This window comes from Aegilops tauschii, chromosome 2 (genome assembly GCF_002575655.3).
Source record: "Aegilops tauschii subsp. strangulata cultivar AL8/78 chromosome 2, Aet v6.0, whole genome shotgun sequence".
In the NCBI taxonomy this organism is placed as follows: Eukaryota; Viridiplantae; Streptophyta; class Magnoliopsida; order Poales; family Poaceae; genus Aegilops; species Aegilops tauschii.
Genome location: NC_053036.3, coordinates 479,663,929 through 479,736,017, shown reverse-complemented (window position 1 = coordinate 479,736,017; position 72,089 = coordinate 479,663,929). Strand labels below are relative to the sequence as shown.

At 43.3% G+C, this 72,089-nt stretch overlaps 2 protein-coding genes and 1 pseudogene across 2 annotated transcripts; all 3 read left to right on the top strand.

Moving 5' to 3' along the window:
• The first annotated feature begins 36,224 nt into the window (after positions 1-36,224).
• LOC109764361 (uncharacterized) lies at positions 36,225-42,893 on the top strand. The gene is made up of 7 exons (XM_020323200.3): positions 36,225-36,348; positions 36,434-36,523; positions 36,620-36,724; positions 36,826-36,909; positions 37,036-37,209; positions 40,121-41,041; positions 41,128-42,893. The coding sequence occupies exons 1-7, from the start codon at positions 36,225-36,227 to the stop codon at positions 42,891-42,893; spliced, it is 3,264 nt and encodes a 1,087-aa protein (XP_020178789.3).
• Positions 42,894-43,448: 555 nt separating this feature from the next.
• LOC109764363 (uncharacterized) lies at positions 43,449-44,381 on the top strand. Its single transcript, XM_073507254.1, has one exon. The coding sequence runs from the start codon at positions 43,449-43,451 to the stop codon at positions 44,379-44,381; it is 933 nt and encodes a 310-aa protein (XP_073363355.1).
• Positions 44,382-50,241: 5,860 nt separating this feature from the next.
• LOC109764344 (probable serine/threonine-protein kinase WNK9) lies at positions 50,242-53,096 on the top strand (annotated as a pseudogene).
• The last annotated feature ends 18,993 nt before the right edge of the window (positions 53,097-72,089 follow it).

Genomic DNA, 72,089 nt, shown 5'->3' with positions numbered 1-72,089 from the left:
AGACACAATACTTATTCTTATTGCTCTGAACCCCTTTCACCTTCTGATTAGGCCATCGAACGATTGCCTGACCGCTCGAAACTTCCCATGATACCTCCTTACATTGCTCTCGATATTTTCTTAAATTTCAATTCGAGAGCTACTTTCCGCCACCTTCCCCGATGTTATCGACCAGATAGTCAACCTTGTAGAGGTCTGTTCTCCCAGAATACCCACCCTTTATTCTTTCGTAAGTACGATGGAATTCCCGAAGAAAGGATGCCGACTTCATCACGATGACCTGAAGCAGAGAAATGAAGACATCAACATAATGGATCGACCTCTTCGAGAAGAGCAGCCAGGACCGAGAAGATCCGTTAGAATTTCGCAACCACAACTTTCCCCCTTACACCACCTTTTAAATCTCGGGATGAGATTTCTTCTAGTGGAGGAGAATTGTGACACCCGGATAATCAAGCTACAGTGAACCTCTGCTAATGATGCCACGCCACCTCAATTACTGTTGCTAATCTCACGTTAGTTCGAAATCGATTCAAATCCAAATTCAAAATCAAGCAAACAATAAAGCTTTTCAAATATTAAAACTAAAATGTTCGGAGTGACCCAAATAATGCGTAGGTAATTATGGTGAAGAAACCACACTTTTATATAATGCTTTAATACTCTAAAGTGATTTAAACAATAACAAAAACAGTAAATACCTTTTTCAATTAATAAAAGTCTAAACTAATTTATTTCAGGGTAAAACTTTTATGACAGTGGGTGGTTCTGAAACATTATTTTAGGAGTTGTTATCATATTTTACTAAACTAAAATTAATGTGTATCTAAAACAAAACAGCAAATAAAAATAAGAAAAGAGAAAGACAAAACAAAATAAAAGTAGAAAGAAAAGGACACCCCCCACCCGGCCCAGCTGGCCCACCCCCGGCTGGATAACCCCACCCGCAGCCTAACCCTAACCCCCAGCGCACCCACTCCCCCCACTCACTCTCTCCCCCCGATATGGATCGAGATCGGGGGCACGGACTTGACCCGAAGCCGTCGCCCGGAGCCACGTCGCCAACCAGCAACCCTCGCCGGACCGCTTCGACTTCCTCTTCCTCCCCGACGAACCACCCGAGTAGGAACGCCTCTGCATCGTCCCCTACGTCATCTTCCTCAACCCACGGCCACCGCACGCCATCGCCGATTTCGTCGCCGCCGAGCCTCCCCCGAGCCCGCTTTGCACCTCTACAGGCTCAACGTGAGCCCTTGCTTCCTCCCTCTCTCTCTCTCGACGCCCGCTGCCCTTAGGACCTCGCGGTCGTCCAATTGGACGCCGGAGGCGTCGATCCGAAGCATCACCGCCGCGCGCTGTCGCCACCGGCGCGCTCCCGCACGGGCACGTTCGCCACGCCTGCTACTACCCAGGGTCGCACCCGGCTCGCTCCCTCGACCTAGCACGCGCCACGCCTCGTCTGCCAGCGCCAGCTCCCAACTGCGTCGCGCCTATCCGCCACGGCCCGCCTCCAGCCGCACGCCCGTGACCACCCCTGCCCGCTCTGCGCCACCGCGACCACCCCTGCCCGCTCGCGTCGTGGTCGTCGCCCCCGCGCCTGCATCCGGCGCCCGCGCCCCTAGATTCCCGCAGCCGCCGTGGCCCGACCTCGCCCCACGCCCCTCCCTGCCTCGCCTGCACACCCCCTGGCATCGCAGCTCCGGCCAGTCCCGCTCGAGCGCCCACGGCTCCAGTTCCCTCCACCCCGCCGTCCTGTTCCGGCCGGCGCTCGTGTGGCCCCTGGCCGCCGGCGCCGGCGCCCAGCACTCCCGCCCCGCCTGTGCGGGTTACACCCACACCCCGGGGCTTCGCCCCGTTTCGCCAGCGCCCGCTACCCGCTAACCCTGCCCGGTAGGCCCTTGTGTCTATGACACGTAGGGCCCGCCTTCACAAAAAAAGAATTATAAAAATAAAAAATAAAAACAAAAATAATAAATAATATATTAATTAATTAATTAAACCTGATTAATTAACCTAATTAGTTAATTAACACACTAATATGTCACTGACTAATGGGGCCCACACTTAACTAATCCTAATTAGTTTAAAACAAACCCTATTTCACCTCTGTCTCAATGACAGGTGGTCCCATTGGACCCACGGGCCAAGTTTGACTCTGGTCAGCTGGGTTTGACCTCCTGACGTCATGGTGATGTCATGCTGACATCACCTTTCACTGTTCTGGATAATGTTCGATTTAAATAATTAAATAAATTTAAAAAATGCCTAAAACTTTAATAAATCATAAAAAATAAACAGTAGCTCGGATGAAAATACTTTGTACGTGAAAGTTGCTCAGAACGACGAGACGAATCCGAATATGCAGTCCGCTTGTCAGCCACACATCCCTAGCATAGCGAACATGCAACTTTCCCCCTCTAGTCCGTCTGTCCGAAAACGCGAAACACCGGGAATACTTTCCCGGATGTTTTCCCCCTTCGTCGGTATCACCTCCTACCGCGTTAGGGCACATATAGCACCGCGTTTGTCATGTTGTGCGTTGTGATGCTTTGATTGCTCTGTTATTTATTGTGTTCCCCCTCCGTTACTTCTTTCCGGTAGACCCTGAGACCGCTGCCGGTACCCCTGTGGTCGACTACATCGACGGTGAACCCTTCTTGCCAGAGCAACCAGGCAAGCCCCCCCTTGATCACCAGATATCGCCAATTCCTTCTCTCTACTGCTTGCATTAGAGTAGTGTAGCATGTTACCGCTTTCGGTTAATCCTATACTGCTGCGTAGCCTGTCATTGTTGCTACAGTTGTTACCCTTACCTGCAATCCTAAATGCTTAGTATAGGATGCTAGTATTCCATCAGTGGCCCTACACTCTTGTCCGTCTGCCATGCTATACTACTGGGCCGTGATCACATCGGGAGGTGATCACGGGCATATACTATATACTTTATACTGTTACATTACTTATGATACTGTTCGGAGATGAGGGCTGAAGGGGCAGGTGGCTCCATCCCGGTAGAGGTGGGCCTGGGTTCCCGACGGCCCCCGACTGTTACTTTGTGGCGGAGCGACAGGGTAGGTTGAGACCACCTAGGAGAGAGGTGGGCCTGGCCCTGGCCGGCGTTCGCGGATACTTCAATTAACACGCTTAACGAGATCTTGGTATTTGATCTGAGTCTGGCCACTGGCCTATACGCACTAACCAACTACGCGGGAATACTTATGGGCACTCGACGTCGTGGTATCAGTCGAAGCCTTCTTGACGTCTGCGACTGAGCGGTGCGCGCCGGATTGGACCGTAAGCCTGCGCTTGTATTAAGGGGGCTAGGTGTGCTTCCAGCCGCGTTCGCAACGTGCAGGTGTGCAATGGGCGATGGGCCCAGACCCCTGCGCGCATAGGATTTAGACCGGCGTGCTGACCTCTCTGTTGTGCCTAGGTGGGGCTGCGACGTGTTGATCTTTCGAGGCCGGGCATGACCCAGGAAAGTGTGTCCGGCCAAATGGGATCGAGCGTGTTGGGTAATGTGGTGCACCCCTACAGGGAAGTTGATCTGTTCGAATAGCCGTGTCCATGGTAACAGGCGACCCGGAGCTGAACCTTGACCTTATGACAACTAGAACCGGATACTTAATAAAACACACCCTTCCAAGTGCCAGATATAACCCGGTGATCGCTCTCACACAGGGCGACAAGGGGAGGGTCGTCGGGTAGGATTATGCTATGCGATGCTACTTGGTGAACTTACCATCTACTCTCTTCTACATGCTGCAAGATGGAGGCTGCCAGAAGCGTAGTCTTCGACAGGACTAGCTATCCCCCTCTTATTCTGGCATTCTGCAGTTCAGTCCACCGATATTGCCCCTTTACACAGATACCCATGCATATGTAGTGTAGATCCTTGCTTGCCAGTACTTTGGATGAGTACTCACGGTTGCTTTGCTCCCCCTTTTCCCCTTTTCCTTTCTTCCTGGTTGTCGCAACCAGATGTTGGAGCCCAGGAGCCAGACGCTACCGTCGACGAGGACTCCTACTACACCGGAGGTGCCTACTACTACGTGCAGGCCGCTGACGACGACCAGGAGTAGTTTAGGAGGATCCCAGGTAGGAGGCCTGCGCCTCTTTCGATCTGTATCCCAGTTTGTGCTTGCCATCTTATGGCAACTTGTTTAACTTATGTTTGTACTCAGATATTGTTGCTTCCGTTGACTTGTCTATGATCGAGCACTTGTATTCGAGCCCTCGAGGCCCCTGGCTTGTATTATGATGCTGGTATGACTTATTCTATTTTTAGAGTTGTGTTGTGATATCTTCCCATGAGTCCCTGATCTTGATCGTACACGTTTGCGTGTATGATTAGTGTACGATTGAATCGGGGGCGTAACAACCACATACGGATGTGTATGTAGACATATTTTAGAGTGTAGATTCACTCATTTTGTTTCATATGTAGTCACTTGTTGAAATCTCTAAAAAGACAAATATTTAGGAACAGGGGGAGTAGAAAACAGAGTTGGTGATGATGGTGTGCGTGCCATCCTGGAATATAGGCCGTCGGATTTATATCTAACGGATAGGAAGAAAACTATGGCAATTTTGCAAAAATATACCCACACCCCTCTCCACGTTCGCAAATACGGCCTTCCCTCGTCATCCTTTTCTCTCACAAGATAAACTACTCATACAACTTGATGTTCCGTGCAACGCACAGGCATCTAGCTAGTTTCTTTTAAAATAGTTACTGCGATAATTGGGTTGAAGTGATATATTTTATGTCTGCCCCGAATGATTTCGGATTCACTGGTAGTAACAAAGAAAAGGTTGCCTTGTTAATTAACAGAAAACAGGGTGAAAACTATCACATGTGGCCGGTAAAAACAAGGCACACTGGGTTCAGCATCATCGTCACTACAGCTGTGCGTGCGCGAGAAGTCTACATATCGAGGGGGTACTGAGCGAGGCACAGAGACACAATGTTCGAGAGAGAAACCAATTGACAGATTACAATCAGATTGAGTTGTCACCCTTCTGCTGTCATTGCTGGGGTGGGGGAGGGGGAGGGAGAGAAAGACGTATCGAGAGTGTGCGCGGTAGGCACAGAGGCACAACTAGCGAGTGTGTTTGTATGTGTGTGTTTGAAAGAGGAGTAGATATATTACTATCAAGATCGAGGTGCCGCCATACTCCTTCGGTGTCGGGTAGTGTGTGTGCGTGTGTGTGTGCTTGAGAGAGAAGCCAGTCGATAGATTAGTATCAAGATCGAGGTGTCACCCTACTCCTTCGGTGTTGGGAAGTGTGTGTGTGTGTGGTTGTGTGGGTGTGTGTGTGTGTCGGGGGGGCAGTGACACTTACATATCCCTACGCTTATAAAAAACAGAGTTGGTGATGATGGTGTTCCTGCCATCCTGCAATATAGGCCATCCGATTTATACCTGACGGATAGGAAGGAAACTGTGGCAATTTTGCAAAAAGATACCGACACCCATCTCCGCATTTGCAAATAAGGCATTCCCTCGTTCATCCTTTTCTCCCACAAGATAAACTACTCATACAAATGCATATTGATGTTCGGTGCAACGCATGGGCATCTTGCTAGTAGGGAGAAGGAGTTTGTGTGACACATATCTAGCTATATTAAGGGATAGGTAGATAGCATTTGTGCGAGGCATACTTAAAGCATCACGAAGATAAACAAAATTGTGTGCATGCAAGTGCCGGAAAAAATGAAGCGAGAAACAATGTGTGTGTGTGTGTGAGAGAGAGAGAGCGAAATCAACAAAAGGTGCTATGTTGGAATCCCATTGTATGTATTCATATGGTTCCGGAACTCGAGTTAACCTTAGGCATATGTGTGAGAGACATTATTATACTTTGAGACATTAGTGGCTGTGGGTGGGCGGAATTAAAGGGGTGGGCGTGTTCGACAGAGAGAGCATGTGTGTTTCTGTGTGAGAGACTTGTAGGACGGGGTAGAAAGACGAATTCTAACCTTGACGGAGGGAGAGAAATACACGAAGTGCGCGTGTGTGATTCCGATGCCCATAGGGAAATGAGATATGTATGCGTGTGAGAGAGATTGCACAATTCATTCACGTATCACTATCTAGCGATCGTGGATGTGCATCGCTTGAACATTAATCAATATCTACTTCGTATCATGGCCAAAGGTACAATATAGATTCAACGCTATAAAGATTGGACACTCACATATCACATTTTTTTCTATTTAAATAAACTTTTTCAGTTGTGCATGCCAAAGTTACAGTGATGTTTCTTCAAACAACCAATGTAGCTATCATGTACATGCACCATTGTTACTCTTGCATTCAAAATCATTAGTCTTGGATGATTTAAGCTTCTATTATGAAGTAATATATGTAATATTCATATATGAATTCAATGGGTACGCAATTTATGAAATGGAGGCTATGTAATCATATGAGGTAACACTTTTAAGTAGCGGACTACAATATCCATTTCTTTTTGTGCGCCTCTACACTAACACGTCAATGCATTATGTTTAAAGTAAATAACCAATTGCACTAAATTATCTATTTACACGAGAAATACATAGGCTGAGCGTTTGATCCCTTTTTTGTGAACGCGCCACTACACCCGTACGATTGGCCGCGCCCGTGTGAACGTCCAAGTTATCGGCGCATCATCCTAAGTTATTGTCTTTTTTCTAGGGTGGACACACCAGTTATTAACTGCTGACGTGTGCCCCGTGTACACAGTCTCGCATGACCTTCCCGCTAGCACGGTCCAAAATTAGTTGAAACTGGATACGAACGATCCCGCGGGCGGCAAAATCTCCCGCCTCCTTCTAAAATTTCCGCCACCTTAGTCTTTAGCATGCGAAATTCCCCTTTTGTCCTTGGTGCACGGAGACCAACAGTTACAATACCGCCCTCATCTACATAATAGGTCGGGGCTGCTCTGGTAACTTCCAGTTCCCCCCACTACACGGCACCCCCATTTCCTCTCCCCCTCCCGCAAAAACGACTAACTCCACAGCACCAGAGCATCTCATATCACGCCGTCCGTACTTCATCGGCCTTTCTCCCCTCCCCTCTCGAAACCCTAGACTGCTCATCCACCGGCGTACCAGAGCCCATTCACTGCCAGCGGCGTCCACCTCACCGGATCTGCTTCTGCGGCCGCATCTACCCCTCCCACCTCCCCTAGAAACAAGTAGACTGCTCATCCACCACTGTACCACAGCCCATTCAGTGCCGGCCTTGTCCACGGCACCGGATCTGCTTCGCCGGTACTCTCGTCAACCGCAGCGCATCTGCAGCGGCTCATTCGTACTCCCCACCGGAGACGCTTCGTCCACCCCCCCGGAGCCGCCCCACCGACGCCCCCGTCGACGGCCTCTGATCCTCTTCACTGACACCTTCCTCAACCCTACGGGAGCCGCTTCGCCTATACCATTTTCAACCCTACCGGGGCCGCTTTGCCAACTCACAAGTCCACGGCCTGAGATCCACTTCCTCACACCCTCATCCAACCTACCGGAGCAACTTCTGACGCCCTGTCCACGGCCGCAGATCCGCATCGTCGACACCATCCTTAACCCAACCACCGGAGCAGCTTCACCTACGCCCTCGTCCACGGCCACAGATCCGCTTCACCCACACCGTAGTCCACCCTACCGGAGCTGCTCCACAAACACCCTACTCGACGGTTCTAGATCTCCTTACCGGACCCCGACAGCTAGCGCAGCGTCATCACCCTTAATGTTTCTAACCTGATTACTGTCTGGCAAGATGCCAAGCACCCGCCATGGCCTAGGTACTTGTCACCTTTAAACCCGTCCAGCATCACCTGCCCGATGTACTTCAAATATACTAACAGGTCGCTGTTACCTGTTATGCAGCTGGCAAAAACTACAAGGACGATGTTTCTTCTGGATCTAACAGATTGGCCAACCAAGATCCTGGACCGAGGCATTGCTATGATCTTGTAAGCGTCTCTCTCTCTCTTGTATTGTTCTGTGCCTGGCAGCGTGCTTTGCTAGGATTTTCGACCAGTAATCCCTTTGTGCAGACAATGATTTCTACTACTGGCTGCTAAATTAGATATGTAGATGTCATACATGATACTACCTCGTACCTCCGTTCCTAAATATAAGTCTTTCTAGAGATTCCACTATAGGCTACATACGAAGCAAAATGAGTGAATCTACACTCGAAAATGCATCTATATACATCTGTATGTGGTCCATACTGGAATCTCTACATAGACATATATTTAGGAACAGAGGCAGTACATTACACAAAGTCGTAGGTGGCATGTAGGAATTCCAATAAACTACATTAGGCTCCCTTAGAGTGCCTACTAGTCCAGCACACAGAGTCCTGGCTAGTTTATGCTACGCACACAATCATTAATTGGTGGTTTAAATATGCGCAAGGGATATGCAATGTATTATCATGTAGAGATGTCTGAAATTAGCCGTGTCAACTTGCAGACAGGGTTACACAATGAAAAAGTACAAGATGTATGTGGCAATTTCACGGAACATCGCAAAAAAAGGAGAGCCAACGGTGAGCCTATACAGTGTGCTATGGTACGTCACTCCTCCATTGCAATCATCGTGACATGTTATTTGTATGTCAGTTCTATTGGCCAAGTTTCTTAGGGACAGTTATTACGTGTTATCCTAAGAAAATAAGCACCTGTGAATATAAGCTCCGTGTAATAAGCCAACCAGTTCTTTTCATTGTGTTTTCAGCTTATCTTTGGTATGATAAGTGAAAAGTCTAGATTGCATTATATTTTTTCATGTTGCTGCCCGTATGAAAATTAATTTGACTTGCAAACATCACAAATTGAACCCAGTGCAGTAATTAATATGATAGGAAAACAGACCATCACTATTTGCTCAAAATGCAAATACAAAGATACCATCTACTTGGCACAATCTACTTTGGTCAATGTTTTCCATAGAGATCACATTGCCTAATTTAAACGAAAAACGTATGACCCACATTCAAATGAAGAACAATTATTTGAAATTCAATGGTCCAAGTGGTTGGTTATTATCATATAGCAGCACCACCGGAAAGCATCATATAGCAGCAGCAGCTCATAGCAACTCATCATACAGCAGCAGCAGCAGCAGCAGTGTGCAATTCATCATATACCAGCAGCAGCTCATAGCAATTCATCATATAGCAGCAGCAGGAGCAGCTCATAGAAATTCATCATATAGCAGCAGCAGAAGCAGCTCATAGCAATTCATCATATAGCATCAGCAGGAGCAGCTCATAGCAATTCATCATACAGCAGCACCAGGAGCAGCTTATAGCAACTCATCATATAGCAGCAGCAGCTCATAGCAATTCATCATATAGCAGCAGCAGCTCATAGCAATTCATCATATAGCATCAGCAGGAGCAGCTCATAGCAATGCATCATATAGCAGCAGCAGAAGCGGCTCATAGCAATTCATCGTATAGTGGATCAGAATGAAAATTTGGCAAAAAATCAGAGGAGATCCTCACCTTGTTGGATGAGCTCATCCTTCAACAGCACCTCAAGGCCACGTCTTGGGAGGTGGGGAGGGGGAATAAGGTGCCTTCTGCCGCAGTGTGGCATCAGCCGTAGTTGTGCAGCGCCTGCCGGAGTAGTGCGTTGGACGAACCACAGTGGAGCAGCTGCTGGAGACCATGAGAACGAGGGGCGGCACTAGAGGGAGGAGCAACCAGGGAGATTTGCCCCTACCCGCCGGCCATGTAGCCTAGCTGGACAGAGCATCGTCGAGGACCAGGCCAGATGGGACCAGTGACGACGGCTTGCTGGAGGAACCCTAGTGCTGCAGGCAGGGGATCGAGGTAGAGGGAAAGGGGAGAGGAGATGCAAGCGGGCAGGGCAATGAACGCTTGCGTGTTTGTTTTTACTTGAGGGTGAGGTGTGACGCGGGCGTCACCAGTTGCATTTTGAGTGTAATATAGGCAGACAACAGAGTCATTTCACTATTCCCCTTCCCTTCAATTTTTAGTGAGGTTCTACCCGAAACACCCCCCTCCAAAGCGAAATTAGTTAAGCCCAAGCCCATAACTCAAAAATGACTTCTTTACATCTTTTGTGGCTTATTTTGACAATAAGCCCTGAAAAGGCGAAGTAGAACTGGCCCTTAACCTGCAATTCAATTGTGCGTGCAATGCCTGCTATAGTGTACATTTAGGCATCATCATACATGGCATAACCTAATACATGTGCATTCCATTGTAGAATCTGGAATATGCAATGTTTATGTTAGTTCATACGTTGCACATGATGTTTAAATGCCCCTTAAATCTGGTCAGTCAAGTGATGGTCTTTAAGCCTCCTTCTTTGCTTCTTTTCTTGATATGTAAGATTTGCTCACACATCTGTTCAATTGCTTGTTTGCATCAACCAGCCATACTAGGACTGTTTGCTTTGATTACTTGCTGTTCTTAACCTAACACTCTAACAGAGCTTGTCAACGATTTAAACACTAAGGGCTGCTGTAGTGGGGCCTTTTCTAACTCATAGGTGACATAAAGGTTTGGCTGTACACTAAAGTAGGCTCTAGAAGAGTACCTAGAGATCCAGTTCGAAGGTATGCCTAGTTTTTACATAGTGCAGACATAGTAAATGCTCATTTCATTGTGTGCAAGTGCAAGAGATGCGGCATGTTTCATTATGTGGTGTTGTTTTGTTATAATCTCATCCTTTTGTGTTCACAGACTGGAAAGTATGCATATTTATCTTCCAAGGAGACAAGTAACTAGTTTGTGTCACCTTGCAGAGGGGGTGCAATGAAGATAAGATTGAGGATTTCCAAGTACAAGATGTTAGGAAGGAGACTTGCAAGAGAAGTAGGAGCTGCGCTGAGCCTCTTCAACCTGTTAAGGTAAGTCACTGTATCCAATTCAACAGTTCAATTCCTTGTCTGTTTCAGGCATAGTTAATTTGCTCTTTTCAATTGCTTTATTTGTCAGTTAATGAGATGCCCAAAGAATGATGCCTGATGTTGGGTACTTGTATAAATATTAGTTGACATAATTAAAGGCCTTACCATTTAATTACTCTGTTGAAGAGTGCCTGAAGCTTTGAAGTCTACTAACCAACTATTATTGAATGAGGCTCACAATCTAGTTTATACTAGGCTAATGATTGCATAGTTTTGCTTGCTGTAGTTGTTTGTATGAAATCCTCTGCTATTCATTATGCTCCCTAAGACTTTAATTGAGCTACAGAATCGCCAACTGTTTGCTTACTTCTACGCAACATGCTGTCTAAATTTGTAACTTGTCTGTGTTTTGGATTGGGCCCCAACATCATGCTCCTCTGGTGAGCTAAGAGAGATTTCTGTATGCAGGCTGCACAGACTACCTTTTTTTATAATTTTTAAAATATCACCTGCTTATGCTTCATGACATTTAACATTATTGTTAGTCCTGTTTTGCCATGTACAAAATAGTCTGTCTTGCTCGCTTCACTGTTGTAACTATATTTTTGCCCTAGTCATGTGTACTTACAGAAACATTTCAGGATGAAGTGACATCAACACAAAGATCTGCGAGCAGTGCGGCATGGCCGCTACCGAATGATTATGGATTCGAATTGGAATGTGCTGATGTTCTCGAGCATCAACTAGAGGTGGCAAGACAACATGTACATGATTCTGAACGTACAATCAACAAGTTGAGAGTGGACATGCAGGTATTAGATGCAGGAGTCAAAAAATGCAACAAGACACTGAGGTAACAATGAAGGAATTGGAGATTTTGCAGACTAAAATTTGTGCTATCTAAATCTGGCCAATCCTATTTTCTGAAGAGATTATAGTTCAAATGGTAAGTTATGTTGATGCGCGTCCATGATGTATGAGCTGTATTTGCCCAGTGTATGTAATTTGCTGTTTGTGTATGCTTTATTATCACTGGTGCCGAACCATAATGCCCAGTGGGTATAATCGGCTGTAATTTCTTTATTGTATAGTGTAGGATTATTCTACGTTTCTATGCCTTAGTCTCTTTATTGTATAGTGTATGTTTTTTAGAGGTGATAGTATAGAGTAGGATAATTCTTTGAATATGCTATATCGTTCAAACGGGGGCCAACTCGCCCAAACGTTGTAGTGACCATGGCCCTCCACAGGCCGTACGTTCCATGGGCCATCTACGGGACGGACGATCCATGGCCTTCTGTGGCCGTCAGATTCGTGGGCCTTCTATGGGCTGTCGGATCCGTGGGCCTTCTATCGGCTGTCGGATCCATGGGCCTTCTATGGGTCGTCGGGTCAATGGGCCTTCTACGTCCCGTAGGATCCATGGGCCTTCTACGGGCCGTCTCATCTATGGGCCTTGTACGGGCCGTATAAGGGGCCATAAATGGGCTAGAGTGGAAATCGTACGTTTTATGGGCTGACCATAACGGGCCGTTAATAGGCAGTATTTGATGATGCTATGAAAATGGCCCAACAAATTAACGGGCCACAAACGGGCCGACTGTATCCACGGGCTGAATTTGGCCCACAAGCAGAAAAGGCCAGTAACGGGCCGTAAGTAACCGAATGCTGGAAATGAGCCCAAGAATAAATGGGCCCTCAGAAGGCCGAAAGGTAACGCGGGCTGGAGACGACCCAATGGAATAATGGGCCGCTAATGGGTATAAAGCGATACACTGTTCATTATGGGCCGGTTTCACCACGGGCCATTAATGGGCCAAGAGTTACAAAGGGGCTCATATGGGCCGAAATACGTCATGGGCCATACATGGGCTGGAAGTTAAAATGGGCTGGAATTATATTGGACGGCCCAGATGACGCTACTGGGCCTAATTCGGATAGGCCATAAACGGGCCCTGGGTTAGCGGGTTGTAAATGGGCTATATGCGAACAGGCCGTTAACAGGCTTGCCGTGGGCCGGCCCGCCACCTTTTGACCAAGTCAAACGGGCCGGCCTTTTCACAGGAATGGGCCTCTGTTTGGCCGTGCCACGTGTCGACGTATCATGGGTGCTTTGGGTCCAATGAGTGGATGACATCTGTCCCAACGGTGGGCCGACACGTGTTTCCTCCAGCCAATGATGATTTTACACGTGGAAAATCCCCATTGGTCGGGGCTGTTAACGGGTTATCGGATCCAAAACCGGACCCGATAGCTTAACGGCGTTCCGTTACGGTGGAAGCCACGTGTCGGTCACCCTTCATGAAAGCACTTCTATGACGCGTGATTTATCGTCATGGAAGTGGACACTTCCATGATGATAATTTTGGTAATGTCATGGAACACTTCTACGACAGCACAGGTATGACTATCTTGATTCTGTCATAAATTTATCATGGATGTACATGCATGACAGAAAACGTGACCTACTGTGACAAACACGTATCATCACGGAAGTGTATTTTTTTTGTAGTGTTAGGCATGCAGCCGCCTTGATAGACGACGTGCGCAGAAGGAGTAGAGGCGACTGGGGACGCACCACGTCGTGGGCACTCCGTATGTGCTCATGTGCGTGCAGTGTGCATGCTTTTACATCGGTGCTAGCTCTAAGGCCGAGGCTACGGTCGTCTTCGTCTCTGACTAGTCATTGAGCAACGACGGCAAAGAGGCGTTGCAAGAGATGCGTAGGCGCCGTTGTGTGCGAGCTTCTCCGTAGCACGACGAACCGGACGTCGCCACAGATGGCGCACGCCTCCATGCAGCCGAGTGTGTGCGCATGCATGTGTTATTCACGTGCATTCTACGGCCGAGTGTGTGTGGGCATGTACGTTTTGTGTACGTGCGTTGTGTGCTCCATGCTGTGCGTGTATGTGCATGAGTTGGATCAGCATGAGTTAGTGCGTTGGCGTGTGTACATGCGTGGCTGCATGCGTCCTGTACATGCGTGGCTTCTTGCGTGGTTATCAATATAGGGCTCCTTTGATTCAAAGGAATTATTTAGGATTTTTGGAGGATTGAAATCCTTAGGAATTTTTCCTATGTTGGCCCTTTGATTCATAAGATTGGATCTCATAGGAATTTATCCTATGGAATCTTTTGTACTGCGTTTCATAGGAAATCTAACATCCACTCCAACCTCTTTTTACAATTCCTTTGTTTTTCATGTGGCACCAAACACTCTTTGCTAATCCTATAAGATTCAAGTTGACATGCCACAGCAATCCTATACTTTTCCTATTCCTACATTTTCAAAATCCTGTGAATCATAGAGGCCCATAAACTAGTATAAAACATCTTCAACTTAGCATCCTGATGTATCGTCTCTAGTAGTTAGCGAAGAGTTCATTTTATTTTATTTGTTTATAGGTGGGTAGGCGGCAAAAAACAGGGGAAAACGTGCAAGGTTCCTTGCAGACGCTCCACCGCGAGGTTCCTTGCTCCTTCTCGGTCGTCGGGAATCTATGTTCTTCAACTCTCTTTTTTACGTGAGCTTTGTTCATCCTTTTGCCAACACGCGAGACATCTAGCATCAAGGTGACGTGTCATGCAAGAAAATGGAGATAATCAGATAAGCAGAGCGTAAGTGAGTCGTGCACTTCGATGGCACCTACTACTACGCAATATTTTTTCTCCTCGATGGCACGTGAATAGTGCACGTACTCAACGTCGGAGCACGGGATGGGGGTAGCCATGACATGGTCAGCCCTTTTTGGAGAGAGTGCGTACTAACTTTTGATGTGTACCGTCAACTCGCAGAACGACGAGAAGCTTGCTTGCTACGCCTTCTCCCTCGCCAATGCGTGCGCGGTGGCTCACAACACGAGGAGAAACTTTTGCTTACAAGCGGTGGACGTGTTGCAGTTCATTTGGTGTCAGATTGCCAAAAGTACTACTATAGTACCATCATTATTGTTCGACTTCTGGAAGAGGCGAAGAGGCAAGCGCAATGTCACCTACTAACCTTAGGCTAGGCACAGTGGGAGTAACATAAGTAGGGGTACCTCCTTTTTTATTATAGAAACAACCACACGTGAATATTCGACGGTAGCAGCACAACAACTGAATCAAAAAATCGAAACCAACCAATGAACTACTACTACTCGTTCGCACAGTGTTCCTCGGCTCGCCCCTCTTGCATCACGGTGGTCGAGCTTGGAGTCATTCATTTGGTACACGTGGCATCTCAGATCTAGACACAAGGTGACGTACACCGTCAAGGTCCACGGTCAAGGGGGTCAGGGCGGACGCGACCTCTCACTGCGTCCGACATTTGAACCGGCGCACCGGCCCAGGGCGCCGCCCACTGCACTGCCAGCTGTACCCGCCTCCTCGCCACATTCAAAAACCTACATTGAAAACCGCGTGGAATGCGAGAAACCAACTCCGGCCACACACGTCCGTTCAGGAGCAGGACGCCGGCCAAGCTCCTCCTTCCACCATTTTGTCCACTCTTTCGGCGACATCCGACGAGCAGGAAGAGCAGTTCTTCGGCATAAAAGTCGTGTGGGTGGCCCACTGAGCCCGGCAGTTACGAGCGAGGCAGCTTGCTTCTCCACCTACCTCGCCTAGCCCGTCGGAGGCAGTTGCCGCACTAAGCCAGCGCGTGGTTCCGCAGCTCGCCTCTCCAATACAGCTCGAGGAAGAGTGCCGACTTGCTCCACGCCAGCTTGTCAGGGAGCACGGCGGCACGGGCATCGTCGCCGCTCTCGACGCCGCCGTGTTGTACATCGGCTCCAGCGTCTGCGACTGCACCATCCGCCGTCGACGCGCTCGTTGCCGCGACATGCACGCAAAGAAAGAAGTCGCCGCGGATGTCGACGAGGTGATGCAGCTACGCGGATGTCGACGAGGTGACGGGCAGCACGTCCCCGCCCGCCACCATCATTGAGGAGAAGTAGAACACGGGAGGCCGCCGCCGATTGTATCCCATGAAGGCCACCGCCGAGGCGACGCCGGCGAATACAGCCGGTGTCTTGCACGATTCTTCTTCTGCCGGATGCTGGAGGAGGACAAAGAGATCGGGCAGTGACCATTTAGATTAGGTATTTTAATTCTAACAGGCTGGTTGTAATGGGAGTATTATAAGTAGTATCATGCATGCCAACTAGTAGTACGCAAATTTGATGAGGTGGCGTAGAATTAAATGAAGAAAGAGAGAGTTGAGTATCATATTATGATACCGTATGGAATTAAGACCTCTTCCAATGGAAATGTGCTTAGATGAGGTGCTAAGTGCATTAAATGGCTTAGCAACTCAAGTCTCCAATGCATAGTACTAGGTGCTTTGTTTGTTGTTGCTAAGCTTGCTTCATTTAATTAGCTATAGACTCAAAACTTCCTCAAAAATTTATGTTTACCATTGTATTAATTGCAATGCATGCATGCATAAAGTACATGCATTGGTCAATTTTCTCTTAATACTTGCATGCAATTATTTAATGCACCTTGAAATCTAAAATTGTTATGGGGAACAACCAAATTGATCCTTATAAAATGGAAAAACTAAGATTTTGAGATAAGCCCTATGACTAGTCACAGTGGGGAGTAACTTAGAGTAGTAACATGCATATGTTACTACTCTATATTACTACCTCCACAGTGGGTAGTAACATATGTGTTGTGTCATGCATCACTTCATTTATTACGCTATAGACTCATCTTTTCTTGATATGTGTGATGTTACAGTAACTAGCTATGTTACCACATGCCTCTCTTTCTTCATTAATTATATGCCACATCATCTATTTTGCCCAGATAAGTGTGATGTTATCACCTATGTTACTCCCACTGTGAGTAGTCTATAAACCGGAAAGGAGGGAGTAGTAACATAGACTAGTGTCATATGCATGAAACTACTACTCCCTCCATTCCTAAATATAAGTCTTTCTAGAGATTTCACTATGGACTACATACGGATGTATATAGACATAGTTTAGAGTGTAGGTTCACTCATTTTGCTCCGTATGTAGTCTCTTATTGCAATATCTAAAAAGACTTATATTTAGGAACAGAGGGAGTAGTGAGTATGGGAGCACATGATATTTCCCCGTCCGGACCGATCCCAAGTTGGCTTCTCACCTTCTTGGCCCAACAAAAACCCCTCCCCCCTCCCGCGCGCGCTTCTCGCCCGGCGCCAGCTGAGCCCGCCGCTCCACATTGATGGCAAGTCAGGGCGACGCGACCTCTCACTGCTTCCGCCATTGAAGCGGCGCGCTGACCGAGGGCACCGCCGGCTGCACGCCCGGCATTTCAGACTACACAGTGGAGAGTAAATTTAGAGCAAGTAGTACAATTAGATGACATAAGGACTTAAATATAGTATTTGTGCTTAATTGAAGGAGAGACAAGAGGAGAGAGAAGAGAAGCGGGTTGTAAACTTGTAGCCGGTTGTAGCAGGAGCTCCAACATACTCTGTGAGACAAAAGGTGGGGCCATTATTAATGATATAGTATTATACTAAAGTGACTAACTATTGTACTAGTAGGCTATTAGGTTGGTTCTAGATGATGTGTCAACTTCATATAGCCGGATGTTGGCTATACTATTAACCATGCTCTAAGTATTGTGTGAGTGGGACAAAAGTTTAGTCCCATACTGCTAGGTGAGTGTGAGTTGCACCACTTTATAATGTGATCTATTCTAGCATTTGCATGAGCATGATAATAGGAAACCTACACGCGCTTCGGGAATGAGCCTGTCCAAGGACAAAAGCTATCCACGTGGTATATATTTTTGTTGGTCGGAAAATTTATTAAGTCATTAATTAATAATTAATGGACGCCTTAATTAATCATCCGTTTTTTATTCTTTTGGATAGTGGGGCTATTATTGACTTGGACGTTGGGTTTGAGCCAAAGGCCAACTATTATACTTGGTCTTAACTCGCACGACCAACCTGACAGGCTCTACCCTAGCCGCCCATGTATCATACGGTTTCGCACCGTTCCAGATCTTAGCGCCGCCACGCAATTCTTCTCTAGCCCTCCTTCCGGCATGCATCGCGAGAAGGGACAGCAGTCCTCCGAACCCCGCCTTTCATGATCCTGTACGGGAGAGGGGTGATCAGTTTTTGGGGAGCACACTCCTGTGACTGCTACCAGCGACGACTTCCTCGACGACAGCCTTCTTCCCCGACCTCGGTAACCTCTTCATCAATGACATGAGTGACAACATCAACCATAGCGGTTCTGCTCCTGCTGTACAGTATGTGATTCTGTCCTCCTGGTTTAGTCCGCATCATTACTTTGATCTTTGCAATTGTCGTCATGATCTATTTACTATTGATTCCGATTAAATCTCATAGTAAATTGCTCATATATTCAACAATCCAATCCAAAAACCTGATTATAGGCAATTTACTCCGAGTGGTTTAGCTGCGCTTTTGAAGCCGCCTACTTTTAAGGGGGTGCAATATAAAAGGTGGTGCACAAGAGCAGTATATTGGTTTCAGATCATGTACTGCTATGATGCCACTAAGGGTAAGCCTGAGGGCGATCTTAATCCTACACAGCAGGAAGCTTTTGAGAACATGGATACCCTCTTCAAAGCCGCCCTGCTGAGTGTTTTTGATGATTCCATTGTGGATTCATATATGTCGTTGACAGCGGAAAAGACATGTGGGTTGCGCTCAAGGCCACGTTTGGGGCCTCGGGCGCTGGCAACAAGTTGTACGTCATGGAGCAATTCCGTGACTACAAGATGACTGATGAGCGCTCTGTTGTTCAGCAGACTCATGAGATACAGTCACTCGCTAAGGAACTTGAGTACTTTAAGTGTGTGTTGCCGGACAAATTTGTTGCTGGGACCATCATTGCCAAGCTTCCACCTTCGTGGAACGATTTTGCTACTTCTCTAAAAACAAGAGACATGAGTTTTCCGTTTCGGATCTCATTAGCACTCTTGAATTTGAAGAGAAGGCGAGAGCAAAAGACACACGTGCTCGGGTCGCTGAGGGAGCTTCTAGTGCCCACATGGTACACGAGAAGAACTTCCAGTTTAACCAGCCCCACAAGAACAAATCTCAGGGGAAAGGCAAGTTTGATGCAAAGAACAAGCCGTCACATTCTACCAACTTCAAGAAGAATTCTCATAACGGGAAGGGATACAAACCTCAATTTTGGTAGCAACGCACAAAATTTATATGGCTGCATCTACCTGCTGTTAGCTAACCTCATGGTGCTCCAGGTATTCCTACATTCGTAACTAGGTACAATGACCACCACAAGATGAAATAAGCTTATTCGTACGTTGACTTGGTGATTGCAGTGCGGAACGATCCTGTCATGTGTGGAGTAGCAAACAAGTAGTGCAACCGAAGGTGGAAATCAACCAAGTACTTATGAAATTATATATAATCTTCCTCAGGCAGGTCAGTATCCCCTTCGTCCAGATGATCGTGTTTTGTCATGCCGAGCTATTGATATGTGCTACTGTTTTGCAACACCGTTTAAGTATAGCTATTGTTTCCTATCTTTTCAGACTCAGGACAATGAAGATGATTTCAGGGGAACTGCACAATATGGACTCATGTTGAGTCATCTCTATTGCCTCATGTGTTTGCTGCAAATGTGTCAGCATCAATTGCAAGATGAGGCAGCTAGCTAGCTGTGGAGTTGCCAACATGCTCAAAGTGCTCGCAACATTGAGAAGAAACAAGCATGCCCAGGAAATTAATGCGTGCGCAGAGAGGCCCTTTGCTCAGAGAAGCATCGACCGATTTTCTTTATTTCCACACCTTCTCACAGCTTTGTATTGGTTATAGTATGATGAATCATTGAGATGCATAAACATGCTGAACTTTTGTTCTTCCGAATGTTAGTATGCATACTGTATCTTCTGAAGCTTAGTTTAATGTGAATGTTGACTAGCCTGTGAACCTTTACAATCTAGTAAGTATATTGTAGGCCTGTTATTTGACACCTCACTTTGCCGTGCTACGCAACCAGTGTGAGTGTCTGCATCCAGTACCGCATCCTCTAATTTGGGGGATGCCAAGTTGAAAAAGGTTACCAAAGAGTAGCCATAAGCTGGAGGCATCTCTTTTTTTCTTTCGAATGGGCAATAAGCTGGAGACTGTCTCGGGCTGCCTCTAGTGTTAAGGCCCTCCAGTACGAAACACGGGCAGCCGACTGGGCCGATACAAAAGCCTATCCATCTTAAAGCCCATTTGTTTTTTTTTTGCAAGGAGAAGCCCATATTTCTTGAAGAGGGGGCGATCCCAGAAAAACCCTCTTTCCTCCTCGCTTCCACTTATACTACAGCTCGCTGGACTCTCCCGCTTCCGTCGCCCCCCAATTCCCCTCGCTCCCCATCTTCCTCACTCGTCCAGAAAACCCCCGCTCACCTTCTTCCTCACTCGTATAGAAAATGCCTGCTCCTCTTCTTCCACTCCTACAGAAAACCCCAGCCCTCCTTCCCCACTCGCACTGCCACTAGGCTCGTCTCTGGCTACACTGCTCAAACCCGTGAGCTCAGCGCGACGCCCACAAGGAAAATGGAGTCGGCTGGCCCCAGTGCCAAGAAGATGAGGCTCCCGCCGGCGGCGACGCCGGTTGTAGATCCCGCACCTGGCAGCGCGGGGAGAAGCGGCGAGCCCCCCCCCCCCCACCCGGATCTGAGGAACCGGTAGAATCTTCGGTGGACCGCATCAGCGATCTCCCGAACGTCATCCTTGAGGAGATCATCTCGCTTCTCCCCACCAAGGATTGCTGCCGCACACAAGTCCTCTCAACTCGGTGGCGCCCTCTATGGCGCACCGCACCCCTCAATCTCGACTGTCGTCAGATATCTGTCCTTCCTGAATTTGATCTCCTCAGAACCATCGTCTCCTCTCACCAGCAGGGCCCCATTCAATGCCTCTGCATCCCGACACGCTACCTGCTGTCCATACCCGGCGCGGTGGACGCTTGGCTGACATCCCCTGAATTCGAAAAACTCCAGCAGTTTGAGTTCTACCATTACCACGGAAGTTTCACACCACGAACACGCCAAGAATTCATGCCCACACCACTGTTTTCCATCTCGCGGTTTTCCTCCTCTCTCCACACCGCCACCTTCGTCCGGTGCCATCTACCAGATGATTTGGTACAAATGCTTCGACTCCCACTGCTAAAAAAACCTTCGCTTGTGGAGGTTTATCTGTCGGAGGCCTCACTACACAACATCATCCACTCCAGTTGCCCTGCCCTGGAGCGCTTGCTGATTGTTTTGGGAATAGAAATCCCTACCAGTTGTCTCCAAATAAAGTCACCTCACCTTAAGAGCATTGGAATTTGTTTTGAAGGACAGCAGCTCATCATCGAAGATGCCCCTTCACTTCAAAGGTTGCTCCTTGATAATTGTTATAGACCTTCACAAATAATCGTCATCTCTGCGCCCAAACTGGAGACCTTGGGTCTAATTAGTGCTCCGTTTGATGATCACAACAAGTTGGTGTTTGGCTCCTCACTTTTTCAGGTACCGTATATTATCATCTACACATTTGTAATCATAAGCTGCATTTTTCATTTGTGCGCATAAGTTTTATATCATCTTGGAGTACACTTTGGGTACTAATATTATGTTATATGCTCAATGAAGAGTTCGTCCATGGATAGCCTATCAACGCTGCTGGATTCTGTCAAGATCTTATATATTGAAATGTATAGTTATGATCTGAACATAATTATTGGCTTGTTGCGATGCTTTCGGTCTCTGGAGAATTTATATATAAAGGTGATGATTTCATGCACATTGAAAGACTATATATATTGTACTAGAATTAACTGTTCAGCTGTCGCTCTTTCGACATACTCTTTTTTCAGACCTTAACTATTTTCAATCTTCAAGTCTACTTAGGTACTGCGACCTCATGGAGAAAAACGTATAACCAATCGGTGGTGTAATAAGCACCAGGATTTTCTCAGTTCTCATGACATTCGTTTGAGGACAATAACGATGGAACGATATGCATCCAACCAGGCAAATAGAAGCTTTGTCACATTCTTCCTGTTGAATGCGAGGTTACTATTGTCCATGAGGCTTAAGTTTTACCGCAAGAGATTTCTCACGGAAGGACATGTTGAACAGCAAAAAAAGAAGTTTCAGGTGGACAAATGGGCTTCTAAACGTGCTCGGCTTCTATTTACAACAAGTTGTAGTCATCCTGAAATATATTTTTTTGCACAGGATGTTGATTTTATGGATCAGACTGATCCATTTGTTTGTGACTGCGAAAAAGAGAGGTTGGGTTAGATGTTACTTCCAAGTTCAATCTGGGTTTTGTCTAAAAATTTAATGAACAATTGATCCTTGGGCTTTTTGTACCATTTGTAAGCTTGACTTGCATGTTGTTGCCCTCGTACTCCCCTCCACCTGCCACTACACTGCCGCATCTTCCACGGCTGCTGTTCGTTCCCGTCCGAGGCCTCGCCGTTGTCTTCTGCCTTCGTTCGCTCGTTGTGCCCGCCGCCGTCTGGCGTTGTCAACATGGTTAACAACCAAGAGGAATCAGGAGATGACTGTGCGTGGAGAGGCTGACAGTAGGGACCCACCAGGGTCATTGCATTACACAAGCAGGTGCCTCGTTATTACAAGCCAAAAAATACTTCCTCCTAATTGTTTGAGAACTAGGTCCCACGCCATTGTCAATGTAGTCAATAAACGAAAAAATAACACAACGAGTGGATAACACCAGGGACCCAGCAGCTCGCCCAGTTGTTTTTTAGTTTTGGAGATGGAGCTCAACTGCGCGCTGTGCGGGAGCTGTGGCCCGTCTAGCCCACGCTTACGCTTTTATTTAAGCACATGACGAGCCCAGTTGATATCTTTTTTCTGTCTAAAAATGGCCAGCCTAGTTCTTTTTTTTGGAGAATACCAAAACCGAGGCCTACTTGCTTTTCTCAGCCCTGCTGGGCTGCAAATCTTTCAACACGAGGAGGGATGTAAGTAGTAAGAAATGGGCTTCCCCAGAAAATGGGCTATAAGTTGTAAGAAATGGGCTGCAAAGTTTTAAACCAAAGCCAACCGGCAATTACATTAAAATATCATTTTTTTCTGGATTTCTCAACTCTCTACTCTTATAAAAACCAAAGCCAACTGGCAATTACATTAAAATATCATCTTTTCTCCCACAAGATAAACTACTCATAGATATGCATCTTCATGTTCCGTGCAACGCACGGGCATCTTGCTAGTTAAGATTTTAAATTTCATTCATTTTTTGCGGAGAATTGTTTTTTGAATTTTATTTTGATATAATTTTTAAAAAATTATTTTTAACGTGACTCAAAATTTCGTGATTAAAAGAGTTCGGACCCCACCGAAATATGCAAAATTTCGTTGAATTTTTTAGCAGTGCGCAGAATATATGGTCTGTAATGCTAATAAAAAGAATATGGGCTTCAAATATCCTTAAGAAAAGTAGCAAATGGGTTGTAAATTATTGAAAATAATGGAAAATGGGCTGTATGTTATTTTCCACGGATTTGGAGGCTGACTTCTGGGCCTACTAGGTTGACGATGACGCTGTCCTAAATTTTTTTTGACGCGTACGCAAGGCTTTGTCAATTTAGTCAACACAGAGCAGTGATTGTTGGATGTCCTTCCAATGGCCGCCGTGCTTCTTCATTCTCTGATCTTCCTGCTCCAGCCGCCAAACCAGCGCCGGCGGGACTGCCTGCTCCCTCCTCCCATGGTTGGCTGTGCTGCCGCCAGGCCATCCCTCTACCCACCCGCACATCCTGTTATTTTCCGGCGACGTCAGCCTCACCCCACAGCCGACCAGTCAGTGCTCGTACTCCCCTCAACGTGGGCATCCGCTGCGGTGGCTTCGCCGACTCCGGGTCGTTCCCTTCCTGGGCCTCTCCCTCGTCCACCGTGTTTGTGCTCTCGGCGCGGCGAGGTCAACATACAACAACCATCGGAAGAGGCTGGCAGTAGGGGCCCACACAAGGAAATGCCTCCTTATTACGCGCAAAATAATGATTCCTCAACCTGACAGCCGGGACCCATCGGAAGGGCCTCTGTATTTCGCGAAAAAAACATTTCCCCGCTGACAGGTCAGACCCACCAGCTATATTTCGCACGCAAGGAAGTGCCTCGTTATTACGCGCAACAAAAATGAATACTCCCCCTGCTAGCTGGGACCCAACATAGTGGGAGGCTGGCTTGTGGGCCTACTAAGATGACGGGGATGGAGGGCTTTCTCAACTTAGTCAATATGAACGATTCTAGCTCCAGTGACCATACGATGTCCATCCAACGGTCGTAGTGCTTCTTCAACCTCTCATCTTCTTCCTCCAGCCGCCCAAACAAGTGTCGGCCGTGCCGCCTACTCCTACCTCCCGTGTCCGGCTGTGCTGCCACCGCTGGCCATGCCATCCCTTTATACTCACCCACACCTCCTGTTATTCTCCGGTGACGGCAGCCTCACACTGCAGCCGAAGCAGTCAACCCATGTACTCCCCTCCGTGTGGGCATCCACTGTCGCGTCTTACCCGGCTCCGCGTCATCCCCTTCCTAGGCCTCGCCATCGTCCACTGCCCTGGTGCTCTCGGCACGGCGTGGTCAATGTGGTCAATGAATGACTTCCGTCGGAAGAGTACTGTACGTGGAGAGGCTGACAGCTGGGTCCATGGCCGCAGCAAGGAAGTGCCTCCTCATTACGCGCAAAATAATTATTCCTCCACCTCACAGCAGGGACCCACCGGATGGGCCACCGTATTTCACGAAAAAACATTTCCCCTTGACTGCTGGGACCCACCAGCTACATCTTCGCACACAAGGAAGTGCCTGACAGTCGGGACCCACCTGGTAGAAGCGTACGTGGCGTTGTCATTCTGGTCACGAACGTGTACGTACATACGTTCGGTCTGTCTGCAGGTTGCAGCGATGAACCGTGGCCGTGTAAGGAAGGGCACGTGTCATAGTAGAGGCACGCACGTGTGTCATAGTAGAGGCGCGCACGTAGCATGTACACGTACGTACAGCGGCCAGACTGCAAGAAAGAAAATACGGCCACGTACGTACATATGGGCAGGTTCTCGAACGCCTACTCGCGCATACATACGGCCAGGGCTCGTGTACATGGTTGGGTCGGAACGGAGAAGCTGCGTCGTCGTCGTGATCATGGGGAGGCAACCGGCTGGGTCGGAACGGAATGCGTTGTCGTGTTCATCGGGAGCCACCCAGCTTGGACGGAATAGCCGATGGAAATGAGGCATGGCGTACCGCAGAACGGAGGAAACGGCCTTGTGTTCGACCGGCCAAGGTCGGAACGGGATCCTGTTCATCGGGAGGGGTCTGGCTTACGCAAAATGGAGGAAACGGACCTCCTACGATGGAAACGGGTCCTGTTGATCGGGAGAGGTGTGGCGTACCGCAAAACGGAGGAAACGGACTTGTGTTGGAGCGCTACGGTCGAAACGGGGGTCCTGTTCATCGGGAGGGGTGTGGCGTACCGCAAAACGGGACTCCACGGAATATTGTTCATCTCCACACGTCGATTGCCTCCACGCGCTACTGTTCATCCACCGTCGACCTCCTCCAGCCTCCACCTGCGACTGTTCATCCACGGGCTCCTGTTCATCCAGCCTCCACCGCGCGCTCCTCCACCGGCTACTGTTCAACCAGCCCTCTCCACGGGGTCCTATTCAACCACCCCTCCACGGGCTACTATTAATCCAACCCTCCACCGGCTACTGTTCAACCAGCCCTCCACCGGCTACTGTTCATCCAGCCCTCCACGGGGTCCTGTTCATCCAGCCCTCCATGGGGTCCTGTTCATCCAGCCCTCCATGGGGTCCTGTTCATCCACCGGCTCGATCGAGCGGGGTACTGTTCATCCAGCGGCAACGGCCTCTACTAACACGGGGTCCTGTTCATCCAACCCCCCATCAGGAACTGTTCATCCAAACCCCCCCAACAACGTTCACTGTTCATCTAGAGGCAGCATTGATCGGCTTCAGTTACCAACAGTAGAGAAGGAATCACTCGGGTTCAGTTAACAGCAAGGGATCGATCGATCGCTCGGGTTTAGTAACGCGTAGCCTGCAGTGCAATCGCTCGAGTTCAGTTAGAGCCCAACGCCTCGCTCAGGTTCAGTTAGAGCGCAACGCCTCGCACACACACGCGTACGTACGAGAGAAACATGCATCGCTCGGCCCCCGACCACCCACCGTAACCGGAAACTCCCTGATATTTTCCTCGCCCTCGCTTCTACCATGGTTTTTTCCATCATGGACGGCCCAAAGAATGTCATGCAGCTGCGTCTCCGGCCCGCCCAGGATGAAAAGCCCATTTTCTGTCATGATTTTTTGTCATAGAAGTAGGATCCCACCACATCTATGATGATACCTGGTTTTGTCACAATTATCGTCATAGAAGTGTCATAAGTATGATAGAAAAAAAAATCGTTCGGCCCAAAATGTCATGGATGTGTCTTTTTTTGTAGTGAGAACCTATGGCTGAAGCATAGGGAATGACTTTCATTTTCTCTCTATCTTCTGCAGTGGTCGGGCGTTGAGTCTGACTCAACTTCACACCTTGTAACACAGGCAAGAACTCTTTCTTTGCTTGATCCATTTTGAACTTCTTCAAAACTTTATCAAGATATGTGCTTTGTGAAAGTCCAATTAAGCGTCTTGATCTATCTCTATAGATCTTGATGCCCAATATATAAGCAGCTTCACCGAGGTCTTTCATTGAAAAATTCTTATTCAAGTATCCTTTTATGCTATTCCAAAATTCAGTATCATTTCCGATCAACAATATGTCATCTACATATAATATCAGAAATGCTACAGAGCTCCCACTCACTTTCTTGTAAATACATGCTTCTCCAAAAGTCTGTATAAAACCATATGCTTTGATCACACTATCAAAGCGTATATTCCAACTCCGAGATGCTTGCACCAGTCCATAAATGGATCGCTAGAGATTGCACACTTTGTTAGCACCTTTTGGATCGACAAAACCTTCTGGTTGCATCATATACAACTCTTCTTTAAGATATCCATTAAGGAATGCAGTTTTGACATCCATTTGCCAAATTTCATAATCATAAAATGCAGCAATTGCTAACATGATTTGGACAGACTTAAGCATCGCTACGGGTGAGAAGGTCTCATCGTAGTCAACTCCTTGAACTTGTCGAAAACCTTTCGCAACAAGTCGAGCTTTGTAGATAGTAACATTACCGTCAGCGTCAGTCTTCTTCTTGAAGATTCATTTATTCTCTATGGCTTGCCAATCATTGGGCACGTCAACCAAAGTCCACACTTTGTTCTCATACATGGATCCCATCTCAGATTTCATGGCCTCAAGCCATTTCGCGGAATCTGGGCTCATCATCGCTTCCTCATAGATTGTAGGTTTGTCATGGTCAAGTAACATGACTTCCAGAACAGGATTACCGTACCACTCTGGTGCGAATCTTACTCTGGTTGACCTACGAGGTTCGGTAGTAATTTGATCAGAATTTTCAAGATCATCATCATTAGCTTCCTCACTAATTGGTGTAGGAATCACTGGAACTGATTTCTGTGATGAACTACTTTCCAATAAGGGAGCAGGTACAATTACCTCATCAAGTTCTACTTTCCTCCCACTCACTTCTTTCGAGAGAAACTCCTTCTCTAGAAAGGATCCATTCTTAGCAATGAATATCTTGCCTTCGGATCTGTGATAGAAGGTGTACCCAACAGTCTCTTTTGGGTATCCTATGAAGACACATTTCTCCAATTTGGCTTCCAACTTATCAGGTTGAAGCTTTTTCACATAAGCGCCCCAAACTTTAAGAAACGACAACTTGGGTTTCTTGCCAAACCACGGTTCATATGGTGTCGTCTCAACGGATTTAGATGGTGCCCTATTTAATGTGAATGCAGTCGTCTCTAAAGCATAACCCCAAAACGATAGCGGTAAATCAGTAAGAGACATCATAGATCGCACCATATCTAATAAAGTACGATTACAACGTTCAGACACACCATTATGCTGTGGTGTTCCGGATGGCATGAGTTGCGAAACTATTCCACATTGTTTCAAATGAAGACCAAACTCGTAACTCAAATAATCACCTCCACGATCAGATCATAGAAACTATATTTTCTTGTTACGATGATTTTCCACTTCACTCTGAAATTCCTTGAACTTCTCAAATGTTTCAGACTTATGTTTCATCAAGTAGATATACCCATATCTGCTCAAATCATCTGTGAAGGTCAGAAAATAACGATACCCGCCGCGAGCATCAACACTCATTAGACCGCATACATCAGTATGTATTATTTCCAACAAGTCTATTGCTCGCTCCATTCTTCTGGAGAACGGAGTCTTAGTCATCTTGCCCATGAGTCATGGTTCGCAAGCATCAATTGATTCCAAAAGCCCATCAGCATGGAGTTTCTTCATGCGCTTTACACCAATATGACCTAAACGGCAGTGCCACAAATAAGTTGCACTATCATTATTAAACTTATATATTTTGGCTTCAATACTATGAATATGTGTATCACTACTATCGAGATTCAATAAAAATAGACCACTCATCAAGGGTGCATGACCATAAAAGATATTACTCATATAAATAGAACAACCATTATTCTCCGATTTAAATGAATAACCGTCTCGCATCAAACAAGATCCAAATATAATGTTCATGCTTAACGCTGGAACCAAATAACAATTATTTAGGTCTAAAACTAATCCCGAAGGTAGATGTAGAGGTAGCGTGCCGACGGCGATCACATCGACTTTGCAACCATTTCCCACGCGCATCGTCACCTTGTCCTTAGCCAATCTTCGCTTAATCTGTAGCCCCTATTTCGAGTTGCAAATATGAGCAACAGAACCAGTATCAAATACCCACGTGCTACTACGAGCATTAGTAAGGTACACATCAATAACATGTATGTCAAATATACCTTTCACTTTGCCATCCTTCTTATCCGCCAAATACTTGGGGCAATTCCGCTTCCAGTGACCAGTCCCTTTGCAGTAGGCATACTCAGTCTCAGGCTTAGGTCCATACTTGGGCTTCTTCACTTGAGCAGCAACTTGCTTGTTGTTCTTCTTGAAGTTCCCCTTCTTCCCTTTGCCCTTTTTCTTGAAACTAGTGGTCTTGTTGACCATCAACACTTGATGCTCCATCTTGATTTCTACCTCCGCAACCTTTAGCATTGCGAAGAGCTCGGGAATTGTCTTATCCATCCCTTGCATATTATAGTTCATCGCGAAGCTTTTGTAGCTTGGTGGCGGTGATTGAAGAACTCTGTCAATGACACTATCAACCGGAAGATTAACTCCCAGCTGAGTCAAATGATTGTGGTACCCAGACATTCTGAGTATATGCTCACTGACAGAACTATTCTCCTCCATTTTGCAGCTCTAGAACTTATTGGACACTTCATATCTCTCAATCCGAGCATTTGCTTGAAATATTAACTTCAACTCCTGGAACATCTCATATGCTCCATGACATTCAAAACGTCGTTGAAAACCCGGTTCTAAGCCGTAAAGCATGGCACACTGAACTATCGAGTAGTCATCAGCTTTGCTCTGCCAGACATTCATAACATCTAGGGTTGCTCCTGCAGCGGGTTTGGCACCTACGGTGCTTCCAGGACGTAATTCTTCTGTGCAGCAATGAGGATAATCCTCAAGTTACGGACCCAGTCCGTGTAGTTGCTACCATCATCTTTCAACTTAGCTTTCTCTAGGAACGCATTAAAATTCAATTGAATAGCAGCACGGGCCATTTATCTACAACAATATAGACATGCAAAATACTATCAGGTACTAAGTTCATGATAAATTAAAGTTCAATTAATCATATTACTTAAGAACTCCCACTTAGATAGACAACCCTCTAATCATCTAAGTGATCACGTGATCCATATCAACTAAACCATGTCCGATCATCACGTGAGATGGAGTAGTTTTCAATGGTGAACATCACTATGTTGATCATATCTACTATATAATTCACGCTCGACCTTTCGGTCTCAGTGTTCCGAGGCCATATCTGCATATGCTAGGCTCGTCAAGTTTAACCCGAGTATTCTGCGTGTGCAAAACTGACTTGCACCCGTTGTATGTGAACATAGAGATTATCACACCCGGTCATCACGTGGTGTCTCGGCACGACGAACTGTAGCAACAGTGCATACTCAGGGAGAACACTTATACCTTGAAATTTAGTGAGAGATCATCTTATAATGCTACCGCCGTACTAAGCAAAATAAGATGCATAAAGGATAAACATCACATGTAATCAATATAAGTGATATGATATGGCCATCATCATCTTGTGCCTTTGATCTCCATCTCCAAAGCACTGTCATGATCACCATTGTCACCGGCTTGACACCTTGATCTCCATCGAAGCATTGTTGTCGTCTCGCCAACTATTGCTTCCACGACTATCGCTACCGCTTAGTGATAAAGTAAATCAATTACATGGTGATTGCATTTCGTACAATAAACGACAACCATATGGCTCCTCCCAGTTGCCGATAACTGTTACAAAACAAGGTCATCTCATACAACAATGCATATATCATCACGTCTTGACCATATCACATTGATACGTCCATTTTGCATCATGTTTCCTTGCTGATATTTATAATGTTTTTATCCATAGTAATGCTTTTTGGAGCAATTATAATGCCTTTTCTCTCATAATTTATAAGGAACACACCAAGAGGGAGAATTTCGACAGCTGAAAATCTGGACCTGGAAAAGCTACGTCAGGCCACCTATTCTGCACAACTCCAAATGAGCTGAAACTTTACGAAGATTTTTTATGAATTATTTGAGAAATACTAGAGCCAATAAACACCAGAGGGGGGCCACCAGGTGGGCACAACCCACCTGGGCGCGCCAGGCCCCCCTGGCGTGCCCTGGTGGGTTGTGGCCTCCTCGGCCAACCTCCGGTGCCCATCTTTTGGTATATAAGTGGTTTTGACCTAGAAAAAATAAGAGGAGGACTTTCGGGACGAAGCGCCTCCGCCTCGAGGCAGAACTTGGGCAGGAGCACTTTTGCCCTTCGGTGGAGCGATTCTGCCGGGGGAACTTCCCTCCCGGAGGGGGAAATCATCGTCATCATCATCACCAACAACTCTCCCATCTTGGGGAGGGCAATCTCCATCAACATCTTCACCAGCACCATCTCATCTCAAAGCCTAGTTCATCTCTTATATTCAATCTTGTTACCGGAACTATAGATTGTTGCTAGGGGTGACTAGTAGTGTTGATTACATCTCATAGTTGATTACTATATGGTTTATTTGGTGGAAGATTATATGTTCAGATCCATTATGCATATTAATACCCCTCTGATCATGATAATCATGTGAATTTGATATGTGTTCGATATTTTGATAGTATGTATGTTGTGATTCCCTTAGTGGTGTCATGTGAACGTCGACTACATGACACTTCACCATATTTGGGCCTAAGGGAATGCATTGTGGAATAGTAATTAGATGGTGGGTTGCGAGAGTGACAGAAAATTAAACCCCAGTTTATGCACTATTCCGTAAGGGACCGATTGGATCCTAGAGTTTAATGCTATGGTTAGAATTTATTCTTAATACTTTCCTCGTAGTTGCGGATGCTTGCGGGAGGGTTAATCATAAGTAGGAGGTTTGTTCAAGTAAGAACAGCACCTAAGCACCGGTGCACCCACATATCAAATTATCAAAGTAGCGAACACAAATCAAACCAACATGACGAAAGTGACTAGATGAAATTCCCGTGTACCTTCAAGAAAGCTTTGCTCATTATAAGAAACCGTTTTGGCCTGTCCTTTGCCTCAAAAGGATTGGGCTACCTTGCTGCATACTTGTTACTATTATCGTTAGTTGCTCGTTACAAACTATCTTGCTATCAAACTACTCGCTACTTACAAATTCAACACTTGCAGACACTACCTTACTGAAAACTACTTGTCATTTCCTTCTACTCCTCGTTGGGTTCGACACTCTTACTTATCGAAAAGAGGTACAATTGATCCCCTGTACTTGTGGGTCATCAAGGCTATTTTCTTGCGTCGTTGCTGGGGAGTGAAGCGCCTTTGGTAAGTGGAATTCGGTAAGGAAACATTTATATAGTGTGCTGAAATTTATTTTCACTTGTTACTATGGAAAACAATCCCTTGAGGGGTATGTTCGGGGTATCTTCACCTCGTCCGGAACCACAATTAATTGCCCCTCAACCTACAGCACCTACTGAAAATATTGAATATGAAATTCCTTCAGGTATGATAGACCAACTGCTAGCTAATCCTTATGCAGGAGATGGAACCGAACATCCCGATATGCACTTGATATATGTGGAACAAATTTGTGGATTGTTTAAGCTTGCAGGTTTACCTGGAGATGAGGTGATGAGGAAGGTTTTCCCTTTATCCTTGAAGGGAAAAGCATTGGCATGGTATAGGCTATGTGATGATATTGGATCATGGAATTGGAATCGTTTGAAATTGGAGTTTCACCAAAAAAATTATCCTATGCATCTAGTTCACCGTGATCGGAAGTATATATATAATTTTTGGCCTCATGAAGGAGAAAGTATTGCTCTAGCTTGGGGAAGGCTTAAGTCAATGTTATATTCATGCCCCAATCATGAGCTCTCAAGAGAAATTATTATTCGGAATTCTTATGCTCGGCTTTCTCGTAATGATCAAACCATGTAGGATACTTCTTGTGCTGGTTCTTTTATGAAGAAGACTATTGAATTCCGTTGGGACCTCTTGGAAAGAATCAAACGCAACTCTGAAGATTGGGAACTCGATGAAGCTAAAGAGTCAGGTATAAAGCTTAAGTATGATTGTGTTAAATCTTTTATGGATACCGATGCTTTTCAAAAGTTCAGCACTAAATATGGACTTGACTCTGAGATAGTAGCCTCCTTTTGTGAATCATTTGCTACTCATATTGAACTCCCTAAAGAGGAATGGCTTAAATATCACCCACCTATTAAACAAGAAATTAAAGAATCGGTACCAGTTAAAGAAGAACCTATCTCTACTCCTAATGGAGCAGTTGGTAGTCTCCGTTCCAGGTTTATTTTTGTTCCACCTCACCCGGTTTTTTTGGTACGTATTTTGGTACCTCCTCCCACCTCCTGCCGCCTAACGCTGACCAGTCAAAAACCGAAAAAAAAACCCGTACCAAATCCTCCGCCAGCCCCATCGCTCTTCAGGTCGCGCCCGAGACATGCGACGAAATAAAACCTACGACGGTTAACCAGCGAAAAAAAACTAGGACGATTGAGCAGCGAAAAAAAACCCCGCGTCGTCACATGCCCTCGAGCGAGGACGACTCGCACGCTAGTCTCCCTGCACTGGATCGTCGCCGCTGCCGCCCTTCACCCGTTCGCCGCCGCCCCAGTCGCACAACGAACCCGCCGAGCCGTTCCCCATCTGGACACGCACACCGATGCATTGATCCGCCGCCGCCGAAAACATCCGCGATCCGGCGCAGATCGACGTTCAGTTTACCGGCGCAGATCCGGCGCAGATCCATCAGGTATGACGTCCAGTTTACCTATATCCATCACATCTCATACAACCATCACATCTCGCTGATGCATCTCATACAAACATCATATAGGTATCACGCGCACGCCGATGCATTGATCCACCGCTGCCAAACACGTCCAGGATCCGGCGCTGATCGTTTTCGAGGAGACGCCGACGAAATATATGTATCTCATACAGCCATCACATCTCATACACCCATCGCATCTCATACTCCCATCACATCTAATACACACATCTCATTGCAAGTTGGTAGTGCTTTCACAATGGCCATCTCACATACGTCATGAGTGAGACTTCAGTATCTTGTTCCAGTGAAAAATTAGATGTAGCATTCTGTAGGCACACTTAGTCATTTCACTTAGTCATTTTCTAATTGAATCTGGCATGAGATAGTAGACTTTTCCAGTTGAAGCAAAATCTATCTACAAGTTTGATTTTATATTTCAATGCAGAAAGATGGGTACCTATATCCTTGGGGTGTGAGTCAGGTCATGTTAAATGGTAACATTGGCAGATGCATGTAGAATCAGCTGGAGCTGGAGCTGGCCAGTTTGGTAGAGAGGGTAAGGGACCGTACCATGAAAACCAGAGGGAGGCCGAGGTCTGGCGTCTTGGCGGGGGTGTTGTATTTTGCACTTGTCTCCTCAGCCGGCGTCCTGGGAGGCGCGAACAACAGAGCTAGAAAAGTCAAGATCATGGAGATACACCGAACAGCAATATGATCATACAATTTGAAATTTTTAAAGCCTTCTTTCAAATTCTGCATACTAAAGGCAACACATAAAGTAACTAAATTGTCCTTATTACTTAGCAAAGTGGGCCAGTTCGCTTCTATGATTAGACAACACAACCAGGATACCAGTATAGATCATTAATGACTTTTCTTTGTTCATTGATAAAATGTGGTAACACTACAAGTCAAATGCAAGAAAGATGTCTTGTATCAATGGCATTTAGTGAGAATCACTGGATACCAGTAAAGATCATTATTGCCTTTTCTTTGTTAAGTTTGTGGACATCAAAAATTGTAGCCAAACAAAACTGTGATAATAAAATTGTAGTAAAGTCACGATAATGTAGAATCACCGAACAGTCGTACGTATTCAGTCAAAACTGTGATACTAAAACTGTTGTAAATTGAATCTTTTTGTAATCTCAAGCTTGGTGCTATTTTTCAAAGCCTGCTTTCAAATTCTACATACTAAAGACAATTCATAAATGAACTTGGCTCCTACGATAAGACAACACATCCGACTACCAACTTGCAATGAGATAGCATTCTGTAGGCATACTTAGTCATTTACTAATTGAACCTGGCATGAGATAGTAGACTTTTCCAGTTGAAGCAAAATCTACCTACATGTTCGATTTTATATTTTAATGCAGAAAGATGGGTACCTATATCCTTGGGGTGTGAGTCAGGTCATGTTAAATGGTAACATTTAATAATGTATATAAGCCACAACAGATGCATGTAGAATCAGCTGGAGCTGGAGCTGGCCAGTTTGGTAGAGAGGGTAAGGGACCGTACCATGAAAACCCGAGGGAGGCCGAGGTCTGGCGTCTTGGCGGGGGTGTTGTATTTTGCACTTGTCTCCTCAGCTGGCGTCCTGGGAGGCGCAAACAGCAGAGCTAGAAAAGTCAATATCATGGAGATACACCGAACAGCAATATGATCATACAATTTGAAAATTTTAAAGCCTTATTTCAAATTCTGCATACTAAAGGCAACACATAAAGTAACTAAACTGTCCTTATTACTTAGCAAAGTGGGCCAGTTCGCTTCTATGATTAGACAACACAACCAGGATACTAGTATAGATCATTAATGACTTTTCTTTGTTCATTGATAAAATGTGGTAACACTACAAGTCAAATGCAAGAAAGATGTCTTGTATCAATGGCATTTAGTGAGAATCACTGGATACCACTAAAGATCATTATTGCCTTTTCTTTGTTAAGTTTGTGGACATCAAAAATTGTAGCCAAACAAAACTGTGATAATAAAATTGTAGTAAAGTCACGATCATGTAGAATCACCGAACATCCGTATGTATTCAGACAAAACTGTGATAATAAAATTGTTGTAAATTGAATCTTTTTGTAATCTCAAGCTTGGTGCTATTTTTCAAAGCCTGCTTTCAAATTCTTCATACTAAAGACAACACATAAATGAACTTGGCTCCTACGATAAGACAACACATCCAGGATACCAGTAAAGATCATTAGTGCCTTTTCTTTGTTCATTGATAAAATGTGGTAAGACTACAAGTCAACTGCCAGAAATATGTCTTGTAACAATGGCAGCAAATTATCATATTGATCATGTACATCAAAAAATAAATGGATATCAATCAGCTTAGCCAAGAACACTTATCTTCTTTGTGTCGTGAATAATCATTGCAAGACTGTCAGATTGAAGATCCACAGCAAACCCTTTCTGGTGCTGCTGAGTATTTGCATTTAGTGAGCATCACTGGTTTGCTTCGAGTGTCCTTTAGGTGTCCAGCATGAGTAGATAAAGACATGCTAAGACAGACTCACTCATTAAAATTAGTACAGAAAACAAATTATAGTTCATCATCAGTTTTAGTTGTCTTGGCTAAACATCAGTTAATTCAAATATTCTTCCCATCAAGCAATGATCGTTCATTAAATGGATCTTTTTGGTACCTTAGGTGAGTATGGGGAATTCAAAAAGTACGGCAGGTGAACATCAAACAGATGAGGACGTAACTACAGGTATGATGCAGTCCAACGTAAATTCGATCACATGCGATGCGTGCTTTTCTGACAGCGAAATGTGTTGCAGTCCTTAAGAAAGGGGTAATTGATGATGAGTACAACCCAAACACCATGCCCGTATCTGAACATTTTGACGATATTTACGCGACGGAACCAGGTATAATTCAGTGTGCATATTACTTATATGTGTTGCCTAACACAAAATTCTTACATGCACAAACTGTCGGCATTTTTTGTTGCAGTCCTTACGAGCGTTGAAAATGTTGAAGAATACAATGCAAGCATCATACCCATAGCCGATAATGTTGACGATACTTCCACAACAGAACTAGGTATGAGACTGTGTGAGTACTTCTTGGAATGTTGCCTACATCCTATGCCTCCTTTGATTCATTTGTCTTGTATTCATCAACATTACAACTCTACAGATGGTTCTAAATTGCTACGTATTGATGATGCTCATGATTCTTCGTTGTCCGCTCTGAGTAATATAACACTGAATTTTGGCACACCTTTAGCGCAACATGGAAATGGTACTGACTCAGACTATTTCATGTGACATGAGTAATAAAATTTATGGGTGTAATCCTTCATGTACAACCTAACGCAATTTGAGTTGATTTCTCATTTGTAGGGCAAGAACCTTTGAAATTCAGGATGCTTGAGTCTTTTGAAAACAATAAGCATAATACGACTAACCTACAGGCTGAAAATGAAGGTAGTCTCCAAGCATGCCTACCCACTTTCCGAACCGCCGTTTTTGGTATAGCATCGGTGAGGTTTACTCAGATTGACGAGATGACCAGTACGGGATTATTGTTTTATCCTTTTATTCACACTGCAGAGGACACAACTTGCGAGCAGAAGGCAATGGGATCTGTATTTTTTGAACGGAAGAAATCCGCTGATCAAGCTAGGGAACAGTTCAATGCACAGAAGCGCGCAGCTTATCGGAAGAAAAAAGATGAGGATATGGTCAGGTTACAAAAGGAGAATCAGCCTTCCCTTCCAAAGACTGGTAAGTAGTTTGGCATGATTTTTCTGACTACTCTTAGGATTACATAGATTATTATTTGAAAGGGCACGGTATGCGAAGAATTCGTTATAGTAACGTAACTATATATTGCTCCTTAAACTCTCATATATGTGGTACGTATGATAGACCATAGGGATCTTATCAACGCGTGGAGGCGGGCATCTTATCGCACAAACAAGTCAGATTGTTTTAAAAAACATCAAGAAGATGGGCATAATGTTCATCGCCGTTCTCTATGTACCATCGTGAAACAACCTTCATATGTGATTCCAGGTATATTGTTGGTACTTTCGCAATGTTGTGCGTTATATGTGTGTATTACATAAGTGTACTAGATCAGCTTCTATTTATCTTATTTTTACTCTCCGCATTTATGCCGGAATACAATAGGAGATGAACTGATGGGACAATGCAACAAAAACGGGTCGGATCATATGCTTGGGCAGCTAAACAAACACACACGAGATGATCTATGTCCCCTTCGTATTTCAAGTAAGTCTATTTTATCTTACATCCGTACATTCATATGTTTGTACGGCTCCTGCTAAACATTCCCATACGAGACGATATTCGTCCCGTAATTGATTCAATAACATCTGGTTCTGTCATTTAAGTTTATACTAACCAATCATTCCCATCGGATAACCCAGGTAGCTCGGACTATACATCAATCTCGCATAATGATGCGGGATATCCTCTTAGTGGTACGGACACTTCTGGTATGATTTCTGCGAATGATATACAAGGTAATATGATTGGACCTAATCCAATTTCATTTCATATCAAATTATGTTGTTTCCTTTGGTTTTTGAGAGAATGGCATGAATGTCACCAGTAAATGACTTGAACGCCAACAAAGAAAATACGCAAAAAACAGAAGAAGAACGCAAAAGAGACCGTAGAAATGATGCCCTAAGGAGAACTACAGATCGGCGGAAAAAAGATCTGTGACTCCAGGATGAAAATGCACAGACCCTTAATTTATCAGGTAAGCTTTAAAAGTTTTATTAATTATAGTCAGTACCGCGGTTAATGTCAAAACCTTTGAGATTGCAATATGTATTGATTACTTTGCTTAAGTAGACAACCCAACAAGCTTATTTTGGTATACATCATTCTCGCATGATGAGTCAACATTTCCTGCAACAGCTACTGTCACATCTTGACTCATTAATGACAATGATCTACAAGGTAAACAAATTGTGGGTACTGAAGTGTCAGTTGCTGAGTTGGTTATGTTTTGTTATCTAAAAATTGTGAGTGTCCTGATTGACTTCAGATTTAATCTTGAATGACACCCAAGAAACAAATCCAAAAACGGAGGAAGAACTCAAGAGAGACCGTAGAAACGCCATGCGGAGAGCTACATATCGAATGAAAAAAGATCGGCAACTCCAAGATGAAAATGCACATGCCATTAATTTATCAGGTGAGCTCTAAAAGTTATATTAATTATAATCAGTACCACTACTCTTGTCTTAACCAGTGACTTGGCGATATGTATTGACAACCTCTGTTAACAAGACAACCCATCTATCTCCAACTATACATCATTCTCGCATGATGAGTCAACATTTCCTGCTACAACTACGGTCACATCTGGTCTCATTAATGACAATGACCTAGAAGGTAATCATATTGTTGGGACTCCATGATCAATTAAGGGCCTGTGGATACATTATATTTTAAATTTTGCGAATGTCCTGAATGACACCAGACGTCATCTTGAATGACGCCCAAGAAACAAATCCAAAAACAGATGAAGAAATCAAGAGAGATCGTAGAAACGCCATGCGGAGAGCTTCTTATCGGAGGGACAAGGATAAGCTTCTCGAAGAGGGAAACAAACGTCCACTTTCATCATCAGGTAAAATATTACCTTGAGTTTCACCATGTCTGTTACATTTTTGTTGTTGCTCATAGCAAAATACTTTTTAGCGACCATCATGCTCGAAGCGTACAGTTTAACGGTTCATCTTAATGCACATTGTTTGTATTTACGTTAAATTAGAATATGTATGATGACACTGCCTCCATACGTCTTAATATCAAATAGTGTTAATTATTTTTGCAAGAAATTGTTCAACCAGCCCCCCCCCCTAATAGCTTGAGCTATACAGAAATATTGTAGGAGGAAGCAACATTTACCCCTTCAACATTAGACATGTCTGGTGTCAATCATGATAATGATCTTGCTAGGAGGAAACGTGATAATGAGCAGAAATGTAATTTAACAAACGAGCAAAGGGAGCAGATAAACGAACGTAGCCGAGCTTCTTATCAGAAGAAAAAGGAGGAAGTAATGATTGATGTGAGACAAAAACAGAATGAAAAAGTACGAGAGAAGCGGATGGAACGCCGGAAAAGCATGTCAGTAATTGAAAGGGGGGAGTCAAGTGCTCAAAGGAAGGCCAATTATGGCAGAAGGAAAAACACCCCGTGCAACGAATCCATCGCTATCCCCCATCCAGACCTGGGAAACTCAACCTATCAATGTCCGGCATTCACCTGCCACACATCACCCGTCTCTCGGGCCGTCGGAGATGATTCATCTGATGGCGACCCTCCGACGAACATGCCGAATTACACTGTCCGTACCGATGGTATGAATGTACTATTGTCACTTTTCTTATGCTAATTATAAGCAACCCTCTTGTAACATGATGAAGTCTACTGGCACATTCGCCACGACGACAATGCAGAATACATCGATGTATTCCTAGCGACATCATGGGCGATGAGCCGACAGGTCCCAATTTGATGGACGAGGAGTACTACATGTTTCGCAACCAAGGTATGGTCAACTCTGAACTAGCACGTCGTGTGGCTTTATTGTAGTTAGAATTATGTGCAGTTTTTATTTTGAACGTGATGTTTCAACAAATGCCCGTAGGATCCGATAATGACAGCATGGATGATGAGAGCGAAGCAACCATGACTGGTGGTAATCCTAGCGAGATTGATCCATTTGACTTTGTCTACTCAAACATTCCAGACAACACTCACATCCTGAAACTCGCCGCAAACTGTGAACACTGCAAGGCCAGAAAATTTGAGTCTGAGACTGACGGGTTCTGCTGTCGCAATGGCCAGATCGAACTTAAGCAACCGGAACCAGTCCCAGAGTTGATGAGGCTATGGTCCAGCATGGATGCAGATTCTAGACATTTTCGGGAGAACATATGGTTCTTCAACGGGCATTTTGCCTTCACAACCCTTGGCGTCGGCCTTGATGAAAACTACACAAACATGAAGTTTGGGGTGTACACATTCCGGGCACACGGCACCATCTACCACAATGTGCATTCGTTCGGGCCTAGCTCCCGTCCTGAACATCTGCAGTTGTACTTCTATGATGACGACCCAAACCTTAATCATCGTAAGGCGGCGACCAATCAATTAGACCAGGATGTCGTGAAGATGTTAGTAGACATACTCAAAGAAAACCCATACTCCCAGCAATTTAGGAGTTTGGGTGCACACAAGGACAACCTCGATGATTATAGGATAGACCTAAACACCGATAAGAGGCTTGACCAAAGAAGATATAATAGACCGCTGTCAACTGAGGTTGCTGCAATTTGGGTTGAGGGCAGTGACCTAGCCAAAAGGTTTGACAGGAGGATAACACTTTGTGGTAACAACAACGAAAGGCACAGTATACGTGTGACCTCCGGAGCATATGATCCGTTGTCTTATCCCCTATTCTATCCAAGGGGGAAGCTAGGTTGGCACCCAAAGCTACCTAAACGTAATGTTCCATGGGAGGTTGTACAACATCCTCAACTGGGCCATGATGATGAGGAGGATGCAGGTATGTCGTTTGTGTCCGATTTGGTTACAAATAATATATTATTTCTCAAAACTATCCTCATTTTCGTGGTACTCAATCATGTGCAGAGGGGAATAGCAGGTTATGCGTCTCCGTTAGAGACTACTACTGTTACATGCTGCAAACACGGCCTGCGATCTTCAATCCCATACTCTGTGGAGCACGCCTGCTGCAGCAATGGGCGGTCGACATGTACATCAAGATTGAGAGTTGTCGGTTGAGGTGGTACAGGAAGAACCAGACGCAGATTCGTGCCGACTTGTATAAAGGAGTTGTTGATGCGATCACATCGGGGGAGACGAGAGTAAGCGCTGTTGGCACCCGAATAGTTCTCCCTGGAACATACCCTGGTGGCGACCGCGACATGAAGAAGAGGCATATGGATGCCATGGCAATTGTCCATACATACGGGAAGCCTGACATCTTCTTGACCATGACTTGCAACCCTAAATGGGAAGAGATAACAAATGAGTTGCTTCCTGGTCAGACGGCGCAAGACCGACCTGATATTGTGGCTCGCGTGTTCTACGGCAAACTAGAGGCTATGAAATACATGTTGTTCAAGAAGCATATCCTGGGTGTTGTGGTCGCTTACGTTTACGTAGTAGAGTTCCAAAAGAGGGGCCTCCCCCATGCACATTTTCTGTTGATCATGGATTCAACATATAAGCTTGTCGTCCCGGAGCAGTATGACCGACTAATTTCCGCAGAGCTCCCAAACAAGCAGAAGTATCCGGAATTGCATGCATTGGTGGTAAAACATATGATGCAGGGACCCTGCGGTGCTCTCAACCCGAAGAATGTTTGCATGCAAGATAACGAATGCAAGTGCAGATACCCGCGCCCGTTCAATGAGAACACAGCACAAGGCAAGGACTCATACCCAGTTTATCGGCGTAGAGACGATGGAAGCTGTGCTAAGGTCCGAGGGAAAATGTTGGACAACAGATGGGTTGTGCCTTATAACCCTTACCTTCTGCGGATGTTCAATTGCCACATCAACGTTGAGGTCTGCTCTAGCATAAAGGCCGTCAAATATCTTTACAAGTACATTTACAAGGGCCATGATAAGGCTTCTTTCAGCATCGACCAGCCCGATGCCGATGGTAACATCGATGAGATCAAGAGATACGTTGACGCAAGGTGGGTCACCCCTCCGGAGGCTATGTGGAGGATATTTGGCTTCCCACTTTGCGCCAATTACCCGCCTGTCTTGCAGTTGCCTCTTCATCTCCCAAATATGCACAGGGTTGCATTCAATGCGCAGGCTGACTTGAAGAATGTTGTCGCCTCCGAAAATGCTTCAAAATCCATGTTAACGGAGTATTTCAAGGCTAACCAGGAACACCCTCGGGCTAGGCATATATTGTACAAGGATTTTCCTGGAAGCTTCACGTGGCAGAAGAAAAAGAAGTTTTGGAAGCCTAGGGTCGAGCGTTTTCAAATAGGTCGCATCGTGTCTGCCAATCCTGCCGAGGGGGAGCAATACTACCTGCGTGTGTTGCTAAACCATGTTACGGGCAAAACATCCTTCGACGACTTGCTCACCGTGGACGGCGTGCTATGTGGGAGCTTTAGAGATGCTGCTGAAAGGTTGGGACTCATCGAGGCAGACAACACGCTCGACGACTGTCTTACTGAGGCTGAGCAGTGGGCAATGCCATGTTCTCTTAGGAGGCTCTTCGCAACCATCTTGGTGCACTGCGAGCCAGGCGCCATGCGCGGTTTATGGGATAGGCACCTCGAGCCTATGTCAGATGACTATTGTCGAACACGCACGTCCCCGAACGAGGTGGAGCAGATGGTGTTGCTTGACATTAGGGGTATGTTGTAGTCCATGGGTAAAGACATTGTTGATTTCGCTCTTCCAAGCATCGATGATGCGTTTGACCCAACCGAGGGCGAGGCAAGAGAGGTCATCGAGGAATCAACTGTTGAGTTTGACGTGGATGACACTAAATTGGCATCTTCCCTGAACATGGAGCAGAGGGCCGCATACGACGAGATACTAGCGGCTGTTGAACGCGGTGATGGGGGTGTATTCTTTGTTGATGGCCCTGGAGGTACAGGAAAGACCTTCCTATACAGGGCGATGCTTGCCAAGGTGAGGAGCGATGGCAAGATTGGTATCGCTACCGCGACGTCGGGCGTCGCCGCTTCTATCATGCCTGGCGGCAGGACTGCCCACTCGAGGTTCAAGATCCCATTGAGTTGCGATGATGGAGCCTCGTGTAGCTTCACCAAGCTGAGTGGGACCGCCAAGCTACTAAGGATGGCCTCATTGATAATATGGGACGAGGCCAGCATGACGGTGCTTCCGGTTGTCAGAAGGGGGTCGCGGGGCCAGATAATTGATGCAACCCTCTGAAGTTCTCATCTATGGAAGGGTATGCAGCAGCTTCGGCTCATCACCAACATGAGGGCTCATAATGACACGTGGTTTGCAGATTACTTGCTAAGGGTCGGCAATGGCACTGAGGAAGTCGACGATCAAGGCAACATACTACTCCCTGAAGACATTTGTCTGCCGTCTACAGGCGAGGTTAACGACCTGGAGAAGCTTATTGACCACGTGTTTCCGAGTCTAGATGACAACATGTCTGATTCGAATTACATGACATCTCGCGCAATCCTTTCCACGACAAACGACAATGTCGACAAGATAAAAATCCGCATGATAGAGCGTTTTCATGGAGATGAAGTAATCTACCATAGCTTTGACAGTGCGGAGGACGACCCATATGGCTACTACGCTCAGGAGTTTCTGAATGGATTGACTCCTAACGGTCTTCCTCCGCATGCACTCAAGCTAAAGCTGAACTGCCCTGTCATACTTCTAAGGAACATTGATCCAGCTAATGGACTGTGTAACGGCACTAGGCTTGTTGTTAGAGGTTTTGAGAGGAACGCCATTGATGCAGAAATCGTGATTGGACAACACGCTGGCAGGAGGGTCTTCCTTCCTCGAATACCTCTCTGCCCATCTGAAAAAGACATGTTTCCGTTCAAGTTTAAAAGGAAGCAATTTCCTATAAGGATTAGCTTTGCTATGACCATTAACAAGGCTCAAGGGCAGACCATCCCGATTGTTGGTGTCTACCTACCCAATCACGTGTTCTCTCATGGTCAGCTCTATGTTGCTCTGTCTCGAGCCACCGTGAAAAGAAATATAAAGATACTCATTCAGAAGGAGAAGCCGAAGGAGAAGGCAAACAAGCAAAAGGACAATCCAAAGAAGCGAAAAAGACCGACCGTGTCCTTACGACGTCGATCAAGAACATCGTCTACAAGGAAGTCCTTACAGGCTGAATTCCGATCTTAATAGACCGGCAGGTTTTGTAATGACAGAGCATTTACTCTTGCGATGGTCAAGATTTGCTGTAATTCATTTTTTTACATATATCTTTTTATTTGGTATTTTGATAGTTGGAGGTATACTCCATTTAGTTGAGCTACTAACTGCATTTCAATAATCATCCGTCACATTGGCACCATCATCGTTGTTATAGGTTTTCTACTATCGCAATGTTTTTGGGAATGTACATGTCACACAGCGTAGTATTTCATGTGTAATATGTGATTCAGATATAATGATTGGCCTGATAAATATCTGGAACATGCAATGAAACTCTTGTATTACGGCAAGTTATCATATCCGTTGTTATTATTTTGGTATTTTGATAGTATGCTTGAATGTAAAATTATTGGCATCCTTATTATCCCTGTATTATTCTGATAGGTCGGAACTATCAGATTATTATTGGTCTGAATTATAAGACCAACACACGCAGAAGGGGAGCTATGATTATTAAGCTACTATAGTGCTCCATAGTACATGTGAGTGCCCGTGCGTCAAATAATCTCGCTGCCAACTAAATCTCATCTGGTGCCCACACATGATCATGCATACAACTGGAAGATACAAATACAGACTTTCGTAGCTATCTTCAAGTACTTTCAGATTCATGGTGGTTTGTTATGCAGGTGATGCCCTGCCTGAGCACCTTAGGCTTTACCAGCAAGACCAGGCTACGGGCAGGTCATATAATTTCAGACATTCAACATTCTCCATGTATGCTATGCAAATGGTGATGTTGTGTGATGCACGGATGCTGGGGCGTGTTAGCAGGTCGGCGGGGCAAAGGCATTCTAACTGATGGTTGATAGGAAACCCGCCCGTAGTATAGTTTAAGACTCAGTTTTTCCACCTTCTAATTCTGGTAATTCAATTCATAGGTTACTAACTTTGCTTTAACTAACAGCCGGCATAGTGCCATCTATGAATATATGAACAAAACAAACTGGTAGTCTTTTAGTTGCCCTAATTCTCCTTGTGAAATGCTTTCTGAATGTCGACGGTTGTGTAGCTTTTCAAGACATATTTCGCATATGTACTCCTAATAAATAGTAAAATGCTAGCCTGCGTACTTGCGAATAAGTTTAAATGCCCGTGCGACTCAGGAGAATGTGACAATGCACATGTCTGATCGCTGAAGTGTGCAATCTTTGGAAAAAAGTTAGACTACTTGTAGTTTCACGCATCTAAACTAATTATTTAACAGTTCAGAGCAAGTTTCATATATTTTTCTTGCATTGGTTCATTTACCTTCACGCATTTTCTGCGGATCTAAGAGAGCTCGGACCTAAAAATTTGTACAAGGATGCATTAATCTAGGACCTGGCGAGGATGGGTTCAGCGAGCAAGCATCCTTTCATGGATTTCTGGTCCATGAGAACTTGTTTTCGGCTGATATCGAGCATACTGTGTTGTGGTGCCGTAGCGGGACAACAAGGATTCGACTTAGAAGGAAAGCAGCGTCAGGAGGCTGTCAGTGGCGAGATGGTGCATTTTCTGAGACCATTGTTTCCATCATGCTAATTCTTAATCGCTTCAATAAAGTCTCTTCAATATTACTATATTTTCTGTTTCAAGGAGGAAGCCTATCATTCTGGTTTCATTTTCTGCATATTTGCTATGTTCATGTTATCTATTCTCTTCCCCACAATCCGGGATATTATTGTACTTCTTATTTGTTGTTACCACCGCTTGTGATCTATAAATGGGTTAAGCATATTTGATCTTATTAGGAGTTTAAGAAATAAAATGGAAAAGGAAATTACTATATATATTGACATTTTTAGAGCGAGTGAAAAAATTAGTGCAGATAAATATTGATAGTTATGGAATTTCCTAAGGTGGTTCATATGACCATACCTGGAATATTAAGAGTTTAACAAAAGAGGACACTAAACCACCAAGCGTAGATGAATGAGGTGACAACGAGTAGCCCTAAGAAACAAAGAAAAACATGCCCAGAGAGAATCAGTACTCAGGTATATTGCAGTGCCAACTAAATTGGCATTACTAATACATCTACTTTTCGAGGTTTTGACATTGTATAAATACTCGATGTGTGTGCCGGAAAGCTATAGTGATATTGTGTAAAAGGCAAGAGAAATAACATCCATATTGCACAAAATGATCCATTAGTCATAACTTTAACCAGTACTTTTGAATGCGAAGTTGCAACACACGGGCCTTCCAAAGTCGATGCCATTAGCAAGAAACTGTTAAAAGGATGAATATTAAGTTTTTGTCCTACTATTTATCTTCTGCATGTTTAAAACATAACAAAACCGGAAAAGGAAATAACTTAATTTTAATATCGGCAGACTTATTAGTATATATATCCATAATAAAAGAAGCCAAAATCCCCATATAATATCCTGAAACAAATAATATATTATCGGCAGACTTAGTATTTATTACGGCAGGTGATCATATCCGGTGTTTATATAATGGCATGTTCGGTGTTTTTCCTTGTAAAGTACTACTGGGTTGATCACGCCGAATCACAACTTTCCTTCCAATACGTTATAGTATCCAATCTCCCGGTGTGGCCTACCATACGTTCATTGGGTTTCCCAGTTTGGCCATTAATTTTCCCTTAATCGGATTTGCTTATAAGGAAAGTTAAATCCTGCTTGTTTCGGTCGGGAAAGGGAGACGTATATAATAGATATATAATCCGGCGTTTATTTATTTGCCCAGTGCAGTAAGGAATAAAAATAATTGCTTGTCCGTTTATTAGCAAGGTTTTGTAATGGAAAAATGCAAAGATGGAAGGATAAGGGGCACCTTCCAATCCATACAACATGCTAATGCCTCACCGACCTGGTGCCGGACAATTCCCCTCCGGCACTCATATATATGGTCTGGCTGTGAGTCCACCATTGTCCAATGCCCCCTCGCTCGCTCATCCTAGTGCTAAGACGACTTTCTGCCCGCGGTAATGGCTGCAATGCCGATTTTTGATGGAGTGGACGACGCAGGCGAGTACATCTACAACTACGTCATGGTTTCCTCGGACGAGGAGGAACTAGAGTTTGTTCTGGCAGCCCTAAACTCCATCTATACTTTATTTGCACTTGTTAGCTGCAGATCACTACCAGTATAGTTTGCATTATCGGCTTCTTATTTTAAACCCGAGTAAAAATCTGTTCTTTCACCTAACCATGGCGATTAGTTGGTCACGTTCATAAGTTGTTGCATGCATGTACTGGTTAGGATCATGCTATCCTTTCTAGGTCCATAAGGTTCTTAAGATCTAACGCAGTGGTTGCAAAAAACTGGCCATGCGCTAATATTATCCTTTTACATTACGCCATGATAGTACCATCCATAGCACGTTATTTTAAACTACAAATTTTCTTTGAACGGTAGTATATTGCAACGGGTCCTGGTGCATGATACATGTACCATCTACAGATTTTTTCATAACTGTAATACTACAGAAATACATTACAACCTAACATGTCATAATAGATTTGGTTATCTTAAGAAATAGTACTTCTCTCCTCAAATGACAGTACAACTCCAATTAGAAGATACATACATTTCAGACCTTACTAAAGTTTTGAAAAAATGTACTATTGTTTGCCCACACATTGAAGTACTACATTTTTTTGATACCCTTATTTCTCTAACAGCTTTGCTATCATGCCGGTTTGTTTGCAGCACAATATGGATAAGGAGCCCTCGTCCATTCTTGATCGAGTTAAGTCTACGGACTATCCAAGACACCATGCGAGGTGATACATGGGTCAATCCGAGCTGCTTCGATCTTGCAGTGCGTAAGCTTACTAGCGACGCGATACAGAGGAACGCAGGAACAGACTTTGTTGGCTCCACGCATATGTTTGATTTGCAATTCCATCGCCTAGCACGGGTGCTGAGTCAGGCTAGCTTAGGCCAAGCTGAACGCACCAACTTGTTGATTAACACTGTTATTGTACGGCCTTTGCCGAAATACAACGTGCTCATGACCCCGTCCATTGTAAGGATTATCATTCTAAAAAATTGGTGTGTATACTACCTGTTCACCATTAACTTTGTATACCTATTGCAGTACCTATTGCCATTGTATTTGGTGGATTCCTCCTACGGCCTCCTTGCAGTTAATATTGAAAATAGGAGGACTCTCCTGATTGATCATTCCAATGAGTCATTCCTAGGCTCAGAGGACTTTCATGACAAGGAACTTAAGAAGGAAGCCCTGATAGTTTTGCAAGAATTTGGCAGTGTATTGCAACAGGGGAGGCCTGGTTTGAATCCCCAACTCGTGGATTGGCCACAAGATCATACCTATATTACAGCCCCGCGGTAATAGTTTAAATTGGTCATACATATTATAGCCACATTGATATAGGTTCTAACATATGGAGTTTTTTGGTCACGGCCTGGACTCTGGATTCAAAGTCCTACAGGAGATGGCTCACCAAGATGATACTCTCGGGCATAACATGTCCAGGACTTCGGTACATGCATATATAACAAGTTTCTGTCTTCCATAGCTTTGTTAATTATAAATTTATGTTCTTCCTATCACATAGGTCTGTTGTGCAATTCATTTTTCAGCGATTTATTAAATTTTTATTTATGTTTTTCAGGATTCAATACAGCTCAGAAAGCACTTACTGGTCCAGATGCTGATGATCAAAGGCAATGAAGCAGCTGGAAACATCCCAGCTGAAATTACAGCGTCCTTGAGGTTTTTGGACGAATGACTATGGACTGATGCATATTCAAATGTCGCAAATATAATAAGCTAATAGAACTTTGTTAGGGATCAAAATGAGATTTATCCTTTTGGCAATATGAATAATATATTGGATTATATATATGTAGGGAATAAACGGTTTGATGGCACCCTCTAGCTTCGTATTCGCTTCAACGTTGTCTGCTTGTTTTGGTTCTATCTATATATTTTGGCTTCTATGTATATTTTGTACTATAATACCCGTGCCGTCAGGAGCAAGTTTGTTGCTCCAGGTGAACCGGAGGCATTTTGTAATGGACCATGGCAGGTTCAGCCGGCAAGTGATGTTTTCAGTCATGCCTCACATCATATACTAACTCGTATCGTGTAGCTCCATCCATACACGCACTGCTATACGATACGAGGTTTACTTTGTCGGCAATCGTCACATGCCAGCTATGGGATAGCCAAATTAAAAACATGCTGGATATAAGGCACGTACCTTCAATTGCCTTTGATCTTCAAGTTCGCACATGATCCACATTTCTCTGTCATGGTCATGATGTTTCTGATAACCAGCTGATTATATTGTATGTGTTCCTGAATAGAGTAACCAAAATAAGTCCCCGCCAAAGTGTTTTCTTATTGAGTACATAAAGTACTAGACGGTGCCAGCATTTTCCGGCAAACAGTATACGTTACCAACATTTTCTGATTTGAGGGGGGGGGGTAGGAAGAAAAATATTATTAAGCTACTCTAATGGAGTCACATCTTGTTCAAATATAATATAATTGAAAAAAGAATGTGTTGTATGTATGAACTTTCTCTAAACAGAATAGCCATATATACCTACCTATGACGTTAAATAACAATAAAATAAAGGAGGCACTAATGACTGATTCAGAGGACGAAAAAATAGGTATATGCATCTCAATAGGTATCTCTACTCCTAATGTCTTAGTTGGTAGTCTCCGTTCCGGGTTTATTTTCGTCCCATCATTTTCGTCCGGTTTTTTTCGTAGGTTTTTTTTCGTCGTTTTTTTTTCGTCTGGTTTTCTTTCCTATCTCAGGCCGCACGTAAGAAAACAGTCAACGAGGCTCATCAGATCTCGATCTGCTTCATCTCTCAAACGACGCCCCAGCCCCAAGAGGAGCCGCCGTCGCCGGGGAATGAGAGGAGCCGTCGCCGCCAGGTCACCGCTGCCCTCGCACTCGCATCCATACCTTCGCCGCCTCCCTCGCGCTTGCGGATCCCTGGAATGCCGCCGATCCGAGACGAGCCGCCACCGCCGAGGAACGAGACGAGCCACCGCCTTCATTGCGGACCTAGGCTAGGGTTCCATACGCCGCCGCCGGTGTCTCGCCCCCTCACCACTCCTTCGCGGGCGCCACCCAACCACCACCGCCCTCTCCATGCACCCGCACACACTCACCCAACTCTCTCTCCGCCGCCGCCATCTAGATCTCGGCTGGTTGATTCCGACGGCGCGCATCACACTCCTCATGTGCTCGCCTCGCGCCGCTGCGTCCACCCATCCGGCTGGATTCGCCGCTCCCCGGTGGCAAGGGCTTCAGTCGCCTCCAACTCCGGTGACTCCGGCGGTTCATCTCCGACGCCTACCCAGCCCCCGCATGCAGCTCTGTCTCCTGGATGAATTTGTCCTGCTCGAGGACGACCAGTTCTTCCTCAACCTCCAAGGACGCCCGCCATCGTCGAGCCTCCCTCCGTGGGATGCCATGGAGATGAAACTCCCCTCGACCAGGGTAGGTACCAATCCCTCCTCCCCTACCCTTGTCTTCTTCTTCATCTCCAACATCTGATGTCTGCTTGTATTGTGTCAAGGAATTCAAGGGCATGTGGGAGAGAGAGGAGGTCCATGGAGAAGATGCTCTGCTCCAACCCTCCCTGCCTCCTACTACAAGATGTCTTTTTTGTGTGTGCTTGTATTGCAGCAGCCATGTGCGTATCAAAAAAAGGGTCCAGTTTGCAGCAGTCACATGATGTGGACATGTTTTTTCATCACAATTGGATTTTTGGATTTACTAGGCTAATTGGTGGTGGTTGTTGTTGTTGTTTTAGCAGCAGCAGCAGGCCGAGTGACGGTGGTGGCTGTGTGCAGGCCATGGAGGCGATGATGAGCACGAGGGGAAGGCTGCTGCTTCAACCCCGTTAAGGTCTGCTGCTTCGAATTGTCCCAGATCGGTTGATTTCTTCTTGCTTTCCCGTTAAGGATTTCTCCTTGATGTTTATATTATTGGATTGCCTGTATATTTTGTAACCCGTGGAGTTAGTATGACCTGCCTGGCAACCTGTATTTTACTGGAGAAAATGTTGAACAGTAGGCTTGTTATTTTGAATGCTTGCGGCAAAGGGATGGGCTTGCACCTTTTATGTTCTAGACTAGGCATGCTAATGAAAACATTCCCGTACATGTAGGTCATGTGCATATAAACTCCAGTCCGCCTCGTTCGTAATGCTTTGCCTGATTCAGTTATGGATTACCCTTTCCGTTTATAAGTTGATGTACTTTATTGAATTGGTTTCTTAGTAACCAACCATGTTGGATTCTGCTGTTGTGTGGAGAAAGTTTGATTGAAATTTAACCACGCATAGATTTCACCTTTATCGCCCTTTCATTCAGTACATTCTGATCATTGCAATTTGGAATGATAACCAGGTTCCGTAAGAAGCACAATAAAGTCGGTATGAAGGCTATGAGAGGATGGGAAATACAGATATTGAGAGGGCTGGAATATCTTCAGAGTCAGGAACCATCCATTATTCATAGGGATTTAAGGTGTGACAACATATTCATAAACGGTCATGATGGACAAGTGAAGATTGGCGACTTTGGTCTGGCGACATTTTTGCATCAACGGAAAACGAGAAGTATCAAAGGTGTGTGGAATTGTGTTTTTCTCACAGCTACAGATGTGTGAAATATATACATATATTCTGTTTATTGTAGATCTACTCTTAATGATACGACACACTCACAACGTACTTTGTCTTAGAAATAACATTTTTAGGAAGGCTTGTACTAACAAGAGTTGTGTCATCAAAATGCAGGCACATTAGAGTTTATGGCACCAGAACTCTTCACTGGGAATTACAACGAGTTGGTGGATATATATTCATTTGGGATGTGCATGCTTGAAATGGTGACATGTGAATAACCATACAGTGAATGCGAAGGCAAGCCATGGATATACAAGAAAATTTGTGAAGTAAGTGCTTTGGGGTCCACAAAGTACCCATCCTTTTTGAAAGATTATCTATCAAACAACAACTGATTTTTTTTCCAATGCTTTTTTATATAGGGTATAAAACCAGCTGTGCTTTCAGAGGTTTCATAGAAATCTGTTTGGCTCCGGCAGCTGAAAGACTTTGTGCAAGTGAGCTCTTGAAGAACTGTTTCCTCCAGAAAGACAAGCCTATCCCAGCGCCTCCTATTTCAGTCTCCCTGGTCTCGAGTGTGACTAAAGATGGGCGGCAGTCTGCCAGTTTCATGCTATGGAAGGGTGAATTCTCACTAAAAGGAGACATGCATGTCACCGACCATGTTAATTTATCGCTAAGATTTCCTGATCCCAGTGGTAAGTAGAGCACCCAAGAAACCTCTTTTCGACGAACTTGACACTTCATCCTACACTGACACGTCAAATTGTTTGAGGTTGTTTTAAGAATGTCGAGTTCCCATTCGATGTGGACCAAGATACCAGCCTTTCTGTGGCTCTGGAAATGGTCGACACTTTTGGACGGTGGCGGCGGCGGTGACAGAGGCTATGGCTCGATAGCGAGACGAGTCTGTTGAGAATAGCCAGCGACCGGTTCTTTTCTTTCGCTTGCTCTGTTTTAAAAAAAAGAAGAAGACAAGGGTTCCTTTTTTTATACAGAGAATTTACCATAGTATTGGAAATACTTTGGTTTTGATAATACAGTTTTTAGTGCTAACCAAACAGGTCACTGTAAATAAAACCATGGTAAGTAAAAAAACTGCAGTATTCTAAGAATACTTAAAAAAATACTTTGCTATCAAACAGGGCCTCAAAGTAATTAAAACCATGGTAATCCTAAAAACTGTAGTATTTCCAGAATACTTAGAAAATATAGAGCTATCAAACAGGGCCTGAATCATCAATTGGAGGTGGTAGTATGAGATTTAAAAAATCTGACGGTGTAGGAGATATCTAACTACATGGCAATGTTCGATGGATGTTCTGCGAATTGCTCGCAAGCCATGAAAAATTACAGTTTAACACAGCATATATATTGTCTTACACACTCATGATCTGGTGATAGTTTTAATTGCCTTGATCTTTGTTTTGTAGTACAGACAAGAATAGCTTCAATGACAGCATCTCGAATCATCAAGTTGTGTGACTTCCCTCTTGAGTGGGTGTTGTATTTTAGCAGGCCTATATTTGAAATATTTGAGAGCCACTTTTGTTGTTTCTATATGGGTGCACACCAAATTATACCTTCCGAGAAGATTAATGTGCTCATGATTTACCTTCTGAAAAAGGGAACTTGTGATCCATTTGCGCGCAATGAGCTGGAGATGGGGGCACAAAAGGACACTAAGCCACCCCAGATTGTTACGGCACAGTGGTGCCACTGCGTGGGCATCAACACGAGGAGTTGATGCAACTTCAACACAGGGCGGCAGCGGCATGATGACTTCAACACGAGTCCTGGTGAGAAGAACGCGGGAGCTAGGATATAGAGCCAGATGTTGTGTATGTGTAAGAATTTCATCTACGCTTATATTATTTTGCAGGGTCCTAATGCATTCACTACTCTAATTTCTCCTGGATGCATCGGAACACACTGCTACCAAGTGTAATACTCTTGAAACGAACACATATAGTTAGTATTCTAGGAAATAAAGGAAACTATGGAATAATGAGGACCCTGATCTTCTATGTAAACTAGATATTGATCCTACATGGAATTTCTATGTAAAAATTACTGACATAGTGGAGAAGCGCACCACTTGATGTCCTGAGCCTTCGCACAGCCAGCAAGTGCTTTGGCTGGGCTTGTGTTGGATGGTAGAAAGTTTTGACTCAGGTTGTTGTTTGTTCATTTGGCATGACTACTTGTAGGCGGTATTTTATTGTTAGTTTCAACATTATGTCAACTCTGTTGTTTTGGTCTGTGCTTATTATAGTATTCTGGCTAGATAGTGTTCACATTGTAGTACCTAATACTTCACATGTACTCCCTCCGTCCCATGATTTAGTACAACTTTAGTATAGTTACACATGCTGACATGTGTTGTTAGTCATTCTTTCCTGTGTATGAAGGACGATAGGATTCTTGTAATAGTTAAGAGTACCATTTTCAAAAATTTGGTGAATTACTGTAAAGATGTTGCAATTTTGCTAGATTATAACCTCTCTCCTCCTGAGTAAGTGATGCAATCTTTTCATATTGGTTGAGCCTTAGTACCTCCAATGTTGACAATTGTCATTGGCATCATATGTTAGTATCATTAATTGCAAATGGAATTAGTTCAATTATTTTGTTCCAAAATAATCAAAACTGGAAGTCCTTTCAGTGGCACTTTGTGTAATACACTTCTAGGTTGCCATTCTCTAAGCAATGTTTGTCACTTTGATTTTAATTTGTCTAAATATGATTAGCAATATTTGTTCCTTGGGGTTTGCATGCCCTTGAAATCTGGTATTGTTGTAAGATGATGTATGTTCAAGCAATCCAACTCACTATACAAAGTTCAACATGTCTTTATTCATGCGTCCCAAAATCATTTGCGTAGTCTAGGGACGTGAATATGCCCAATGACAAAAATTAAATGTGAAGCATTGTCTTCCCCAATTCCACATGCACATATGTATAATTTAGTGCAATTGCTATTTCACAGGCAACTAAACTTTCAATTGTGTCGGTTGATTCTTGTGAAAGCGGCACAAAGCCTCATAACAGAAGACGATGGTGTCGTGGTGAGCACCAGCGAGATGCGGGGACGCCGGCAAGGTATCGGCCAGGAGTGACCTGGAGCCGGCGATGACATGTAGAAGCGGCCCAGGTGGAGGGGATTCAAATCTTGATGTTTCCGGTGGGGTGTGTGTGTTTTCCTTAGAAAATTTGATGCCCAAGGAGGTGTAGAGGGGATGGTCGCCGGCGGTGGTAGCACGACGGAGGAGACGGAGATGGCATGTTGGTGAGGCAGCACCACCGATCGTAGGGAACAAGAGCAGCCGGTTGGGCTGGTGACACATGGGGAGGGGGGAGGAATGGGCAAATCATGTTGGGGAAGGAAGTTGTTATTCTTCGTCTAAGGAAAAATATTTTATGTTAGAAGAAAGATGTCCAACTATTTGGTTCAGATTTCATTGACAGACAACTCACGAGAATCGAATGACCTATTTTTCTCCAGGCACTTAGGTGGTTTCAGATCCCCAAAAAAACACCGCACCTAAATATATTATTATGTGTATAATTGAGCAATGAATTAATTGAAGCGAGAAATCTGAGAGGATGGACAAGTAAGATGCACAAGGTAGAAAATAAGCAGAGAGGGTTCATAGTTCGAGACCGAGATAGATGGATAGAGGGTGGAGGAGGAATAAGAATAGTGACTTAATGATAAAGGAAATGGTGTATGTGAGTGACTTAATGATAAAGGAAATGGTGTATGTTAGATCAAATTGGTGTTTTTGGAGGACTGATGCAATTGGTGTTGAAATAATAAAATATGCATGCTCTTGTTGCAACATATAGGTTATGTATGCCCCTGTTGCAACATACATGTCTCATTGGTATCTATCGGTCGTCAATGCCAAAAAATACGAGATTCAAGTATTGGCCTCAGTTGATGCTCGGTCAAACGGAGTGACCTTGCTGCTGTTGTAACCACAAACATAAACTAAAGCAGGTGTTGGATTTCAAGCTGGTGTTAAAGATCTATCCGTTATTTTTGGTCCTCTTTATATAACTTTTGTTTGCCTCAAACTCTACTCTATTTTTCATATAAAATAGTTACTGGGACTTGAGAAGCGTTGAACTTTAGACAAGAGTCTGGATATTATTAATTAATTCAATTACAAGGATGTACCTGGCTATATTGTTTTTGATTTCATGCTCTCATGGAACGATGAAGAATTGCTTCGTTCGGTTTGCAAGGTGAGTATTCTCGTTGCACATTTTTAGATCTTCCACGTGAAATATTAGTGCTAACTACATATATTGCCTGTGCAGGATGGTTATCAGTTGGAAAGAAGTTCTATTATACTTGCTCAAATATCATGCAAATGAAGCTAAAGACAACATTCCTGATATTGCGCAAGAATATCTTATACACGTCAAGTAGATCTTAATTCATAACAAATTATTGTTGGATCTTCACTCTCTATGTATACATCGTCAAAATACTTTACGCTATCAACTTACATTGTAAGTTTAGTAGATTTAAATTATTGTGATTATGATCGGTGCTGCTGCCAGTTATAACAAGAAATAAACTTTGCCTTCTCTTTCCTCTTCCACAAGAAAAGATCTCAAGCTTTCCTCTTCCTCTCGTCGGCGCCGCCGCCGATCCTCCCCGTTTCCGGTGGTCTTTTGGGCCATGGAGGTGCGAAGGACCTCGGCCCCACGCCGGCGGGAGGGATCTCGTTCTCGTTCTTGTTAGGTTCATAGTCTTTGTTGGGACTGTGTGCCGCGGTGATGTCCCTCGGTAGGAATAATGTCTCCCACATTCTATCCATATCCCGGTGGTGCGTCTAGCGTCGTCGAAGGGCGCACGGAGGTGTGTCTCCGTCGGATCTCGCGGGATTCGGTCGGTGCAGGTCTTTGGTGAATCTTTTTGGATCTGGTCTGTGTTCATCTTCATTTGGATGTTTACAGGTTTGATTCTTCCGTTCTACAACTTTCTTCATCGGGCGATGGTTGTTGCTCTGGTGCCCTTGTGCTATGTGGCCTTAGCACGACGACTTCTCGACTGGCAACTATAATAAGGTTTGCACGGCTCCAACGAGGGAGGGGCGATGACGGCGGCGTTGTGTTCATCTTCATTTGGATGTTTACACGTTTGATTCTTCCGATCTACGACTTTCTTAATCGGGCGATGCTTGTTGCTCTGGTGCCCTTGTGCTATGTGGCCTTAGCACAACGACTTCTCGACTGTCAACTATAATAAGGTTTGCGCGGCTCCAACAAGGGAGGGGCGATGACAGTGGCACACCTTCGTATCGCTCCAGTGTATGTAGTCGTCGCTAGGTGGTTTGTAATTTCTATTATCTCCGATGTTCTTTATACCACCATGTTTAAAGATGAATAGATTGAAAGTTTCCCACACAGAAAAGTAGTTCTCAATTATTACCATTGTTGCTATTTTTTCTATACATATGAAATTTAACATGCATTATATTTATATATAGAACTCCAACAAAATATTTCAAATGCCCGTGGCAACGCACGGGCATTGTACTAGTTACACATGAAATGCAAGAAAGAGTTGTAAGCTGATCTCAATAGGTTTCTTTTTATTTATTTCCCTAATTCATGTTTATTTTTTGATTTTCTCTTTCCTGTTTGAACAAGGAAATGTAAGAAAATATTACAGCTGGCACAAACTTGAAGGAAGTGTTAATGCATTTGAAGAAAACACTATTCAACATAGTTTTAAAAAATTCTCGTGTATTAGGAAATTTTAGAAGTGTTTTTGAAAAATGTACATCATGCACTCAAAAAATAGTAAGAAAACTATAAAAAAATCTACATGTATTACAAAAAATAATGTGTAAAATTATTCTTAAATTTCTACAAACACGTTTGACATGGTTTAACACATTTATAGACTTTATTGTTTTTACACGATGATTTTTAAAACACGTTGAACAGTTTGCAAAAATATGTAGACAAAATTTTATAGTACACGTTGAACTGATTAAATACACATAAATTATATAGATAGTTTGTTTGGGATAGGGGGCCGGTTTCTTTATATGTTTTGTTTGGGAAATATATGGGGCACCTTCCACTTATCGGAGAAAGATATGATCCGTCCGGAGCTGAAAATAATTTCTACTAGGAAATGAATAATATAGACATGCACGGATGGAAGGATATGGGGCACCTTCCATCTGCCTTAGGTACCATGTGCTGTGAGACTTAATACCTCCGATGTTGAAAATCAGGTGTAATCAAAAGTTTGCTTATTATTTGGCTTTCAAAAATGGAAGTTGTCGTATTATGTGGAAGGCACTTAAGTCTCGAAAATGCAGCTGTCAAACAGGATCTGATCCCTTCATATAACCTCTGACGAGCTCCTGTTTCAACACCCACCCCAGTCTTCACCAATTTTCGATCACTCACCACTCTCATCAATGGAGGCTGTGCACGAACCAGTGGATGTTCATCTCGCACCACAAGAGGCTTTGCCCGCCCCTCAGGAGGCTGCGGGCAACGTGAATGCCCTAGCAGATGCCGTTGAATACATTTTTCAATTTATCACTGTTGTCCAAGACGATGAGGCACTAAAGTAAGTTGTATTGCTCTGCATATTACTCTCGTACACAGCAGGCTAGACATAATTAACCATGATAGTCCACTATATTATGTTTGGTTGTCTAGGTGTTATATATTTTAGTGTATATGTTTTATGCACTGTTACACCGGTGTTATATATTTTATGTGTGCCTCTGTATCACACCTTTTTACCTATGGTACATGTGCCCATGTTATTTTTATACATCTAAAACATTATTACAGAAAAAATAGCTACCAGGTTATCACAAAAGCGCTAGCATGTTTTTAATTAAATAACTTTTTTCACTGCTTTATATTATACAAAATAGTTAGTCTAAATGTGATACAGAGATGGATGGATGTTATTTGGTAAAGATTGGTCTGCATTTTTTGGGCAGCACAATTTGGATTAGAAGCGAACGACCATATCAGATTGAAATCAGCCTACGGACGCTCCAGGAAACAATTAGCCTTTTTGGACAAATTCATCCCGAATGCTTCAATCTTGCAGTTCGTAAGCTTGCGAGCGCTGAAGTAGAGAGCACTGCAGGTACAAGAATGCTTGGAAACAAACATTTTTTTGACTTGCAGTTTCATTCTCTTGCACGGGCCCTCAGACACTCTTCGATGGAGCAAGAAACACGCATCGCAGTGCTGATTGACAATGCCATTGTTCGGCCGTTTCCTAAATATGATGTGTTCAACTCTAACATCGTAAGAGACTCGTTCTTATAATTTAATTTGCTTATTATATTTTGTACTAACATGTGTCTATTTACAACAGTATCTACTACCATTTGTTTCCGTGGATTCTTTGTACGGACTACTTGTAGTCGACATGGAAACTAGGAGGGTTCTCCCAATTGATCCATCAATCGACGTCTATGGTGGACCATACAGCTTTCATAGCACTGAAACGAGGAAGGAAATCACAATGTTGAAACAAGAGTTCAACAATGTGTTGCAGATGAGGATCCCTGGTTGGAATAACAATCTTATGGACTGGTCACCGCACGGCATCTCTTCAACCGGCAGGCGGTAATATACTAAATTGATCACACGCGTTATAAGCACACCGTTATAGTTTTCATATAGTTTCTTTTTTTGTAACAGCAAAGACTCCGCTTTCCTTGTCCTACAGGAGATGGCCCACCAGAATGGTACTACTGATTCTGGTAGGAAGACCACTCACGTAAGTACACAATAACGAGGTTTATCGTGCAATTTTTTTCCAGCAATTTATAAATTACTATTTTTCCATCTTTTCTAGGATTCAATACAGCTCAGAAAGAACCTGCTGGTCCAGATGCTGACGATAAAAAACAATGAAGCAGCTGGAAACATACCGGCTGAAATTGGAGCGGCATTGAGGGTTTTAAACGACTGACTATGGTCCGATGCATATTCATATGTCGCAAATAAATGGCTACTACAGCTTTGTTAGGGATCGAATTGAGAATTATCTATTTGGCAATACGGATAACTATAAAATGCATTGGATGGTATATATAGGTTTAAATACTTTTTGTTGTTTTGGATATATTAAACATTTGTTTTGCGACGCACCCTATAATTCCTCGTTTCGTATAACTGTATCCAAGATATGTCAACTAGAACTCGAAATATCACGTCAATGAGAACAAGTCATGAACTACATATTTGGCAATACGAACTATATATAACTAACACGTCAATGCCTACTTATCAACATCAGCGCTAAAAGAAAAGCAGTTGTCGTAAATCATAAGCTGATGGAAAGTATGTACCTCATATTCAAAGCTTATTGAAAGCCAATAATCATTTCCTGCATGCTTTGCCTGCAAATTAAAGTGGAGCTTGACCCTATTGTCATGATGTAATGGACTCAGGTTATCAAAATTTTGTGGATCTTACTCTTACATGAGAAGGCATCAAGGCTCCCCCTGATTGTACATTCACCAAGGTTTGGTTGATCAAAGAACACATCTACACTAAAAACAGACATATGCAATACGATACATTAGTAGCAAGGAAATCCCATGTTACCAGGAGCACGACGAGTTCAAGACAGAAGAAAATATGTCATACCAGTCGAACGGGGTGTATTCTAATAGCTTCATGTCGAATGTCTTGTCAACTCATACAAATAACTACCAGATCAGATGTGTGTCTAGAAGCTTAGCTTCATAATAAAAGCTGCCAAATCAACACATCAAAAGATAACTACAATGAGTTAATATACAGTCAACCAAACAAGTGACATAAAAGGCCAAAGCATTATTTTTCAGTGAGAAAATAAGTGAACAAAAAATTTATTATAATTTCACCGTTACCAATTTAATATTTTAATAGACAAATCGCATATTGTAACTATTGTATTTTTATATGCGAAAATTTTATACCTCATAAAAACTATTCAGTAACTTAAAGAAATAGTAAAGAAACAAAATTGTTTTAAGCAAGTTTGGATCTTTTACATCTTCTCTGATTTATTAGCAGACGTACTCCGTTGCAATCCTTCGGTGTATACATTAATATGAGTTAGTAAATTAAATATTTCATTTGTCTGGGATAGAGAAATAAGATTGTATTAAATCTAGAGATATGATTTTCCTAATAAAGAGATAATGCTTGTACATACAGACGACCACGGGGAGTAGGAAAAGGAAGTTTCTTTTATTTCCTTTTCTGTTGTATTCACAAAATAAGTGGGCTGAAATAATGGAATTGGGAATATATTATCTGATACTGGGATAAAGAACAGATACAATAATTTAATTCTTTAGTAAGTTCTATTTTTTTAAATCTTTTCTAATTTATTAACAGGTGTGCATTTGATGGAAAAAGGAAATATATATGCACCATCAACAATGGTATATATGGTACAACTATATTCAGCCATGATCTGCTACCCAGTTATTCTCCGCATGGCCTACCTATAGATGTTAACCTCCTCTGCCATCCCTCCTCCCCCTCCTTGCTCTTCCTTCGGCCATCAAAACAGCAGACCTGGAGGAAAATCACAACAGCATCAAGAAGGCGAGTTCCTCTAGGTATGAACAATTCTGGATCTTTATCTTCTCTAAAAGTGTAATAGTTGTTATATTAGGATCATGTTTGGTTGAGGTATACAATCAAAAGTATGTTTTATCTTGCATTTTCTATATGTTCACCTACAAAATTATGCATGCAATTATGAACACATGATTTTCTAAAGCACATTTTATAGCAATAAAAGCATGCATGCAATTCTGAACATGGCAGAAAACAAACAAATAAACAAACACTTCTAAAAAACTTAATATCATGACAGTCATAATATTAAGTCCTTCTATGTAATAAAAACTGCATAAGGTGAAAATGCTTCGATGGAATACTCTAAAATTATTCAGAATGGGCCCCTCATCCAACTTCCACCACTAGATATAATTAATACATTAAATTTGTCCTTAATAGTAGTTTAAAAAAAGCATACCATCAAATTTCTGGATCTTTCTCTTTTGTAAAATAATTATATTAGGATCATGTTTGGTCAGGCATACCATCAAATTCCAAATGAAGAACACCAGTGGAGATAGTGCCAGCTTATAAAAAGCTCATAGCCAATACAATTGATTGTAGATCTAATCAAGCAGTACTATTAGGTGGGCTGCAACTGAATACAAACAGTTATTTCAGATATTATAGGCTAACAGTCTATTCTGGACATCGCAAGTGTGGCATACACCTAACTTTTTAAGTTATGACCATAGTTCACTGCCTAAATTTGCATAGCCAAGCAATATTTTTTTAAATGAAATCTCACAAATATATTTGAGCATAAGAACAAACTAATAACTTTTTAAGTGTTTCAACATGCCAGAAAACAAACAAATATAATTATCTTCTGAAGAAATGTCTATGAACGGATGATTTCTTTATATGAAATCGGAGAGGCAAGCTCTCTTTTATCAAAAAAAAGCATCTGAAGATATATATCATCAGAGTCATAATATTATGTCATTTCATGTAATAAAAATTGCATGAGGACAGAATGCTTCAATGGATTAGTCTAAAATTATTCACAATGGATATGTAATACTCCAATACCAACTATATCCCAACCAAATGAATCTACATTCTCAAGATAGAGCAAGTAATACGATGCACGTGCTTATTTTGAGCTGGCACTATTTGCAGATGCTACTAGCACTCCTAGGAAAGTGAACACCGTGCACTGGGCTCACCGTTTCTGCATGGCAATGGCTGTCAGTGGTGTAGGCCCCTTCTTGCCCTCAGTTGGAGGAAATTTTTCTTGAAATGCTTTGCTTCTGCATCAGTCTGCACATTAAGAATCCAGTGAATTAGCGATTAGGAAAGACGGGATAAATAACAATTAACCACTTGCTCTCTGCATAAGTTGTGCTGTGGGCATTCTTCTTTATTACTAGAATATAACAAAAATATTCTAAACCACCTTCGTAGCTGCCAAGTGAAACAACTATTTAAACTTTATATTGGCTCATAAAGCATATCTTGCAGACCATCACGAATCTATAATTGATGAGAACGGTAGTAAGGGGCACAACACAGCTTATCAAACAATGTTGTTGTTAGTACAAGAGTTTATATCAGTACCTTCCAGATTCTTCACTTAGAGTTCCTTGGCGGCCAATATTGTAATGCTGATCTCAGTCCAACTTCCACAAGAGGAGGTTTGCCTTGTTGAGGCTGGAAATGGCCCAAGAATCTGCATTTCAAACAAACACAACATCAAAATCTTGTGTGTAACTATATTAGACCAATGTCTCTCTACTCCTAAGGTTTTGTCAGAGTGATATTTTTGCACACATAAATTAACTTACACATTTATAGCATCCTGCTTCTCAGGATCTGTGTAAGCATAATTGTATTAACGCTGAAGGGTTCAAAGGAACTCCTGGGGTTGGGTTCCTGCCTTCCACTGCCCTCTTTGCTCACTGAAGATCTGTCGCTTGTTTCAATGGAGAAGTTAGACTGATCATTCAAAATACAAAGTTGCATTTATGTTGACTATTGAACAATGCCTACCAACAAGACTCAAATCATTCTGAAAGAAAGATGTTCAAGATAAAACAGCAAACACTTAAAATGAGAATTAACTATATGGTTTTTCTCAAAAACTATAATCAGTAAGAAATGCCTGTTACTTTAGTCACAAAAATTTCAGATGGAGGGTGACAGATGCCCTCGGCCTCTTATCGTCTTGTACTACTAAACAAGTTTCCAAAGGGCAAAGCCGCGTGTACGAATTGATTTAGGAAGTTCACTAGCTAAATGCCCGTGCGTTGCTAGGGGCAACAACATAGATACATAAATTAAAAGAAAAATTCCATTTAGCACTGAGATGACAAATAAATACTGAATAGCAGTATGGGACGTTATCATTGGTGTACCATGTGTATTGTACTCTCGTTGAGGTACCCATTAGCAAAATGATCTGTACAGGGAGCCAAGTTCCTCGAATCGAGATCACATCGAAAACAAGACACATAGATCTACAGAATGTAAAAGGGAGCCAAGTTCCTCAAATCCAGATCACATCAAATCCAGTGATCAGGTGAGAGCCGGTTTAAAGCCAGCATCCACCCATCCATTAAGCACCTACTTCTTTGATCGTCTGGATGTCTAATCTACGCTAACGATCTGCTAATCAAATAATCCGTCCAATTTCTAAACCAAGATGAAAACCTAGCACGCAAACCTTGATAGAACAAGAGTACTTATAACACAGAAAGAGAAGGGCAAAGGGAGGACTCACGCTGCTGCTTCGCTTTCCCCGGCGGCACAGGTCACGCATGCACGGACTCGTAGAAGCTAGAAGGAAAGGGGTCGCCGGCCAACTCCTCCACAGCATCTCTCCGACCGCCGCATCACCTGAGCCCAACTTTTGTCCCACCAAGTGCCTCTGTTCACTTGCCTTCTACATCATCAGGCGCCTCCCAACCAAGCCCCATCAGGCGCCTCTCATGGATGCGTCAGACGCGGCGTCGGGAAGCAGTCGTCGTCCTCGCCGTGCATGTGTGGTTTGGTGACGGCGCCGCGGCACAGAAAGACAAGAGGAACGAGATCAGGGACGCAAAGATTCGAAGAAGACCAGGAGGGGGCGGATCGGAGCAGCGTGCGTTTAATGGAGTTGTCAGGTATGGGGAGTGGCATACCAGAGCTGTGGCGTTGCAGATCGGGACGCCTCGCTTCGGATCCACCTGAGACATCGCCGGAGAGGAGCGCTGCCGCGGGTCCAACCGGAACGGGACCGGATCGACCACCCGCAGGTGCTCCAGGAAGCGCGCCCCGTCCGTCCCGCTCAGTCGCGCAGCACACAGCACGCAGCACCAAGGTCCGTCAATGCAGGAGATCGATGCGGTGGTCGGCGGGCGAAAGAGTGCGGCTGCCTGCTCATCGACGCGGGCGGCGATTTGGCAGGGGAAGGGGAAAGGGCGAGATGGTTTGAGTGAGTGAGTTGAGAGGAGAGGAGAGAGTGATGTGGATAAGGGGAAAGGGGCGAGGGGGTAGGTAGAATGCGGCGGGGGGATGGGAAAGGGCTTGCCGCGTCGCTCCAGTGCTTTTGCCGCCCGAGAGGCATGCGTGCCAGGTGGGCCGTCGTGCTGGGCCGTGAGGCTGTTATATAGTGGCTCCGCTGAAGCTTCGCCTCGCAACAGCCCTGTTTGGGCCGGCCCATACTTGTTTCGCTGCTGCCTCCCTGTTTCTTCTGCTTTCTATTTCTTTTATTTTCCTTTTTCTCTTTCTTATCTTTTTTTGTTTCTGTTTATATTTCTTTTCCTATATTGTTTTATTCTTTATTTATATCGTTTCCTTTTTATTATAATATACAAAGTTCATTGCATGTTACACAAGTGTTCATCGGTATATTAAGGAAATGTTCATGGTTTTTTACAAAAGTTCATCATCCATTACAAAATTGTTAAACATTTATTAGAAATTGTTCAATGAATATATAATCACAGTGTTTTGAAATTTGTTAAGTGTATATTACACAAATGTTCAGTGTGTATTACAAAATTGTTCAATTTATATTACATAATGTTCAATGGGTATTCAAAATTTGTTCAGAGGATATATTCGTATGTTTTAAAAAAATCATGTATATTAAAAAAAGTTCATTCTATAATGAAAAAAGTTCATTGTATGTCAAGAAAATGTTCAACGTATATTACAAAATGTTTAGTGTGTATTTTTTGAATTTTTTTAAAATAAGTTCGATACTTAATAGGTCGCTCTGCAAGCCTATCACTAGGTTTCTTTAAGACATGTGGTTAGTTTCGGGCCATTTTTCTACGCCGCTGGAGCTCGTTACCTCCAAATGGGCCGGCCCAGTCGCCCCTGCCTTCAGCATTATAATCAAAAGAATTTTTTATCACAGAGAAAATAGTTGTGTTAGTTTCACATTATATGATGCAGCAAAAAATACTATTTATATTTCAGCATAGCTATAAAGTGATGGGTTCCAACATACGCACTGATGTAACGATGACAGACCGCACTGAAACACCACGAGAAGAGGTGCATATAGCTAACCTTCCTCTCTATGTATATTATAGATGATAATATGATAGGTCTATTTTTTTATTTTTGGTTTTTCAGAATATAGGAGACATGGATATGGACTTTGGAGATGCACGGAAAGAATCCATTGAGGGTTCAGATGCAATGTCGCTGAAAGGGGACGAAAATTCACAACATAATAATGTCGAAGAGGTTATATCTCATAACAAACCAAAAAAGGATGCTAATTTACATGTTATCCCACAAGGTATTTTTTTAATATTATTATCAATATTTTTTTTGTGATATTGCCTTTTGTATTCAACTAACTTTGCTCATTTGGATTTCTAAGTTGGCTCATTTTTTATGAATTCGACAGACTATGTTTGTACCCCTGGAGATATTACAGTCATCGAATCAATCAAGTCTGCCCCCAAGAATACCCAATTCGTGGACATTGGAGATGCCTTGTTATCAACCGACGATTTGGAATGTCTTATGAAAGATGATATGTTCTTACATGACGGTGTAAGACCAATTGCATAAACCTTTTAATTAATAATATGAACAATATATAATATCATGAAATATAAATATAATCTAAATGTTGATTACAGGTGATAAATGCTTACATATATTGCATGCTTGCACACGACCATCTACAAGACAGGGCGGGTGAAAAGGTACACATTATTATCACGTTTGTATCTGGCCAGATAAAAGAAGATGGGGAAAAAGACATAGACCCATCAAAATATCACCGCATTGTGCATCATGTTAATACTTATCTACAGCAAGATATGGTTAGTTTTTGTCTCGTTATTCATGCATATAATTATGGATTGTTTTTATTTAATTCATATGTATAATGATTTATTAATATTTATATCTAATTGCGACCATGACTTGTATGATATTTACACCAGTTATTCATTCCGATTAACATGCCGGGCTACCATTGGTATCTAGCAGTCGCCAATGCCAAAAAACGTGAGATTCAAGTATTGGACTCACTTGGTTCTCGGGTCAAACGCAATGACCTTGCTACTACGGTAACTATCATACTATTTTACTCATTCTTAACATATGTTTTGTTTGCCTTCATCCCTAATATTTCTCATGTATAAAATAGTTACTAGGACTTGAGAAGCGTCAGAAACTTGTAGAGCATAGTCCGGAGTTTATCAGAGGTCGTAAGTGGCCCGATCTCAATGTTACAAAATGGACGGTTGTAGAGCAGTTTCATGAGGCAATACAAACCGATGGGTAAGCACTTGTTAGAATGGTTTGTTTATTTGATTCATCTGTGTGATATTCTAAAGCATTATTTTATAATATTATAGCGTATCATGTGGGTTGTTTATGCTAAATTATATGGAATACTGGACATCACATGGACTGTCAAACGAGTTCACCCAGGTATTTCATTTTTATACATTATCTCGTTATTTTATCTCAAAATATTTTATAAATTGTTTTTATATATATTTTGTAGGAGGATATAAAACATTTTCGACAAAAATTAGCTGTCATTTTGCTCGATTCAGAACTGAATAAGCTAAAAGGAGGTTCCATATACCATCAACCTGACGATGAAGAAACTTTAGCTGATTCTGATCTCGAGATCCTGGAGAATCCATCTGACGTACTCAAAGACAAACGTCCTGCCCCAATCACTATCATACCCACGGACCAACATGAATTACTTGCCGGCCTTTGCAACTACATCATGTCGATCAATGATGCCGGGTGTTTGGAGTAAGTATCATGTATCAATATTTAATGTGCGGATGTATATTTTTGTTCTTCTTACCATCCAATTTATAGGGAGGTATGGGTTCGGAGCTCGACACCCGATCCAATGGGCTTAAGTCTTAAGAAACTTCAGTGCATACTTAACATGGAGCAGCCCATGGACAATGATTGCTGCAACACCGCCGTGCGTATGCTGGCATGTGATGAGGGAGTATTGTTCACAGACCCTCCTGTACACTACATGGATCTACGATTTTGTGTAAGTTATCGTAACTCTTCATTCTATGTGTCATTAGTATCAACATGTTGAAACAATATTTCAATTTTTTCTTAGTCCATGATGCTAGAGTCAACACGAGGTCAGAAGTTTTGCGAGAAGGAAACTATCCAGACGTTGGCAACATTATTTGATAGCTGGCCTGGGATGGACAACGACATCTCATCGTGCAACAAGGTAAGTAAAGTATTTTGTCCATTGTTATCATGGTTTATTGTTGTTTCTAATAGCTTCACTTTTAGATTTATCTTCCCTATGCATCCATCGGCCGATACATCTTGTATGTCGTCGACAAAGAGGCACATCATCTATATATTATGGATCCTATTCAAACATCACAATCGTTAGAGGAAAAAAAATTGAGGCATGCACTGAAATTAAAAAGTTTTGCAAGGGATTTCAAAGAAGCACTCGAAATAAAGCTGCCTGGTTGGAATTATGATATATCTAAATGGCAACGTTTATTTCCGTTCGGTGTTCCAACGAGTATAGACGGGTAATGAATTCATAACAAAAACATTTACTTTTGTTATCACTATATTCTTTATATTATTAATTTAAAGTTTTGCAGGAATGTGTCTGGCTATTTTGTTTTTCATTTTATGCTCTGGTGGAACAGTAACGAATTGGTCAAGCCGATTTGCGCGGTGAGTATTGTCCGTTACATGTTTTAAGCCCTTCGGCGTGAAATTTTCATACTAACTACATGTATTGTTTGTGCGGGATGGGTATGAATTGAGGAAGCAGTTTTTACTATACTTGCTAAAACATCGTGGGAATGAAGCTAAAGGAAAATTTCCTGATATTGTGAAAGAATTTCTTAAGCGCATCATCTAGATGTTAATAGTTTTGTAATAGATGTTTAGTTGGAACATCGCTCAGTTTGTTACATGGACATGTCGTTAATTTTCTTTATGTTATCAATTTACATTGCAAAAATGGACTTCAGTTATTAAATAATTGTGTTTGTTATATATTGTTTGTACGTGTGGAAATTAACATGTAACTCTTGTAAACTATTTCAAGAGCCCGTGGCAACGCACGGGCATTCTACTAGTTCTCTATAATGTTGATCCAGTGGTTCCCACTGCTTATTTGGAGAAACCCCCTTTTCCTGTTAGGATAAAGGAACATGCTAAAGTTTCAACTGTGGTCAACAAAAGCTCTGTTAGAACACCTAAACCAGATGAAAAAATTATAGTTGAACCTAATATTGCCATGTTTAAAGATCTCTTAGAAGAAGATGTGGATGGGCATGTGAAGACGCTGCTAGAATAGCCAAACCTGAAAAAGGGATAAAAATTGACCAATTGTTGGCCTGCCTGTCATTTCAGTTAAAATAGGAGATCACTGTTATTATGGTCTATGTGACATGGGTGCTAGTGTGAGTGCTATTCCTCACAAGTTATATCAAGAAATTAGGGAAGAGATAACACCTGTTGAGATAGAAGACACAGATGTTACTATTAAACTTGCAAATAGAGACACAATATCACCAGTTGGGATTGTTAGAGATGTTGAAGTCTTGTGTGGGAAAATAAAATACCCTACTGATTTTCTTGTTCTTTGTTCCCCACCAGATGACTTTTGTCCCATTATCTGGTAGACCTTTCTTGAACACAGTTAATGCTAGGATAGATTGCCAGAAACAAACTGTGGGTGTTAGCTTTGGTGATGAGTCTCATGAGTTTAATTTCTCCAAGTTTAGTAGAAATCATCATGAAAAATAATTGCCTAGTAAGGATTAATTCATTGGTCTTGCTTCTATTGTTGTGCCACCTACTGATCCTTTAGAAAAATACTTGCTAGACCATGAAAATGATCTACAAATGCATGAAAGAAATGAAATAGACAACATTTTCTTTGAACAACGTCCTTTACTTAAATACAATTTGCCTATTGAAACTCTAGGAGGTCCTCCTCCACCTAAAGGTGATCCTGTGTTTAAATTGAAACAATTGCCAGACACTTTGAAATATGCTTATCTAGATGAAAAGAAGATATATCCAGCTGTTATTATCAGTGCTAACCTTTCAGAACATGAAGAAGAAAGATTATTGAAAGTTCTAAGGAAGCATCGAGCTGCTATCGGATATACTCTTGATGATTTAAAGGGCATTAGTCCCACTCTATGTCAGCACAAAATTAATATGGAACCTGATAAACCAGTTGTTGATCACCAACGTCGGTTAAATCCGAAGATTGAAGAGGTGGTAAGAACGGAAATATTAAAACTTCTGGAAGCAGGAATAATTTATCCCATAGCTGATAGTAGATGGGTAAGCCCTGTTCATTGTGTCCCTAAGAAGGGAGGTATAACTGTTGTTCCTAATGATAAAAATGAACTTATTCCACAAAGAATTGTTACAGGCTACAGAATGGTAATTGATTTTAGAAAATTAAATAAAGCAACTAGAAAAGATCATTACCCTTTGCCTTTTATTGATCAAATGCTTGAAAGATTATCTAAGCATACACACTTTTGCTTCCTTGATGGATATTCTGGCTTTTCACAAATACCTGTTTCTCAACAGGATCAAGAAAAGACCACTTTTACTTGTCCTTTTGGAACCTATGCTTATAGATGTATGCCTTTTGGTTTATGTAATGCACCTGCTACCTTTCAAAGATGTATGACTGCTATATTCTTTGACTTTTCTGAAAAGATTGTTGAGGTTTTCATGGATGAATTCTCTATTTATGGGAAGTCTTTTGATGATTGTTTAAGCAATCTTGATCGAGTTTTGCAGAGATGTGAACAAACAAATCTTGTCTTGAATTGGGAGAAGTGCCACTTTATGGTAAATGAAGGCATTATCTTGGGTCATAAAATCTCTGAAAAGGGTATTGAAGTGGACCAAGCTAAGGTTGATGCTATTGAGAAAATGCCATGCCCCAAGGACGTCAAAGGTATTCGTAGTTTCCTAGGCCATGCTGGTTTCTATAGGAGGTTTATTAAAGACTTCTCTAAAATTTCTAGGCCTCTCACTAATCTTTTGCAAAAGGATATTCCTTTTGTTTTTGATGATGATTGTTTAGAAGCCTTTGAAACACTCAAGAAAGCTTTAATACTGCACCTATTATCCAACCACCTGATTGGAACTTGCCTTTTGAAATTATGTGTGATGCTAGTGACTATGTTGTGGGTGTTGTTCTAGGACAAAGAGTTGATAAGAAATTGAATGTTATTCATTATGCTAGTAAAACTCTAGACAATGCTCAAAGAAATTATGCTACTACTGAAAAAGAATTCTTAGTAGTGGTGTTTGCTTGTGATAAGTTTAGACCTTACATTGTTGATTCTAAAGTAACTATTCACACAAACCATGCTACTATTAAATATCTTATGGAGAAGAAAGATGCTAAACCTAGACTTATTCATTGGGTTCTCTTGTTACAAGAATTTGATTTACATATCATTGATAGAAAAGGAACTGAGAACCCCGTAGCTGATAACTTGTCTAGGCTTGAAAATGTGCTTGATGACCCACTTCCTATTGAAGATAGTTTTCTTGATGAGCAGTTAGCTGCAATAAATGTTGCTAATGGTACTCCTTGGTATGCTGACTATGCTAATTACATTGTTGCTAAATATTTGCCACCTAGCTTTACATACCAACAAAATAAAAAATTCTTCTATGATTTAAGACATTACTTTTGGGATGACCCACATCTTTATAAAGAGGGAGTAGATGGTATTATTAGACATTGTGTACCTGAGCATGAACAGGGACAAATCCTACGGAAATGTCACTCCGAGGCTTATGGAGGGCATCATGCTGGAGATAGAACTACTCACAAGGTATTGCAGTCTGGATTTTATTGGCCTACTCTCTTCAAGGATGCTAGTAAGTATGTCTCATCTTGTGATGAATGTCAAAGAATAGGTAATATCGGTAAGCGTCAAGAAATGCCTATGAATTATTCACTTGTTGTTGAACCATTTTGGTTGATGTTGATTA

Excerpts from the sequence above, each read along its gene's own strand:
- LOC109764361 (XM_020323200.3), top strand. The coding sequence starts at position 36,225 with ATGCGTGCTTTTCTGACAGCGAAATGTGTTGCAGTCCTTAAGAAAGGG. Across the intron at positions 36,349-36,433 it reads TATTTACGCGACGGAACCAG|TCCTTACGAGCGTTGAAAAT; the intron begins GTATAATTCAGT and ends TTTTTGTTGCAG. Across the intron at positions 41,042-41,127 it reads TGATGATGAGGAGGATGCAG|AGGGGAATAGCAGGTTATGC; the intron begins GTATGTCGTTTG and ends AATCATGTGCAG.
- LOC109764363 (XM_073507254.1), top strand. The coding sequence starts at position 43,449 with ATGCAGCAGCTTCGGCTCATCACCAACATGAGGGCTCATAATGACACG.